This window comes from Vidua macroura, chromosome 12 (assembly GCF_024509145.1).
Source record: "Vidua macroura isolate BioBank_ID:100142 chromosome 12, ASM2450914v1, whole genome shotgun sequence".
NCBI classification, from domain to species: Eukaryota; Metazoa; Chordata; class Aves; order Passeriformes; family Viduidae; genus Vidua; species Vidua macroura.
The window spans coordinates 125,272-194,393 of record NC_071582.1 but is presented as its reverse complement, the minus strand read 5'-3'; the positions used below and the strand labels follow the sequence as shown (position 1 = coordinate 194,393).

General features: G+C 51.3%; 3 long non-coding RNA genes across 5 annotated transcripts; 2 read left to right on the top strand and 1 right to left on the bottom strand.

Annotated features, from left to right (window-relative positions):
- The first annotated feature begins 30,042 nt into the window (after positions 1-30,042).
- On the top strand, positions 30,043-30,381 carry LOC128813128 (uncharacterized). The gene is made up of 3 exons (XR_008438917.1): positions 30,043-30,116; positions 30,204-30,267; positions 30,348-30,381. It is a non-coding gene; the product is annotated as an uncharacterized LOC128813128 (long non-coding RNA).
- A 21,336-nt stretch (positions 30,382-51,717) lies between these two features.
- Positions 51,718-58,849, bottom strand: LOC128813201 (uncharacterized). 3 transcript variants are annotated; one of them, XR_008438955.1, is made up of 2 exons: positions 58,335-58,849; positions 51,718-52,130 (listed from the first exon to the last, which is right to left on the bottom strand). It is a non-coding gene; the product is annotated as an uncharacterized LOC128813201 (long non-coding RNA). The 3 variants fall into 3 exon arrangements; XR_008438956.1 differs by having other exon boundaries at positions 51,718-52,116; XR_008438954.1 differs by lacking the exon at positions 58,335-58,849 and adding an exon at positions 57,909-58,035.
- Positions 58,850-60,944: 2,095 nt separating this feature from the next.
- LOC128813200 (uncharacterized) lies at positions 60,945-68,682 on the top strand. Its single transcript, XR_008438953.1, has 4 exons — positions 60,945-61,341; positions 62,423-62,491; positions 68,097-68,182; positions 68,286-68,682. It is a non-coding gene; the product is annotated as an uncharacterized LOC128813200 (long non-coding RNA).
- Positions 68,683-69,122: the final 440 nt, after the last annotated feature.

Sequence of the window (69,122 nt, the reverse complement as noted above, 5' to 3'; positions counted from 1 at the left end):
TTTTGTCCTAACGTTCTTTCAGATGCAGCCAGATGGAATCCGTGGCAGAGGGCCCCGTCCCGGGTGAGGGGGGTCCCCCGAGAAGGTCAGTCACCGTTTGTCTTTGCAGGGGGAGTATAAATGGTGCTTCTGTATTACAGCTATTTTCTTTGTTGTTATTTTTAGGAACTAAAGCCAGATACTAGCAGTCAAGGTAAGTGGGCAAGGTGAGCAGTGAGCGGTGGCAGGCAGCAGTTGTTCTTGCTCCGGTCTCAATTCCCGGTGCAGCTCTTAGGCTCCGTTCTTGTTTGCGTGCTCTAGGCGGTCCGCTCGTCTTACGCCGAGACCCCCCTCAGCAACGGGGCCGCAGACCCGCTTGGTCACTCTCGTGGGAATTCGGGAAGCAGTGCACGGATCTGTGATGAAGGCTTGAACTTTGTCATTTGAAGGTGTCACCCGGGGAGCCTTCAGGAGCGGCCGAGGAGTAGCTGTAAGTCGGGGAGCTAGGGAGGAGGAGCCAGGGTCCACTCGAGTTTCAGCAATGCCACGTCACCTCGTCTCCTCTTCACCCAGGCAGACCCTGCCACGAGGGCATCGGCCTCCGGGCGCGGCCAGATGAGGCGGACGTTCTTAGGAGAATGGTGAGTAGCAGAATTGTTATTGGTTATTGGCCGCTGTGCAGCTAAGATCCTGCAGTGATGTTTGGTGTTCTTGATTGTAGCTGAGCAAGGGACCACAGTCGGTGACTCTAGGAAACTGGGAGCGGGCAAGGCGGCCTTCCTCGGCACCGGACGTGGATTCTCGTCCCCGGACGTCCGAGAGATAAGTCGAGGGCTGGGACCCTGAGAGGGGATGGAAGCGAGGCGCTGGGAGGGCTTTGTGAGGCAGCTTTGGAGATGGGGGTGGCCCTTTAGGCCACATAAAGGAAAAGCCTCACAGTGCTGAAGTGCTCAGGGCAGAGCAGTGCCGGTGCACGGTGTCGTGCCTTCTGTGTCTTTTGCCTTAGTCCTTTGAGGGGCTTATCGGAAGCCCGGGCGTCCATCTTTGCATCTCTCATCTCTGTGTTCCTCGGCCCCGTGCTGATTCCTTCTCACCTTTGGCTCGGGAGCCCGGACAGGCCTTGGAGTAGCATCCGGTCAGATGTCTTTTGAGGTCTTGTTCTGGGCTGTTCTCGACAGCTGTGATTTGTGACAATAGTGACAGCAAGGATGCGTTCTAGCAGATTAGGACTCGTAGCAATGCGGAGATCCGTAGAGCATTCTGACGCTAGGGTTCTCGGGCATCCGTCTCTGCCTTGCTTGGAATAGGTCATTCAGTTAGCATCTTGTTCCTGCAGGGCTCTCTGAGCCTTAGAGGCTCGCCATCAGTCTCAGCTAGGTCATCTCATTCTGCAGTCTCTGGCTCCCTGAGGGCATTCTTCTCGCTCAGAGCTTTCTCCCCCTGTTGTGTCCCCTTGTTTGTCTTGTTCTGTGTCACGGGTGTCTGGGTATTTGGCTGGAGCTGCTCTGCCCTGCTGCATAGCCTGGTGTAGGTCTAGAATGGGGTGTGTCCTGGGGCCTGGAAATTTGTAATGTGGGGTGTATTTGGACTCTAGATGGGATCTGTAGATTGATGAAGGCTATCTGGAGCTGTTAAGTTATCCTGCAGTGCTCTGACTTTTGTCCTAACGTTCTTTCAGACGCAGCCAGATGGAATCCGTGGCAGAGGGCCCCGTCCCGGGTGAGGGGGGTCCCCCGAGAAGGTCAGTCACCGTTTGTCTTTGCAGGGGGAGTATAAATGGTGCTTCTGTATTACAGCTATTTTCTTTGTTGTTATTTTTAGTAACTAAAGCCAGATACTAGCAGTCAAGGTAAGTGGGCAAGGTGAGCAGTGAGCGGTGGCCGGCAGCAGTTGTTCTTGCTCTGGTCTCAATTCCCGGTGCAGCTCTTAGGCTCCGTTCTTGTTTGCGTGCTCTAGGCGGTCCGCTCGTCTTACGCCGAGACCCCCCTCAGCAACGGGGCCGCAGACCCGCTTGGTCACTCTCGTGGGAATTCGGGAAGCAGTGCACGGATCTGTGATGAAGGCTTGAACTTTGTCATTTGAAGGTGTCACCCGGGGAGCCTTCAGGAGCGGCCGAGGAGTAGCTGTAAGTCGGGGAGCTAGGGAGGAGGAGCCAGGGTCCACTCGAGTTTCAGCAATGCCACGTCACCTCGTCTCCTCTTCACCCAGGCATACCCTGCCGCGAGGGCATCGGCCTCCGGGCGCGGCCAGATGAGGCGGACGTTCTTAGGAGAATGGTGAGTAGCAGAATTGTTATTGGTTATTGGCCGCTGTGCAGCTAAGATCCTGCAGTGATGTTTGGTGTTCTTGATTGTAGCTGAGCAAGGGACCACAGTCGGTGACTCTAGGAAACTGGGAGCGGGCGAGGCGGCCTTCCTCGGCACCGGACGTGGATTCTCGTCCCCGGACGTGCGAGAGATAAGTCGAGGGCTGGGACCCTGAGAGGGGATGGAAACGAGGCGCTGGGAGGGCTTTGTGAGGCAGCTTTGGAGATGGGGGTGGCCCTTTAGGCCACATAAAGGAAAAGCCTCACAGTGCTGAAGTGCTCAGGGCAGAGCAGTGCCGGTGCACGGTGTGTCACTTGTCTGTCGTGCCTTCTGTGTCTTTTGCCTTAGTCATTTGAGGGGCTTATCGGAAGCCCGGGCGTCCATCTTTGCATCTCTCATCTCTGTGTTCCTCGGCCCCGTGCTGATTCCTTCTCACCTTTGGCTCGGGAGCCCGGACAGGCCTTGGAGTAGCATCCGGTCAGATGTCTTTTGAGGTCTTGTTCTGGGCTGTTCTCGACAGCTGTGATTTGTGACAATAGTGACAGCAAGGATGCGTTCTAGCAGATTAGGACTCGTAGCAATGCGGAGATCCGTAGAGCATTCTGACGCTAGGGTTCTCGGGCATCCGTCTCTGCCTTGCTTGGAATAGGTCATTCAGTTAGCATCTTGTTCCTGCAGGGCTCTCTGAGCCTTAGAGGCTCGCCATCAGTCTCAGCTAGGTCATCTCATTCTGCAGTCTCTGGCTCCCTGAGGGCATTCTTCTCGCTCAGAGCTTTCTCCCCCTGTTGTGTCCCCTTGTTTGTCTTGTTCTGTGTCACGGGTGTCTGGGTATTTGGCTGGAGCTGCTCTGCCCTGCTGCATAGCCTGGTGTAGGTCTAGAATGGGGCGTGTCCTGGGGCCTGGAAATTTGTAATGTGGGGTGTATTTGGACTCTAGATGGGATCTGTAGATTGATGAAGGCTATCTGGAGCTGTTAAGTTATCCTGCAGTGCTCTGACTTTTGTCCTAACGTTCTTTCAGATGCAGCCAGATGGAATCCGTGGCAGAGGGCCCCGTCCCGGGTGAGGGGGGTCCCCCGAGAAGGTCAGTCACCGTTTGTCTTTGCAGGGGGAGTATAAATGGTGCTTCTGTATTACAGCTATTTTCTTTGTTGTTATTTTTAGGAACTAAAGCCAGATACTAGCAGTCAAGGTAAGTGGGCAAGGTGAGCAGTGAGCGGTGGCAGGCAGCAGTTGTTCTTGCTCCGGTCTCAATTCCCGGTGCAGCTCTTAGGCTCCGTTCTTGTTTGCGTGCTCTAGGCGGTCCGCTCGTCTTACGCCGAGACCCCCCTCAGCAACGGGGCCGCAGACCCGCTTGGTCACTCTCGTGGGAATTCGGGAAGCAGTGCACGGATCTGTGATGAAGGCTTGAACTTTGTCATTTGAAGGTGTCACCCGGGGAGCCTTCAGGAGCGGCCGAGGAGTAGCTGTAAGTCGGGGAGCTAGGGAGGAGGAGCCAGGGTCCACTCGAGTTTCAGCAATGCCACGTCACCTCGTCTCCTCTTCACCCAGGCAGACCCTGCCGCGAGGGCATCGGCCTCCGGGCGCGGCCAGATGAGGCGGACGTTCTTAGGAGAATGGTGAGTAGCAGAATTGTTATTGGTTATCGGCCGCTGTGCAGCTAAGATCCTGCAGTGATGTTTGGTGTTCTTGATTGTAGCTGAGCAAGGGACCACAGTCGGTGACTCTAGGAAACTGGGAGCGGGCGAGGCGGCCTTCCTCGGCACCGGACGTGGATTCTCGTCCCCGGACGTCCGAGAGATAAGTCGAGGGCTGGGACCCTGAGAGGGGATGGAAACGAGGCGCTGGGAGGGCTTTGTGAGGCAGCTTTGGAGATGGGGGTGGCCCTTTAGGCCACATAAAGGAAAAGCCTCACAGTGCTGAAGTGCTCAGGGCAGAGCAGTGCCGGTGCACGGTGTGTCACTTGTCTGTCGTGCCTTCTGTGTCTTTTGCCTTAGTCATTTGAGGGGCTTATCGGAAGCCCGGGCGTCCATCTTTGCATCTCTCATCTCTGTGTTCCTCGGCCCCGTGCTGATTCCTTCTCACCTTTGGCTCGGGAGCCCGGACAGGCCTTGGAGTAGCATCCGGTCAGATGTCTTTTGAGGTCTTGTTCTGGGCTGTTCTCGACAGCTGTGATTTGTGACAATAGTGACAGCAAGGATGCGTTCTAGCAGATTAGGACTCGTAGCAATGCGGAGATCCGTAGAGCATTCTGACGCTAGGATTCTCGGGCATCCGTCTCTGCCTTGCTTGGAATAGGTCATTCAGTTAGCATCTTGTTCCTGCAGGGCTCTCTGAGCCTTAGAGGCTCGCCATCAGTCTCAGCTAGGTCATCTCATTCTGCAGTCTCTGGCTCCCTGAGGGCATTCTTCTCGCTCAGAGCTTTCTCCCCCTGTTGTGTCCCCTTGTTTGTCTTGTTCTGTGTCACGGGTGTCTGGGTATTTGGCTGGAGCTGCTCTGCCCTGCTGCATAGCCTGGTGTAGGTCTAGAATGGGGCGTGTCCTGGGGCCTGGAAATTTGTAATGTGGGGTGTATTTGGACTCTAGATGGGATCTGTAGATTGATGAAGGCTATCTGGAGCTGTTAAGTTATCCTGCAGTGCTCTGACTTTTGTCCTAACGTTCTTTCAGACGCAGCCAGATGGAATCCGTGGCAGAGGGCCCCGTCCCGGGTGAGGGGGGTCCCCCGAGAAGGTCAGTCACCGTTTGTCTTTGCAGGGGGAGTATAAATGGTGCTTCTGTATTACAGCTATTTTCTTTGTTGTTATTTTTAGTAACTAAAGCCAGATACTAGCAGTCAAGGTAAGTGGGCAAGGTGAGCAGTGAGCGGTGGCCGGCAGCAGTTGTTCTTGCTCTGGTCTCAATTCCCGGTGCAGCTCTTAGGCTCCGTTCTTGTTTGCGTGCTCTAGGCGGTCCGCTCGTCTTACGCCGAGACCCCCCTCAGCAACGGGGCCGCAGACCCGCTTGGTCACTCTCGTGGGAATTCGGGAAGCAGTGCACGGATCTGTGATGAAGGCTTGAACTTTGTCATTTGAAGGTGTCACCCGGGGAGCCTTCAGGAGCGGCCGAGGAGTAGCTGTAAGTCGGGGAGCTAGGGAGGAGGAGCCAGGGTCCACTCGAGTTTCAGCAATGCCACGTCACCTCGTCTCCTCTTCACCCAGGCATACCCTGCCGCGAGGGCATCGGCCTCCGGGCGCGGCCAGATGAGCCGGACGTTCTTAGGAGAATGGTGAGTAGCAGAATTGTTATTGGTTATTGGCCGCTGTGCAGCTAAGATCCTGCAGTGATGTTTGGTGTTCTTGATTGTAGCTGAGCAAGGGACCACAGTCGGTGACTCTAGGAAACTGGGAGCGGGCGAGGCGGCCTTCCTCGGCACCGGACGTGGATTCTCGTCCCCGGACGTCCGAGAGATAAGTCGAGGGCTGGGACCCTGAGAGGGGATGGAAACGAGGCGCTGGGAGGGCTTTGTGAGGCAGCTTTGGAGATGGGGGTGGCCCTTTAGGCCACATAAAGGAAAAGCCTCACAGTGCTGAAGTGCTCAGGGCAGAGCAGTGCCGGTGCACGGTGTGTCACTTGTCTGTCGTGCCTTCTGTGTCTTTTGCCTTAGTCATTTGAGGGGCTTATCGGAAGCCCGGGCGTCCATCTTTGCATCTCTCATCTCTGTGTTCCTCGGCCCCGTGCTGATTCCTTCTCACCTTTGGCTCGGGAGCCCGGACAGGCCTTGGAGTAGCATCCGGTCAGATGTCTTTTGAGGTCTTGTTCTGGGCTGTTCTCGACAGCTGTGATTTGTGACAATAGTGACAGCAAGGATGCGTTCTAGCAGATTAGGACTCGTAGCAATGCGGAGATCCGTAGAGCATTCTGACGCTAGGATTCTCGGGCATCCGTCTCTGCCTTGCTTGGAATAGGTCATTCAGTTAGCATCTTGTTCCTGCAGGGCTCTCTGAGCCTTAGAGGCTCGCCATCAGTCTCAGCTAGGTCATCTCATTCTGCAGTCTCTGGCTCCCTGAGGGCATTCTTCTCGCTCAGAGCTTTCTCCCCCTGTTGTGTCCCCTTGTTTGTCTTGTTCTGTGTCACGGGTGTCTGGGTATTTGGCTGGAGCTGCTCTGCCCTGCTGCATAGCCTGGTGTAGGTCTAGAATGGGGCGTGTCCTGGGGCCTGGAAATTTGTAATGTGGGGTGTATTTGGACTCTAGATGGGATCTGTAGATTGATGAAGGCTATCTGGAGCTGTTAAGTTATCCTGCAGTGCTCTGACTTTTGTCCTAACGTTCTTTCAGATGCAGCCAGATGGAATCCGTGGCAGAGGGCCCCGTCCCGGGTGAGGGGGGTCCCCCGAGAAGGTCAGTCACCGTTTGTCTTTGCAGGGGGAGTATAAATGGTGCTTCTGTATTACAGCTATTTTCTTTGTTGTTATTTTTAGGAACTAAAGCCAGATACTAGCAGTCAAGGTAAGTGGGCAAGGTGAGCAGTGAGCGGTGGCAGGCAGCAGTTGTTCTTGCTCCGGTCTCAATTCCCGGTGCAGCTCTTAGGCTCCGTTCTTGTTTGCGTGCTCTAGGCGGTCCGCTCGTCTTACGCCGAGACCCCCCTCAGCAACGGGGCCGCAGACCCGCTTGGTCACTCTCGTGGGAATTCGGGAAGCAGTGCACGGAACTGTGATGAAGGCTTGAACTTTGTCATTTGAAGGTGTCACCCGGGGAGCCTTCAGGAGCGGCCGAGGAGTAGCTGTAAGTCGGGGAGCTAGGGAGGAGGAGCCAGGGTCCACTCGAGTTTCAGCAATGCCACGTCACCTCGTCTCCTCTTCACCCAGGCAGACCCTGCCGCGAGGGCATCGGCCTCCGGGCGCGGCCAGATGAGGCGGACGTTCTTAGGAGAATGGTGAGTAGCAGAATTGTTATTGGTTATTGGCCGCTGTGCAGCTAAGATCCTGCAGTGATGTTTGGTGTTCTTGATTGTAGCTGAGCAAGGGACCACAGTCGGTGACTCTAGGAAACTGGGAGCGGGCGAGGCGGCCTTCCTCGGCACCGGACGTGGATTCTCGTCCCCGGACGTCCGAGAGATAAGTCGAGGGCTGGGACCCTGAGCGGGGATGGAAACGAGGCGCTGGGAGGGCTTTGTGAGGCAGCTTTGGAGATGGGGGTGGCCCTTTAGGCCACATAAAGGAAAAGCCTCACAGTGCTGAAGTGCTCAGGGCAGAGCAGTGCCGGTGCACGGTGTGTCACTTGTCTGTCGTGCCTTCTGTGTCTTTTGCCTTAGTCCTTTGAGGGGCTTATCGGAAGCCCGGGCGTCCATCTTTGCATCTCTCATCTCTGTGTTCCTCGGCCCCGTGCTGATTCCTTCTCATCTTTGGCTCGGGAGCCTGGACAGGCATCAGAGTAGCATCCGGTCAGATGTCTTTTGAGGTCTTGTTCTGGGCTGTTCTCAACAGCTGTGATTTGTGACAATAGTGACAGCAAGGATGCGTTCTAGCAGATTAGGACTCGTAGCAATGCGGAGATCCGTAGAGCATTCTGACGCTAGGGTTCTCGGGCATCCGTCTCTGCCTTGCTTGGAATAGGTCATTCAGTTAGCATCTTGTTCCTGCAGGGCTCTCTGAGCCTTAGAGGCTCGCCATCAGTCTCAGCTAGGTCATCTCATTCTGCAGTCTCTGGCTCCCTGAGGGCATTCTTCTCGCTCAGAGCTTTCTCCCCCTGTTGTGTCCCCTTGTTTGTCTTGTTCTGTGTCACGGGTGTCTGGGTATTTGGCTGGAGCTGCTCTGCCCTGCTGCATAGCCTGGTGTAGGTCTAGAATGGGGCGTGTCCTGGGGCCTGGAAATTTGTAATGTGGGGTGTATTTGGACTCTAGATGGGATCTGTAGATTGATGAAGGCTATCTGGAGCTGTTAAGTTATCCTGCAGTGCTCTGACTTTTGTCCTAACGTTCTTTCAGATGCAGCCAGATGGAATCCGTGGCAGAGGGCCCCGTCCCGGGTGAGGGGGGTCCCCCGAGAAGGTCAGTCACCGTTTGTCTTTGCAGGGGGAGTATAAATGGTGCTTCTGTATTACAGCTATTTTCTTTGTTGTTATTTTTAGGAACTAAAGCCAGATACTAGCAGTCAAGGTAAGTGGGCAAGGTGAGCAGTGAGCGGTGGCAGGCAGCAGTTGTTCTTGCTCCGGTCTCAATTCCCGGTGCAGCTCTTAGGCTCCGTTCTTGTTTGCGTGCTCTAGGCGGTCCGCTCGTCTTACGCCGAGACCCCCCTCAGCAACGGGGCCGCAGACCCGCTTGGTCACTCTCGTGGGAATTCGGGAAGCAGTGCACGGATCTGTGATGAAGGCTTGAACTTTGTCATTTGAAGGTGTCACCCGGGGAGCCTTCAGGAGCGGCCGAGGAGTAGCTGTAAGTCGGGGAGCTAGGGAGGAGGAGCCAGGGTCCACTCGAGTTTCAGCAATGCCACGTCACCTCGTCTCCTCTTCACCCAGGCAGACCCTGCCACGAGGGCATCGGCCTCCGGGCGCGGCCAGATGAGGCGGACGTTCTTAGGAGAATGGTGAGTAGCAGAATTGTTATTGGCCGCTGTGCAGCTAAGATCCTGCAGTGATGTTTGGTGTTCTTGATTGTAGCTGAGCAAGGGACCACAGTCGGTGACTCTAGGAAACTGGGAGCGGGCGAGGCGGCCTTCCTCGGCACCGGACGTGGATTCTCGTCCCCGGACGTGCGAGAGATAAGTCGAGGGCTGGGACCCTGAGAGGGGATGGAAGCGAGGCGCTGGGAGGGCTTTGTGAGGCAGCTTTGGAGATGGGGGTGGCCCTTTAGGCCACATAAAGGAAAAGCCTCACAGTGCTGAAGTGCTCAGGGCAGAGCAGTGCCGGTGCACGGTGTGTCACTTGTCTGTCGTGCCTTCTGTGTCTTTTGCCTTAGTCCTTTGAGGGGCTTATCGGAAGCCCGGGCGTCCATCTTTGCATCTCTCATCTCTGTGTTCCTCGGCCCCGTGCTGATTCCTTCTCACCTTTGGCTCGGGAGCCCGGACAGGCCTTGGAGTAGCATCCGGTCAGATGTCTTTTGAGGTCTTGTTCTGGGCTGTTCTCGACAGCTGTGATTTGTGACAATAGTGACAGCAAGGATGCGTTCTAGCAGATTAGGACTCGTAGCAATGCGGAGATCCGTAGAGCATTCTGACGCTAGGGTTCTCGGGCATCCGTCTCTGCCTTGCTTGGAATAGGTCATTCAGTTAGCATCTTGTTCCTGCAGGGCTCTCTGAGCCTTAGAGGCTCGCCATCAGTCTCAGCTAGGTCATCTCATTCTGCAGTCTCTGGCTCCCTGAGGGCATTCTTCTCGCTCAGAGCTTTCTCCCCCTGTTGTGTCCCCTTGTTTGTCTTGTTCTGTGTCACGGGTGTCTGGGTATTTGGCTGGAGCTGCTCTGCCCTGCTGCATAGCCTGGTGTAGGTCTAGAATGGGGCGTGTCCTGGGGCCTGGAAATTTGTAATGTGGGGTGTATTTGGACTCTAGATGGGATCTGTAGATTGATGAAGGCTATCTGGAGCTGTTAAGTTATCCTGCAGTGCTCTGACTTTTGTCCTAACGTTCTTTCAGATGCAGCCAGATGGAATCCGTGGCAGAGGGCCCCGTCCCGGGTGAGGGGGGTCCCCCGAGAAGGTCAGTCACCGTTTGTCTTTGCAGGGGGAGTATAAATGGTGCTTCTGTATTACAGCTATTTTCTTTGTTGTTATTTTTAGGAACTAAAGCCAGATACTAGCAGTCAAGGTAAGTGGGCAAGGTGAGCAGTGAGCGGTGGCAGGCAGCAGTTGTTCTTGCTCCGGTCTCAATTCCCGGTGCAGCTCTTAGGCTCCGTTCTTGTTTGCATGCTCTAGGCGGTCCGCTCGTCTTACGCCGAGACCCCCCTCAGCAACGGGGCCGCAGACCCGCTTGGTCACTCTCGTGGGAATTCGGGAAGCAGTGCACGGAACTGTGATGAAGGCTTGAACTTTGTCATTTGAAGGTGTCACCCGGGGAGCCTTCAGGAGCGGCCGAGGAGTAGCTGTAAGTCGGGGAGCTAGGGAGGAGGAGCCAGGGTCCACTCGAGTTTCAGCAATGCCACGTCACCTCGTCTCCTCTTCACCCAGGCAGACCCTGCCGCGAGGGCATCGGCCTCCGGGCGCGGCCAGGTGAGGCGGACGTTCTTAGGAGAATGGTGAGTAGCAGAATTGTTATTGGTTATTGGCCGCTGTGCAGCTAAGATCCTGCAGTGATGTTTGGTGTTCTTGATTGTAGCTGAGCAAGGGGCCACAGTCGGTGACTCTAGGAAACTGCCAGCGGGCGAGGCGGCCTTCCTCGGCACCGGACGTGGATTCTCGTCCCCGGACGTGCGAGAGATAAGTCGAGGGCTGGGACCCTGAGAGGGGATGGAAGCGAGGCGCTGGGAGGGCTTTGTGAGGCAGCTTTGGAGATGGGGGTGGCCCTTTAGGCCACATAAAGGAAAAGCCTCGCAGTGCTGAAGTGCTCAGGGCAGAGCAGTGCCGGTGCACGGTGTGTCACTTGTCTGTCGTGCCTTCTGTGTCTTTTGCCTTAGTCCTTTGAGGGGCTTATCGGAAGCCCGGGCGTCCATCTTTGCATCTCTCATCTCTGTGTTCCTCGGCCCCTTGCTGATTCCTTCTTACCTTTGGCTCGGGAGCCCGGACAGGCCTTGGAGTAGCATCCGGTCAGATGTCTTTTGAGGTCTTGTTCTGGGCTGTTCTCAACAGCTGTGATTTGTGACAATAGTGACAGCAAGGATGCGTTCTAGCAGATTAGGACTCGTAGCAATGCGGAGATCCGTAGAGCATTCTGACGCTAGGGTTCTCGGGCATCCGTCTCTGCCTTGCTTGGAATAGGTCATTCAGTTAGCATCTTGTTCCTGCAGGGCTCTCTGAGCCTTAGAGGCTCGCCATCAGTCTCAGCTAGGTCATCTCATTCTGCAGTCTCTGGCTCCCTGAGGGCATTCTTCTCGCTCAGAGCTTTCTCCCCATGTTGTGTCCCCTTGTTTGTCTTGTTCTGTGTCACGGATGTCTGGGTATTTGGCTGGAGCTGCTCTGCCCTGCTGCATAGCCTGGTGTAGGTCTAGAATGGGGCGTGTCCTGGGGCCTGGAAATTTGTAATGTGGGGTGTATTTGGACTCTAGATGGGATCTGTAGATTGATGAAGGCTATCTGGAGCTGTTAAGTTATCCTGCAGTGCTCTGACTTTTGTCCTAACGTTCTTTCAGATGCAGCCAGATGGAATCCGTGGCAGAGGGCCCCGTCCCGGGTGAGGGGGGTCCCCCGAGAAGGTCAGTCACCGTTTGTCTTTGCAGGGGGAGTATAAATGGTGCTTCTGTATTACAGCTATTTTCTTTGTTGTTATTTTTAGGAACTAAAGCCAGATACTAGCAGTCAAGGTAAGTGGGTAAGGTGAGCAGTGAGCGGTGGCCGGCAGCAGTTGTTCTTGCTCCGGTCTCAATTCCCGGTGCAGCTCTTAGGCTCCGTTCTTGTTTGCGTGCTCTAGGCGGTCCGCTCGTATTACGCCGAGACCCCCCTCAGCAACGGGGCCGCAGACCCGCTTGGTCACTCTCGTGGGAATTCGGGAAGCAGTGCACGGATCTGTGATGAAGCCTTGATCTTTGTCGTTTGAAGGTGTCACCCGGGGAGCCTTCAGGAGCGGCCGAGGAGTAGCTGTAAGTCGGGGAGCTAGGGAGGAGGAGCCAGGGTCCACTCGAGTTTCAGCAATGCCACGTCACCTCGTCTCCTCTTCACCCAGGCAGACCCTGCCGCGAGGGCATCGGCCTCCGGGCGCGGCCAGATGAGGCGGACGTTCTTAGGAGAATGGTGAGTAGCAGAATTGTTATTGGTTATTGGCCGCTGTGCAGCTAAGATCCTGCAGTGATGTTTGGTGTTCTTGATTGTAGCTGAGCAAGGGGCCACAGTCGGTGACTCTAGGAAACTGCCAGCGGGCGAGGCGGCCTTCCCCGGCACCGGACGTGGATTCTCGTCCCCGGACGTCCGAGAGGTAAGTCGAGGGCTGGGACCCTGAGAGGGGATGGAAGCGAGGCGCTGGGAGGGCTTTGTGAGGCAGCTTTGGAGATGGGGGTGGCCCTTTAGGCCACATAAAGGAAAAGCCTCGCAGTGCTGAAGTGCTCAGGGCAGAGCAGTGCCGGTGCACGGTGTGTCACTTGTCTGTCGTGCCTTCTGTGTCTTTTGCCTTAGTCCTTTGAGGGGCTTATCGGAAGCCTGGGCGTCCATCTTTGCATCTCTCATCTCTGTGTTCCTCGGCCCCGTGCTGATTCCTTCTCACCTTTGGCTCGGGAGCCCGGACAGGCATCAGAGTAGCATCCGGTCAGATGTCTTTTGAGGTCTTGTTCTGGGCTGTTCTCGACAGCTGTGATTTGTGACAATAGTGACAGCAAGGATGCGTTCTAGCAGATTAGGACTCGTAGCAATGCGGAGATCCGTAGAGCATTCTGACGCTAGGATTCTCGGGCATCCGTCGCTGCCTTGCTTGGAATAGGTCATTCAGTTAGCATCTTGTTCCTGCAGGGTTCTCTGAGCCTTAGAGGCTCGCCATCAGTCTCAGCTAGGTCATCTCATTCTGCAGTCTCTGGCTCCCTGAGGGCATTCTTCTCGCTCAGGGCTTTCTCCCCCTGTTGTGTCCCCTTGTTTGTCTTGTTCTGTGTCACGGGTGTCTGGGTATTTGGCTGGAGCTGCTCTGCCCTGCTGCATAGCCTGGTGTAGGTCTAGAATGGGGCGTGTCCTGGGGCCTGGAAATTTGTAATGTGGGGTGTATTTGGACTCTAGGTGGGATCTGTAGATTGATGAAGGCTATCTGGAGCTGTTAAGTTATCCTGCAGTGCTCTGACTTTTGTCCTAACGTTCTTTCAGATGCAGCCAGATGGAATCCGTGGCAGAGGGCCCCGTCCCGGGTGAGGGGGGTCCCCCGAGAAGGTCAGTCACCGTTTGTCTTTGCTGGGGGAGTATAAATGGTTGCCTCTGTATTACAGCTATTTTCTTTGTTGTTATTTTTAGGAACTAAAGCCAGATACTAGCAGTCAAGGTAAGTGGGTAAGGTGAGCAGTGAGCGGTGGCCGGCAGCAGTTGTTCTTGCTCCGGTCTCAATTCCCGGTGCAGCTCTTAGGCTCCGTTCTTGTTTGCGTGCTCTAGGCGGTCCGCTCGTCTTACGCCGAGACCCCCCTCAGCAACGGGGCCGCAGACCCGCTTGGTCACTCTCGTGGGAATTCGGGAAGCAGTGCACGGATCTGTGATGAAGGCTTGAACTTTGTCATTTGAAGGTGTCACCCGGGGAGCCTTCAGGAGCGGCCGAGGAGTAGCTGTAAGTCGGGGAGCTAGGGAGGAGGAGCCAGGGTCCACTCGAGTTTCAGCAATGCCACGTCACCTCGTCTCCTCTTCACCCAGGCAGACCCTGCCACGAGGGCATCGGCCTCCGGGCGCGGCCAGATGAGGCGGACGTTCTTAGGAGAATGGTGAGTAGCAGAATTGTTATTGGTTATTGGCCGCTGTGCAGCTAAGATCCTGCAGTGATGTTTGGTGTTCTTGATTGTAGCTGAGCAAGGGACCACAGTCGGTGACTCTAGGAAACTGCCAGCGGGCGAGGCGGCCTTCCCCGGCACCGGACGTGGATTCTCGTCCCCGGACGTCCGAGAGGTAAGTCGAGGGCTGGGACCCTGAGAGGGGATGGAAGCGAGGCGCTGGGAGGGCTTTGTGAGGCAGCTTTGGAGATGGGGGTGGCCCTTTAGGCCACATAAAGGAAAAGCCTCACAGTGCTGAAGTGCTCAGGGCAGAGCAGTGCCGGTGCACGGTGTGTCACTTGTCTGTCGTGCCTTCTGTGTCTTTTGCCTTAGTCCTTTGAGGGGCTTATCGGAAGCCCGGGCGTCCATCTTTGCATCTCTCATCTCTGTGTTCCTCGGCCCCGTGCTGATTCCTTCTCACCTTTGGCTCGGGAGCCCGGACAGGCCTTGGAGTAGCATCCGGTCAGATGTCTTTTGAGGTCTTGTTCTGGGCTGTTCTCGACAGCTGTGATTTGTGACAATAGTGACAGCAAGGATGCGTTCTAGCAGATTAGGACTCGTAGCAATGCGGAGATCCGTAGAGCATTCTGACGCTAGGGTTCTCGGGCATCCGTCTCTGCCTTGCTTGGAATAGGTCATTCAGTTAGCATCTTGTTCCTGCAGGGCTCTCTGAGCCTTAGAGGCTCGCCATCAGTCTCAGCTAGGTCATCTCATTCTGCAGTCTCTGGCTCCCTGAGGGCATTCTTCTCGCTCAGAGCTTTCTCCCCCTGTTGTGTCCCCTTGTTTGTCTTGTTCTGTGTCACGGGTGTCTGGGTATTTGGCTGGAGCTGCTCTGCCCTGCTGCATAGCCTGGTGTAGGTCTAGAATGGGGCGTGTCCTGGGGCCTGGAAATTTGTAATGTGGGGTGTATTTGGACTCTAGATGGGATCTGTAGATTGATGAAGGCTATCTGGAGCTGTTAAGTTATCCTGCAGTGCTCTGACTTTTGTCCTAACGTTCTTTCAGATGCAGCCAGATGGAATCCGTGGCAGAGGGCCCCGTCCCGGGTGAGGGGGGTCCCCCGAGAAGGTCAGTCACCGTTTGTCTTTGCAGGGGGAGTATAAATGGTGCTTCTGTATTACAGCTATTTTCTTTGTTGTTATTTTTAGGAACTAAAGCCAGATACTAGCAGTCAAGGTAAGTGGGCAAGGTGAGCAGTGAGCGGTGGCAGGCAGCAGTTGTTCTTGCTCCGGTCTCAATTCCCGGTGCAGCTCTTAGGCTCCGTTCTTGTTTGCGTGCTCTAGGCGGTCCGCTCGTCTTACGCCGAGACCCCCCTCAGCAACGGGGCCGCAGACCCGCTTGGTCACTCTCGTGGGAATTCGGGAAGCAGTGCACGGAACTGTGATGAAGGCTTGAACTTTGTCATTTGAAGGTGTCACCCGGGGAGCCTTCAGGAGCGGCCGAGGAGTAGCTGTAAGTCGGGGAGCTAGGGAGGAGGAGCCAGGGTCCACTCGAGTTTCAGCAATGCCACGTCACCTCGTCTCCTCTTCACCCAGGCAGACCCTGCCGCGAGGGCATCGGCCTCCGGGCGCGGCCAGGTGAGGCGGACGTTCTTAGGAGAATGGTGAGTAGCAGAATTGTTATTGGTTATTGGCCGCTGTGCAGCTAAGATCCTGCAGTGATGTTTGGTGTTCTTGATTGTAGCTGAGCAAGGGGCCACAGTCGGTGACTCTAGGAAACTGCCAGCGGGCGAGGCGGCCTTCCTCGGCACCGGACGTGGATTCTCGTCCCCGGACGTGCGAGAGATAAGTCGAGGGCTGGGACCCTGAGAGGGGATGGAAGCGAGGCGCTGGGAGGGCTTTGTGAGGCAGCTTTGGAGATGGGGGTGGCCCTTTAGGCCACATAAAGGAAAAGCCTCGCAGTGCTGAAGTGCTCAGGGCAGAGCAGTGCCGGTGCACGGTGTGTCACTTGTCTGTCGTGCCTTCTGTGTCTTTTGCCTTAGTCCTTTGAGGGGCTTATCGGAAGCCCGGGCGTCCATCTTTGCATCTCTCATCTCTGTGTTCCTCGGCCCCGTGCTGATTCCTTCTCACCTTTGGCTCGGGAGCCCGGACAGGCCTTGGAGTAGCATCCGGTCAGATGTCTTTTGAGGTCTTGTTCTGGGCTGTTCTCGACAGCTGTGATTTGTGACAATAGTGACAGCAAGGATGCGTTCTAGCAGATTAGGACTCGTAGCAATGCGGAGATCCGTAGAGCATTCTGACGCTAGGGTTCTCGGGCATCCGTCTCTGCCTTGCTTGGAATAGGTCATTCAGTTAGCATCTTGTTCCTGCAGGGCTCTCTGAGCCTTAGAGGCTCGCCATCAGTCTCAGCTAGGTCATCTCATTCTGCAGTCTCTGGCTCCCTGAGGGCATTCTTCTCGCTCAGAGCTTTCTCCCCCTGTTGTGTCCCCTTGTTTGTCTTGTTCTGTGTCACGGGTGTCTGGGTATTTGGCTGGAGCTGCTCTGCCCTGCTGCATAGCCTGGTGTAGGTCTAGAATGGGGCGTGTCCTGGGGCCTGGAAATTTGTAATGTGGGGTGTATTTGGACTCTAGATGGGATCTGTAGATTGATGAAGGCTATCTGGAGCTGTTAAGTTATCCTGCAGTGCTCTGACTTTTGTCCTAACGTTCTTTCAGATGCAGCCAGATGGAATCCGTGGCAGAGGGCCCCGTCCCGGGTGAGGGGGGTCCCCCGAGAAGGTCAGTCACCGTTTGTCTTTGCAGGGGGAGTATAAATGGTGCTTCTGTATTACAGCTATTTTCTTTGTTGTTATTTTTAGGAACTAAAGCCAGATACTAGCAGTCAAGGTAAGTGGGCAAGGTGAGCAGTGAGCGGTGGCAGGCAGCAGTTGTTCTTGCTCCGGTCTCAATTCCCGGTGCAGCTCTTAGGCTCCGTTCTTGTTTGCGTGCTCTAGGCGGTCCGCTCGTATGACGCCGAGACCCCCCTCAGCAACGGGGCCGCAGACCCGCTTGGTCACTCTCGTGGGAATTCGGGAAGCAGTGCACGGAACTGTGATGAAGGCTTGAACTTTGTCATTTGAAGGTGTCACCCGGGGAGCCTTCAGGAGCGGCCGAGGAGTAGCTGTAAGTCGGGGAGCTAGGGAGGAGGAGCCAGGGTCCACTCGAGTTTCAGCAATGCCACGTCACCTCGTCTCCTCTTCACCCAGGCAGACCCTGCCGCGAGGGCATCGGCCTCTGGGCGCGGCCAGATGAGGCGGACGTTCTTAGGAGAATGGTGAGTAGCAGAATTGTTATTGGTTATTGGCCGCTGTGCAGCTAAGATCCTGCAGTGATGTTTGGTGTTCTTGATTGTAGCTGAGCAAGGGGCCACAGTCGGTGACTCTAGGAAACTGCCAGCGGGCGAGGCGGCCTTCCTCGGCACCGGACGTGGATTCTCGTCCCCGGACGTGCGAGAGATAAGTCGAGGGCTGGGACCCTGAGAGGGGATGGAAGCGAGGCGCTGGGAGGGCTTTGTGAGGCAGCTTTGGAGATGGGGGTGGCCCTTTAGGCCACATAAAGGAAAAGCCTCGCAGTGCTGAAGTGCTCAGGGCAGAGCAGTGCCGGTGCACGGTGTGTCACTTGTCTGTCGTGCCTTCTGTGTCTTTTGCCTTAGTCCTTTGAGGGGCTTATCGGAAGCCCGGGCGTCCATCTTTGCATCTCTCATCTCTGTGTTCCTCGGCCCCTTGCTGATTCCTTCTTACCTTTGGCTCGGGAGCCCGGACAGGCCTTGGAGTAGCATCCGGTCAGATGTCTTTTGAGGTCTTGTTCTGGGCTGTTCTCAACAGCTGTGATTTGTGACAATAGTGACAGCAAGGATGCGTTCTAGCAGATTAGGACTCGTAGCAATGCGGAGATCCGTAGAGCATTCTGACGCTAGGGTTCTCGGGCATCCGTCTCTGCCTTGCTTGGAATAGGTCATTCAGTTAGCATCTTGTTCCTGCAGGGCTCTCTGAGCCTTAGAGGCTCGCCATCAGTCTCAGCTAGGTCATCTCATTCTGCAGTCTCTGGCTCCCTGAGGGCATTCTTCTCGCTCAGAGCTTTCTCCCCATGTTGTGTCCCCTTGTTTGTCTTGTTCTGTGTCACGGATGTCTGGGTATTTGGCTGGAGCTGCTCTGCCCTGCTGCATAGCCTGGTGTAGGTCTAGAATGGGGCGTGTCCTGGGGCCTGGAAATTTGTAATGTGGGGTGTATTTGGACTCTAGATGGGATCTGTAGATTGATGAAGGCTATCTGGAGCTGTTAAGTTATCCTGCAGTGCTCTGACTTTTGTCCTAACGTTCTTTCAGATGCAGCCAGATGGAATCCGTGGCAGAGGGCCCCGTCCCGGGTGAGGGGGGTCCCCCGAGAAGGTCAGTCACCGTTTGTCTTTGCAGGGGGAGTATAAATGGTGCTTCTGTATTACAGCTATTTTCTTTGTTGTTATTTTTAGGAACTAAAGCCAGATACTAGCAGTCAAGGTAAGTGGGTAAGGTGAGCAGTGAGCGGTGGCCGGCAGCAGTTGTTCTTGCTCCGGTCTCAATTCCCGGTGCAGCTCTTAGGCTCCGTTCTTGTTTGCGTGCTCTAGGCGGTCCGCTCGTATTACGCCGAGACCCCCCTCAGCAACGGGGCCGCAGACCCGCTTGGTCACTCTCGTGGGAATTCGGGAAGCAGTGCACGGATCTGTGATGAAGCCTTGATCTTTGTCGTTTGAAGGTGTCACCCGGGGAGCCTTCAGGAGCGGCCGAGGAGTAGCTGTAAGTCGGGGAGCTAGGGAGGAGGAGCCAGGGTCCACTCGAGTTTCAGCAATGCCACGTCACCTCGTCTCCTCTTCACCCAGGCAGACCCTGCCGCGAGGGCATCGGCCTCCGGGCGCGGCCAGATGAGGCGGACGTTCTTAGGAGAATGGTGAGTAGCAGAATTGTTATTGGTTATTGGCCGCTGTGCAGCTAAGATCCTGCAGTGATGTTTGGTGTTCTTGATTGTAGCTGAGCAAGGGGCCACAGTCGGTGACTCTAGGAAACTGCCAGCGGGCGAGGCGGCCTTCCCCGGCACCGGACGTGGATTCTCGTCCCCGGACGTCCGAGAGGTAAGTCGAGGGCTGGGACCCTGAGAGGGGATGGAAGCGAGGCGCTGGGAGGGCTTTGTGAGGCAGCTTTGGAGATGGGGGTGGCCCTTTAGGCCACATAAAGGAAAAGCCTCGCAGTGCTGAAGTGCTCAGGGCAGAGCAGTGCCGGTGCACGGTGTGTCACTTGTCTGTCGTGCCTTCTGTGTCTTTTGCCTTAGTCCTTTGAGGGGCTTATCGGAAGCCTGGGCGTCCATCTTTGCATCTCTCATCTCTGTGTTCCTCGGCCCCGTGCTGATTCCTTCTCACCTTTGGCTCGGGAGCCCGGACAGGCATCAGAGTAGCATCCGGTCAGATGTCTTTTGAGGTCTTGTTCTGGGCTGTTCTCGACAGCTGTGATTTGTGACAATAGTGACAGCAAGGATGCGTTCTAGCAGATTAGGACTCGTAGCAATGCGGAGATCCGTAGAGCATTCTGACGCTAGGATTCTCGGGCATCCGTCGCTGCCTTGCTTGGAATAGGTCATTCAGTTAGCATCTTGTTCCTGCAGGGTTCTCTGAGCCTTAGAGGCTCGCCATCAGTCTCAGCTAGGTCATCTCATTCTGCAGTCTCTGGCTCCCTGAGGGCATTCTTCTCGCTCAGGGCTTTCTCCCCCTGTTGTGTCCCCTTGTTTGTCTTGTTCTGTGTCACGGGTGTCTGGGTATTTGGCTGGAGCTGCTCTGCCCTGCTGCATAGCCTGGTGTAGGTCTAGAATGGGGCGTGTCCTGGGGCCTGGAAATTTGTAATGTGGGGTGTATTTGGACTCTAGGTGGGATCTGTAGATTGATGAAGGCTATCTGGAGCTGTTAAGTTATCCTGCAGTGCTCTGACTTTTGTCCTAACGTTCTTTCAGATGCAGCCAGATGGAATCCGTGGCAGAGGGCCCCGTCCCGGGTGAGGGGGGTCCCCCGAGAAGGTCAGTCACCGTTTGTCTTTGCTGGGGGAGTATAAATGGTTGCCTCTGTATTACAGCTATTTTCTTTGTTGTTATTTTTAGGAACTAAAGCCAGATACTAGCAGTCAAGGTAAGTGGGTAAGGTGAGCAGTGAGCGGTGGCCGGCAGCAGTTGTTCTTGCTCCGGTCTCAATTCCCGGTGCAGCTCTTAGGCTCCGTTCTTGTTTGCGTGCTCTAGGCGGTCCGCTCGTCTTACGCCGAGACCCCCCTCAGCAACGGGGCCGCAGACCCGCTTGGTCACTCTCGTGGGAATTCGGGAAGCAGTGCACGGATCTGTGATGAAGGCTTGAACTTTGTCATTTGAAGGTGTCACCCGGGGAGCCTTCAGGAGCGGCCGAGGAGTAGCTGTAAGTCGGGGAGCTAGGGAGGAGGAGCCAGGGTCCACTCGAGTTTCAGCAATGCCACGTCACCTCGTCTCCTCTTCACCCAGGCAGACCCTGCCACGAGGGCATCGGCCTCCGGGCGCGGCCAGATGAGGCGGACGTTCTTAGGAGAATGGTGAGTAGCAGAATTGTTATTGGTTATTGGCCGCTGTGCAGCTAAGATCCTGCAGTGATGTTTGGTGTTCTTGATTGTAGCTGAGCAAGGGACCACAGTCGGTGACTCTAGGAAACTGCCAGCGGGCGAGGCGGCCTTCCCCGGCACCGGACGTGGATTCTCGTCCCCGGACGTCCGAGAGGTAAGTCGAGGGCTGGGACCCTGAGAGGGGATGGAAGCGAGGCGCTGGGAGGGCTTTGTGAGGCAGCTTTGGAGATGGGGGTGGCCCTTTAGGCCACATAAAGGAAAAGCCTCACAGTGCTGAAGTGCTCAGGGCAGAGCAGTGCCGGTGCACGGTGTGTCACTTGTCTGTCGTGCCTTCTGTGTCTTTTGCCTTAGTCCTTTGAGGGGCTTATCGGAAGCCCGGGCGTCCATCTTTGCATCTCTCATCTCTGTGTTCCTCGGCCCCGTGCTGATTCCTTCTCACCTTTGGCTCGGGAGCCCGGACAGGCCTTGGAGTAGCATCCGGTCAGATGTCTTTTGAGGTCTTGTTCTGGGCTGTTCTCGACAGCTGTGATTTGTGACAATAGTGACAGCAAGGATGCGTTCTAGCAGATTAGGACTCGTAGCAATGCGGAGATCCGTAGAGCATTCTGACGCTAGGGTTCTCGGGCATCCGTCTCTGCCTTGCTTGGAATAGGTCATTCAGTTAGCATCTTGTTCCTGCAGGGCTCTCTGAGCCTTAGAGGCTCGCCATCAGTCTCAGCTAGGTCATCTCATTCTGCAGTCTCTGGCTCCCTGAGGGCATTCTTCTCGCTCAGAGCTTTCTCCCCCTGTTGTGTCCCCTTGTTTGTCTTGTTCTGTGTCACGGGTGTCTGGGTATTTGGCTGGAGCTGCTCTGCCCTGCTGCATAGCCTGGTGTAGGTCTAGAATGGGGCGTGTCCTGGGGCCTGGAAATTTGTAATGTGGGGTGTATTTGGACTCTAGATGGGATCTGTAGATTGATGAAGGCTATCTGGAGCTGTTAAGTTATCCTGCAGTGCTCTGACTTTTGTCCTAACGTTCTTTCAGATGCAGCCAGATGGAATCCGTGGCAGAGGGCCCCGTCCCGGGTGAGGGGGGTCCCCCGAGAAGGTCAGTCACCGTTTGTCTTTGCAGGGGGAGTATAAATGGTGCTTCTGTATTACAGCTATTTTCTTTGTTGTTATTTTTAGGAACTAAAGCCAGATACTAGCAGTCAAGGTAAGTGGGCAAGGTGAGCAGTGAGCGGTGGCAGGCAGCAGTTGTTCTTGCTCCGGTCTCAATTCCCGGTGCAGCTCTTAGGCTCCGTTCTTGTTTGCGTGCTCTAGGCGGTCCGCTCGTCTTACGCCGAGACCCCCCTCAGCAACGGGGCCGCAGACCCGCTTGGTCACTCTCGTGGGAATTCGGGAAGCAGTGCACGGAACTGTGATGAAGGCTTGAACTTTGTCATTTGAAGGTGTCACCCGGGGAGCCTTCAGGAGCGGCCGAGGAGTAGCTGTAAGTCGGGGAGCTAGGGAGGAGGAGCCAGGGTCCACTCGAGTTTCAGCAATGCCACGTCACCTCGTCTCCTCTTCACCCAGGCAGACCCTGCCGCGAGGGCATCGGCCTCCGGGCGCGGCCAGGTGAGGCGGACGTTCTTAGGAGAATGGTGAGTAGCAGAATTGTTATTGGTTATTGGCCGCTGTGCAGCTAAGATCCTGCAGTGATGTTTGGTGTTCTTGATTGTAGCTGAGCAAGGGGCCACAGTCGGTGACTCTAGGAAACTGCCAGCGGGCGAGGCGGCCTTCCTCGGCACCGGACGTGGATTCTCGTCCCCGGACGTGCGAGAGATAAGTCGAGGGCTGGGACCCTGAGAGGGGATGGAAGCGAGGCGCTGGGAGGGCTTTGTGAGGCAGCTTTGGAGATGGGGGTGGCCCTTTAGGCCACATAAAGGAAAAGCCTCGCAGTGCTGAAGTGCTCAGGGCAGAGCAGTGCCGGTGCACGGTGTGTCACTTGTCTGTCGTGCCTTCTGTGTCTTTTGCCTTAGTCCTTTGAGGGGCTTATCGGAAGCCCGGGCGTCCATCTTTGCATCTCTCATCTCTGTGTTCCTCGGCCCCGTGCTGATTCCTTCTCACCTTTGGCTCGGGAGCCCGGACAGGCCTTGGAGTAGCATCCGGTCAGATGTCTTTTGAGGTCTTGTTCTGGGCTGTTCTCGACAGCTGTGATTTGTGACAATAGTGACAGCAAGGATGCGTTCTAGCAGATTAGGACTCGTAGCAATGCGGAGATCCGTAGAGCATTCTGACGCTAGGGTTCTCGGGCATCCGTCTCTGCCTTGCTTGGAATAGGTCATTCAGTTAGCATCTTGTTCCTGCAGGGCTCTCTGAGCCTTAGAGGCTCGCCATCAGTCTCAGCTAGGTCATCTCATTCTGCAGTCTCTGGCTCCCTGAGGGCATTCTTCTCGCTCAGAGCTTTCTCCCCCTGTTGTGTCCCCTTGTTTGTCTTGTTCTGTGTCACGGGTGTCTGGGTATTTGGCTGGAGCTGCTCTGCCCTGCTGCATAGCCTGGTGTAGGTCTAGAATGGGGCGTGTCCTGGGGCCTGGAAATTTGTAATGTGGGGTGTATTTGGACTCTAGATGGGATCTGTAGATTGATGAAGGCTATCTGGAGCTGTTAAGTTATCCTGCAGTGCTCTGACTTTTGTCCTAACGTTCTTTCAGATGCAGCCAGATGGAATCCGTGGCAGAGGGCCCCGTCCCGGGTGAGGGGGGTCCCCCGAGAAGGTCAGTCACCGTTTGTCTTTGCAGGGGGAGTATAAATGGTGCTTCTGTATTACAGCTATTTTCTTTGTTGTTATTTTTAGGAACTAAAGCCAGATACTAGCAGTCAAGGTAAGTGGGCAAGGTGAGCAGTGAGCGGTGGCAGGCAGCAGTTGTTCTTGCTCCGGTCTCAATTCCCGGTGCAGCTCTTAGGCTCCGTTCTTGTTTGCGTGCTCTAGGCGGTCCGCTCGTATGACGCCGAGACCCCCCTCAGCAACGGGGCCGCAGACCCGCTTGGTCACTCTCGTGGGAATTCGGGAAGCAGTGCACGGAACTGTGATGAAGGCTTGAACTTTGTCATTTGAAGGTGTCACCCGGGGAGCCTTCAGGAGCGGCCGAGGAGTAGCTGTAAGTCGGGGAGCTAGGGAGGAGGAGCCAGGGTCCACTCGAGTTTCAGCAATGCCACGTCACCTCGTCTCCTCTTCACCCAGGCAGACCCTGCCGCGAGGGCATCGGCCTCTGGGCGCGGCCAGATGAGGCGGACGTTCTTAGGAGAATGGTGAGTAGCAGAATTGTTATTGGTTATTGGCCGCTGTGCAGCTAAGATCCTGCAGTGATGTTTGGTGTTCTTGATTGTAGCTGAGCAAGGGGCCACAGTCGGTGACTCTAGGAAACTGCCAGCGGGCGAGGCGGCCTTCCTCGGCACCGGACGTGGATTCTCGTCCCCGGACGTGCGAGAGATAAGTCGAGGGCTGGGACCCTGAGAGGGGATGGAAGCGAGGCGCTGGGAGGGCTTTGTGAGGCAGCTTTGGAGATGGGGGTGGCCCTTTAGGCCACATAAAGGAAAAGCCTCGCAGTGCTGAAGTGCTCAGGGCAGAGCAGTGCCGGTGCACGGTGTGTCACTTGTCTGTCGTGCCTTCTGTGTCTTTTGCCTTAGTCCTTTGAGGGGCTTATCGGAAGCCCGGGCGTCCATCTTTGCATCTCTCATCTCTGTGTTCCTCGGCCCCTTGCTGATTCCTTCTTACCTTTGGCTCGGGAGCCCGGACAGGCCTTGGAGTAGCATCCGGTCAGATGTCTTTTGAGGTCTTGTTCTGGGCTGTTCTCAACAGCTGTGATTTGTGACAATAGTGACAGCAAGGATGCGTTCTAGCAGATTAGGACTCGTAGCAATGCGGAGATCCGTAGAGCATTCTGACGCTAGGGTTCTCGGGCATCCGTCTCTGCCTTGCTTGGAATAGGTCATTCAGTTAGCATCTTGTTCCTGCAGGGCTCTCTGAGCCTTAGAGGCTCGCCATCAGTCTCAGCTAGGTCATCTCATTCTGCAGTCTCTGGCTCCCTGAGGGCATTCTTCTCGCTCAGAGCTTTCTCCCCATGTTGTGTCCCCTTGTTTGTCTTGTTCTGTGTCACGGATGTCTGGGTATTTGGCTGGAGCTGCTCTGCCCTGCTGCATAGCCTGGTGTAGGTCTAGAATGGGGCGTGTCCTGGGGCCTGGAAATTTGTAATGTGGGGTGTATTTGGACTCTAGATGGGATCTGTAGATTGATGAAGGCTATCTGGAGCTGTTAAGTTATCCTGCAGTGCTCTGACTTTTGTCCTAACGTTCTTTCAGATGCAGCCAGATGGAATCCGTGGCAGAGGGCCCCGTCCCGGGTGAGGGGGGTCCCCCGAGAAGGTCAGTCACCGTTTGTCTTTGCAGGGGGAGTATAAATGGTGCTTCTGTATTACAGCTATTTTCTTTGTTGTTATTTTTAGGAACTAAAGCCAGATACTAGCAGTCAAGGTAAGTGGGTAAGGTGAGCAGTGAGCGGTGGCTGGCAGCAGTTGTTCTTGCTCCGGTCTCAATTCCCGGTGCAGCTCTTAGGCTCCGTTCTTGTTTGCGTGCTCTAGGCGGTCCGCTCGTATTACGCCGAGACCCCCCTCAGCAACGGGGCCGCAGACCCGCTTGGTCACTCTCGTGGGAATTCGGGAAGCAGTGCACGGATCTGTGATGAAGCCTTGATCTTTGTCGTTTGAAGGTGTCACCCGGGGAGCCTTCAGGAGCGGCCGAGGAGTAGCTGTAAGTCGGGGAGCTAGGGAGGAGGAGCCAGGGTCCACTCGAGTTTCAGCAATGCCACGTCACCTCGTCTCCTCTTCACCCAGGCAGACCCTGCCGCGAGGGCATCGGCCTCCGGGCGCGGCCAGATGAGGCGGACGTTCTTAGGAGAATGGTGAGTAGCAGAATTGTTATTGGTTATTGGCCGCTGTGCAGCTAAGATCCTGCAGTGATGTTTGGTGTTCTTGATTGTAGCTGAGCAAGGGGCCACAGTCGGTGACTCTAGGAAACTGCCAGCGGGCGAGGCGGCCTTCCCCGGCACCGGACGTGGATTCTCGTCCCCGGACGTCCGAGAGGTAAGTCGAGGGCTGGGACCCTGAGAGGGGATGGAAGCGAGGCGCTGGGAGGGCTTTGTGAGGCAGCTTTGGAGATGGGGGTGGCCCTTTAGGCCACATAAAGGAAAAGCCTCGCAGTGCTGAAGTGCTCAGGGCAGAGCAGTGCCGGTGCACGGTGTGTCACTTGTCTGTCGTGCCTTCTGTGTCTTTTGCCTTAGTCCTTTGAGGGGCTTATCGGAAGCCTGGGCGTCCATCTTTGCATCTCTCATCTCTGTGTTCCTCGGCCCCGTGCTGATTCCTTCTCACCTTTGGCTCGGGAGCCCGGACAGGCATCAGAGTAGCATCCGGTCAGATGTCTTTTGAGGTCTTGTTCTGGGCTGTTCTCGACAGCTGTGATTTGTGACAATAGTGACAGCAAGGATGCGTTCTAGCAGATTAGGACTCGTAGCAATGCGGAGATCCGTAGAGCATTCTGACGCTAGGATTCTCGGGCATCCGTCTCTGCCTTGCTTGGAATAGGTCATTCAGTTAGCATCTTGTTCCTGCAGGGTTCTCTGAGCCTTAGAGGCTCGCCATCAGTCTCAGCTAGGTCATCTCATTCTGCAGTCTCTGGCTCCCTGAGGGCATTCTTCTCGCTCAGGGCTTTCTCCCCCTGTTGTGTCCCCTTGTTTGTCTTGTTCTGTGTCACGGGTGTCTGGGTATTTGGCTGGAGCTGCTCTGCCCTGCTGCATAGCCTGGTGTAGGTCTAGAATGGGGCGTGTCCTGGGGCCTGGAAATTTGTAATGTGGGGTGTATTTGGACTCTAGGTGGGATCTGTAGATTGATGAAGGCTATCTGGAGCTGTTAAGTTATCCTGCAGTGCTCTGACTTTTGTCCTAACGTTCTTTCAGATGCAGCCAGATGGAATCCGTGGCAGAGGGCCCCGTCCCGGGTGAGGGGGGTCCCCCGAGAAGGTCAGTCACCGTTTGTCTTTGCTGGGGGAGTATAAATGGTTGCCTCTGTATTACAGCTATTTTCTTTGTTGTTATTTTTAGGAACTAAAGCCAGATACTAGCAGTCAAGGTAAGTGGGTAAGGTGAGCAGTGAGCGGTGGCCGGCAGCAGTTGTTCTTGCTCCGGTCTCAATTCCCGGTGCAGCTCTTAGGCTCCGTTCTTGTTTGCGTGCTCTAGGCGGTCCGCTCGTCTTACGCCGAGACCCCCCTCAGCAACGGGGCCGCAGACCCGCTTGGTCACTCTCGTGGGAATTCGGGAAGCAGTGCACGGAACTGTGATGAAGGCTTGAACTTTGTCATTTGAAGGTGTCTCCTGGGGAGCCTTCAGGAGCGGCCGAGGAGTTGCTGTAAGTCGGGGAGCTAGGGAGGAGGAGCCAGGGTCCACTCAGTTTCAGCAATGCCACGTCACCTCGTCTCCTCTTCACCCAGGCAGACCCTGCTGCGAGGGCATCGGCCTCCGGGCGCGGCCAGATGAGGCGGACGTTCTTAGGAGAATGGTGAGTAGCAGAATTGTTATTGGTTATTGGCCGCTGTGCAGCTAAGATCCTGCAGTGATGTTTGGTGTTCTTGATTGTAGCTGAGCAAGGGGCCACAGTCGGTGACTCTAGGAAACTGGGAGCGGGCGAGGCGGCCTTTCTCGGCACCGGACGTGGATTCTCGTCCCCGGACGTCCGAGAGATAAGTCGAGGGCTGGGACCCTGAGAGGGGATGGAAGCGAGGCGCTGGGAGGGCTTTGTGAGGCAGCTTTGGAGATGGGGGTGGCCCTTTAGGCCACATAAAGGAAAAGCCTCACCGTGCTGAAGTGCTCAGGGCAGAGCAGTGCCGGTGCACGGTGTGTCACTTGTCTGTCGTGCCTTCTGTGTCTTTTGCCTTAGTCCTTTGAGGGGCTTATCGGAAGCCCGGGCGTCCATCTTTGCATCTCTCATCTCTGTGTTCCTCGGCCCCGTGCTGATTCCTTCTCACCTTTGGCTCGGGAGCCCGGACAGGCCTTGGAGTAGCATCCGGTCAGATGTCTTTTGAGGTCTTGTTCTGGGCTGTTCTCAACAGCTGTGATTTGTGACAATAGTGACAGCAAGGATGCGTTCTAGCAGATTAGGACTCGTAGCAATGCGGAGATCCGTAGAGCATTCTGACGCTAGGGTTGTTGGGCATCCTTCTCTGCCTTGCTTGGAATAGGTCATTCAGTTAGCATCTTGTTCCTGCAGGGTTCTCTGAGCCTTAGAGGCTCGCCATCAGTCTCAGCTAGGTCATCTCATTCTGCAGTCTCTGGCTCCCTGAGGGCATTCTTCTCGCTCAGAGCTTTCTCCCCCTGTTGTGTCCCCTTGTTTGTCTTGTTCTGTGTCACGGGTGTCTGGGTATTTGGCTGGAGCTGCTCTGCCCTGCTGCATAGCCTGGTGTAGGTCTAGAATGGGGCGTGTCCTGGGGCCTGGAAATTTGTAATGTGGGGTGTATTTGGACTCTAGATGGGATCTGTAGATTGATGAAGGCTATCTGGAGGTGTTAAGTTAACCTGCAGTGCTCTGACTTTTGTCCTAACGTTCTTTCAGATGCAGCCAGATGGAATCCGTGGCAGAGGGCCCCGTCCCGGGTGAGGGGGGTCCCCCGAGAAGGTCAGTCACCGTTTGTCTTTGCAGGGGGAGTATAAATGGTGCTTCTGTATTACAGCTATTTTCTTTGTTGTTATTTTTAGGAACTAAAGCCAGATACTAGCAGTCAAGGTAAGTGGGTAAGGTGAGCAGTGAGCGGTGGCCGGCAGCAGTTGTTCTTGCTCCGGTCTCAATTCCCGGTGCAGCTCTTAGGCTCCGTTCTTGTTTGCGTGCTCTAGGCGGTCCGCTCGTCTTACGCCGAGACCCCCCTCAGCAACGGGGCCGCAGACCCGCTTGGTCACTCTCGTGGGAATTCGGGAAGCAGTGCACGGAACTGTGATGAAGGCTTGAACTTTGTCATTTGAAGGTGTCACCCGGGGAGCCTTCAGGAGCGGCCGAGGAATTGCTGTAAGTCGGGGAGCTAGGGAGGAGGAGCCAGGGTCCACTCGAGTTTCAGCAATGCCACGTCACCTCGTCTCCTCTTCACCCAGGCAGACCCTGCCCCGAGGGCATCGGCCTCCGGGTGCGGCCAGATGAGGCGGACGTTCTTAGGAGAATGGTGAGTAGCAGAATTGTTATTGGTTATTGGCCGCTGTGCAGCTAAGATCCTGCAGTGATGTTTGGTGTTCTTGATTGTAGCTGAGCAAGGGGCCACAGTCGGTGACTCTAGGAAACTGGGAGCGGGCGAGGCGGCCTTCCCCGGCACCGGACGTGGATTCTCGTCCCCGGACGTCCGAGAGGTAAGTCGAGGGCTGGGACCCTGAGAGGGGATGGAAGCGAGGCGCTGGGAGGGCTTTGTGAGGCAGCTTTGGAGATGGGGGTGGCCCTTTAGGCCACATAAAGGAAAAGCCTCACAGTGCTGAAGTGCTCAGGGCAGAGCAGTGCCGGTGCACGGTGTGTCACTTGTCTGTCGTGCCTTCTGTGTCTTTTGCCTTAGTCCTTTGAGGGGCTTATCGGAAGCCCGGGCGTCCATCTTTGCATCTCTCATCTCTGTGTTCCTCGGCCCCGTGCTGATTCCTTCTCACCTTTGGCTCGGGAGCCCGGACAGGCCTTGGAGTAGCATCCGGTCAGATGTCTTTTGAGGTCTTGTTCTGGGCTGTTCTCGACAGCTGTGATTTGTGACAATAGTGACAGCAAGGATGCGTTCTAGCAGATTAGGACTCGTAGCAATGCGGAGATCCGTAGAGCATTCTGACGCTAGGGTTCTCGGGCATCCTTCTCTGCCTTGCTTGGAATAGGTCATTCAGTTAGCATCTTGTTCCTGCAGGGTTCTCTGAGCCTTAGAGGCTCGCCATCAGTCTCAGCTAGGTCATCTCATTCTGCAGTCTCTGGCTCCCTGAGGGCATTCTTCTCGCTCAGAGCTTTCTCCCCCTGTTGTGTCCCCTTGTTTGTCTTGTTCTGTGTCACGGGTGTCTGGGTATTTGGCCTGGAGCTGCTCTGCCCTGCTGCATAGCCTGGTGTAGGTCTAGAATGGGGCGTGTCCTGGGGCCTGGAAATTTGTAATGTGGGGTGTATTTGGACTCTAGATGGGATCTGTAGATTGATGAAGGCTATCTGGAGCTGTTAAGTTATCCTGCAGTGCTCTGACTTTTGTCCTAACGTTCTTTCAGATGCAGCCAGATGGAATCCGTGGCAGAGGGCCCCGTCCCGGGTGAGGGGGGTCCCCCGAGAAGGTCAGTCACCGTTTGTCTTTGCAGGGGGAGTATAAATGGTGCTTCTGTATTACAGCTATTTTCTTTGTTGTTATTTTTAGGAACTAAAGCCAGATACTAGCAGTCAAGGTAAGTGGGTAAGGTGAGCAGTGAGCGGTGGCCGGCAGCAGTTGTTCTTGCTCCGGTCTCAATTCCCGGTGCAGCTCTTAGGCTCCGTTCTTGTTTGCGTGCTCTAGGCGGTCCGCTCGTCTTACGCCGAGACCCCCCTCAGCAACGGGGCCGCAGACCCGCTTGGTCACTCTCGTGGGAATTCGGGAAGCAGTGCACGGATCTGTGATGAAGGCTTGAACTTTGTCATTTGAAGGTGTCACCCGGGGAGCCTTCAGGAGCGGCCGAGGAGTTGCTGTAAGTCGGGGAGCTAGGGAGGAGGAGCCAGGGTCCACTCGAGTTTCAGCAATGCCACGTCACCTCGTCTCCTCTTCACCCAGGCAGACCCTGCCGCGAGGGCATCGGCCTCCGGGCGCGGCCAGATGAGGCGGACGTTCTTAGGAGAATGGTGAGTAGCAGAATTGTTATTGGTTATTGGCCGCTGTGCAGCTAAGATCCTGCAGTGATGTTTGGTGTTCTTGATTGTAGCTGAGCAAGGGGCCACAGTCGGTGACTCTAGGAAACTGGGAGCGGGCGAGGCGGCCTTCCCCGGCACCGGACGTGGATTCTCGTCCCCGGACGTCCGAGAGGTAAGTCGAGGGCTGGGACCCTGAGAGGGGATGGAAGCGAGGCGCTGGGAGGGCTTTGTGAGGCAGCTTTGGAGATGGGGGTGGCCCTTTAGGCCACATAAAGGAAAAGCCTCGCAGTGCTGAAGTGCTCAGGGCAGAGCAGTGCCAGTGCACGGTGTGTCACTTGTCTGTCGTGCCTTCTGTGTCTTTTGCCTTAGTCCTTTGAGGGGCTTATCGGAAGCCTGGGCGTCCATCTTTGCATCTCTCATCTCTGTGTTCCTCGGCCCCGTGCTGATTCCTTCTCACCTTTGGCTCGGGAGCCCGGACAGGCCTTGGAGTAGCATCCGGTCAGATGTCTTTTGAGGTCTTGTTCTGGGCTGTTCTCGACAGCTGTGATTTGTGACAATAGTGACAGCAAGGATGCGTTCTAGCAGATTAGGACTCGTAGCAATGCGGAGATCCGTAGAGCATTCTGACGCTAGGGTTCTCGGGCATCCTTCTCTGCCTTGCTTGGAATAGGTCATTCAGTTAGCATCTTGTTCCTGCAGGGTTCTCTGAGCCTTAGAGGCTCGCCATCAGTCTCAGCTAGGTCATCTCATTCTGCAGTCTCTGGCTCCCTGAGGGCATTCTTCTCGCTCAGAGCTTTCTCCCCCTGTTGTGTCCCCTTGTTTGTCTTGTTCTGTGTCACGGGTGTCTGGGTATTTGGCTGGAGCTGCTCTGCCCTGCTGCATAGCCTGGTGTAGGTCTAGAATGGGGCGTGTCCTGGGGCCTGGAAATTTGTAATGTGGGGTGTATTTGGACTCTAGATGGGATCTGTAGATTGATGAAGGCTATCTGGAGCTGTTAAGTTATCCTGCAGTGCTCTGACTTTTGTCCTAACGTTCTTTCAGATGCAGCCAGATGGAATCCGTGGCAGAGGGCCCCGTCCCGGGTGAGGGGGGTCCCCCGAGAAGGTCAGTCACCGTTTGTCTTTGCAGGGGGAGTATAAATGGTGCTTCTGTATTACAGCTATTTTCTTTGTTGTTATTTTTAGGAACTAAAGCCAGATACTAGCAGTCAAGGTAAGTGGGTAAGGTGAGCAGTGAGCGGTGGCCGGCAGCAGTTGTTCTTGCTCCGGTCTCAATTCCCGGTGCAGCTCTTAGGCTCCGTTCTTGTTTGCGTGCTCTAGGCGGTCCGCTCGTCTTACGCCGAGACCCCCCTCAGCAACGGGGCCGCAGACCCGCTTGGTCACTCTCGTGGGAATTCGGGAAGCAGTGCACGGAACTGTGATGAAGGCTTGAACTTTGTCATTTGAAGGTGTCACCCGGGGAGCCTTCAGGAGCGGCCGAGGAGTTGCTGTAAGTCGGGGAGCTAGGGAGGAGGAGCCAGGGTCCACTCGAGTTTCAGCAATGCCAGTCACCTCGTCTCCTCTTCACCCAGGCAGATCCTGCCGCGAGGGCATCGGCCTCCGGGCGCGGCCAGATGAGGCGGACGTTCTTAGGAGAATGGTGAGTAGCAGAATTGTTATTGGTTATTGGCCGCTGTGCAGCTAAGATCCTGCAGTGATGTTTGGTGTTCTTGATTGTAGCTGAGCAAGGGACCACAGTCGGTGACTCTAGGAAACTGGGAGCGGGCGAGGCGGCCTTCCTCGGCACCGGACGTGGATTCTCGTCCCCGGACGTGCGAGAGATAAGTCGAGGGCTGGGACCCTGAGAGGGGATGGAAGCGAGGCGCTGGGAGGGCTTTGTGAGGCAGCTTTGGAGATGGGGGTGGCCCTTTAGGCCACATAAAGGAAAAGCCTCACAGTGCTGAAGTGCTCAGGGCAGAGCAGTGCCGGTGCACGGTGTGTCACTTGTCTGTCGTGCCTTCTGTGTCTTTTGCCTTAGTCCTTTGAGGGGCTTATCGGAAGCCCGGGCGTCCATCTTTGCATCTCTCATCTCTGTGTTCCTCGGCCCCGTGCTGATTCCTTCTCACCTTTGGCTCGGGAGCCCAGACAGGCATCAGAGTAGCATCCGGTCAGATGTCTTTTGAGGTCTTGTTCTGGGCTGTTCTCGACAGCTGTGATTTGTGACAATAGTGACAGCAAGGATGCGTTCTAGCAGATTAGGACTCGTAGCAATGTGGAGATCCGTAGAGCATTCTGACGCTAGGGTTCTCGGGCATCCTTCTCTGCCTTGCTTGGAATAGGTCATTCAGTTAGCATCTTGTTCCTGCAGGGCTCTCTGAGCCTTAGAGGCTCGCCATCAGTCTCAGCTAGGTCATCTCATTCTGCAGTCTCTGGCTCCCTGAGGGCATTCTTCTCGCTCAGAGCTTTCTCCCCCTGTTGTGTCCCCTTGTTTGTCTTGTTCTGTGTCACGGGTGTCTGGGTATTTGGCTGGAGCTGCTCTGCCCTGCTGCATAGCCTGGTGTAGGTCTAGAATGGGGCGTGTCCTGGGGCCTGGAAATTTGTAATGTGGGGTGTATTTGGACTCTAGGTGGGATCTGTAGATTGATGAAGGCTATCTGGAGCTGTTAAGTTATCCTGCAGTGCTCTGACTTTTGTCCTAACGTTCTTTCAGATGCAGCCAGATGGAATCCGTGGCAGAGGGCCCCGTCCCGGGTGAGGGGGGTCCCCCGAGAAGGTCAGTCACCGTTTGTCTTTGCAGGGGGAGTATAAATGGTTGCCTCTGTATTACAGCTATTTTCTTTGTTGTTATTTTTAGGAACTAAAGCCAGATACTAGCAGTCAAGGTAAGTGGGCAAGGTGAGCAGTGAGCGGTGGCCGGCAGCAGTTGTTCTTGCTCCGGTCTCAATTCCCGGTGCAGCTCTTAGGCTCCGTTCTTGTTTGCGTGCTCTAGGCGGTCTGCTCGTCTTACGCCGAGACCCCCCTCAGCAACGGGGCCGCAGACCCGCTTGGTCACTCTCGTGGGAATTCGGGAAGCAGTGCACGGATCTGTGATGAAGCCTTGATCTTTGTCGTTTGAAGGTGTCACCCGGGGAGCCTTCAGGAGCGGCCAAGGAGTAGCTTTAAGTCGGGGAGCTAGGGAGGAGGAGCCAGGGTCCACTCGAGTTTCAGCAATGCCACGTCACCTCGTCTCCTCTTCACCCAGGCAGACCCTGCCGCGAGGGCATCGGCCTCCGGGCGCGGCCAGATGAGGCGGACGTTCTTAGGAGAATGGTGAGTAGCAGAATTGTTATTGGTTATTGGCCGCTGTGCAGCTAAGATCCTGCAGTGATGTTTGGTGTTCTTGATTGTAGCTGAGCAAGGGGCCACAGTCGGTGACTCTAGGAAACTGGGAGCGGGCGAGGCGGCCTTCCCCGGCACCGGACGTGGATTCTCGTCCCCGGACGTCCGAGAGATAAGTCGAGGGCTGGGACCCTGAGAGGGGATGGAAGCGAGGCGCTGGGAGGGCATTTGGAGGCAGCTTTGGAGATGGGGGGTGGCCCTTTAGGCCACATAAAGGAAAAGCCTCACAGTGCTGAAGTGCTCAGGGCAGAGCAGTGCCGGTGCACGGTGTGTCACTTGTCTGTCGTGCCTTCTGTGTCTTTTGCCTTAGTCCTTTGAGGGGCTTATCGGAAGCCCGGGCGTCCATCTTTGCATCTCTCATCTCTGTGTTCCTCGGCCCCGTGCTGATTCCTTCTTACCTTTGGCTCGGGAGCCCGGACAGGCCTCGGAGTAGCATCCGGTCAGATGTCTTTTGAGGTCTTGTTCTGGGCTGTTCTCGACAGCTGTGATTTGTGACAATAGTGACGGCAAGGATGCGTTCTAGCAGATTAGGACTCGTAGCAATGCGGAGATCCGTAGAGCATTCTGACGCTAGGATTCTCGGGCATCCGTCTCTGCCTTGCTTGGAATAGCTCATTCAGTTAGCATCTTGTTCCTGCAGGGCTCTCTGAGCCTTAGAGGCTCGCCATCAGTCTCAGCTAGGTCATCTCATTCTGCAGTCTCTGGCTCCCTGAGGGCATTCTTCTCGCTCAGAGCTTTCTCCCCCTGTTGTGTCCCCTTGTTTGTCTTGTTCTGTGTCACGGGTGTCTGGGTATTTGGCCTGGAGCTGCTCTGCCCTGCTGCATAGCCTGGTGTAATTGCACAAGTCCTGGAGACCTGCAATTTGGAATGGGGGACGTAGTTGTATTCTAGATGGTATTCCTAGATTCACACAGGATGCTTGGACCTGTTAAGTTATCCTACAGTTGTTTGAATTTTCTCCTAACTTTCTTTCAGATGCAGACATTTAAGATCTGTGGCAGAGCGCCCCTCCTGGGTCAGGGGGTTTTCCCTGAGAAGGTCAGTCGCTGTTCGTATTTGCAGGGGAAGCATAAATGGTGACTATGTTACAGCACTGTTCTTTGTCTATTATTAGGAAGTCCAGGCAGATAGCTGCAGTCAAGGCCAAGTGTGCCAAGTGAGCAGTGGACAGAAGCAGTTGTTCTCGCACAGGTCTCAGTTTCTGGTGAAAGTCTAAGCATCCCCTTTTTTTTTTTTTTTTTTTTTTTTTTTTTTATTTTAGGCGGTCCTCTTGCGAGATGTCTCTGATCCCAGATGTCTGAGGCCAGGTGGGTGCAAGCTTAAGGTGTAGGTGGGCGTACTTGTCGGGTCAGGGTGGTGGTCTTTTCTCGGTATCTCAGTGTGGTTTTTTTTGCTTTGTTTCTTTGCAGGTGTCATTGCTGCCCTAGGCGTGTGAAGGAACAGAGTCAAGCGGGTGAGTCGGCATTTAGGCTGGGGACTCATAGGTGACCGTTATGCGGCAGCACGCTCAGCCTGTACCTTTTCCTTTTGTAGGTATCCTCCTGGCAGCCCGTTGAGTCGCGTCAAGATTTCAGGTGAGCCGGGGCAGCGGTGCGTCAGAGTTCCGGGGATTCCTCTTTTGCAGGGCGCCAGTTGCATTTTCTGTTTTGTCTTAGGTACCGTGAGGAGGCGCATAGCTGAAGTTTGGAAACGGCAGCACCGAAGCGGACGTAGAGAACGTGTCGCCGTCCACGTCCGGCTGACGATGGATTTTGTCCGGTCGTCTTGCAAAAGCTAAGTGTCGGGGCCAGTAGGTGGGAGAAGGGGAAAAACCTTTACTATCACAGGAGACAATTAGATGTTAGCTTAGAGGAGAGGCCCGTAGTGGGCCGGGCCCCTCGGAAGCAGAGGGAGAGGGTTTCTCCTCAGCCTCACCAGAGCCTTCGCCGGGCAGGGCAGTTCCGATCCGTCTTCGCGTACTTGCGAGGTTCGCGTCGGCGGCCTTCTTCGACTCTCGACGTCGTCGTGGATCTTTTCACCCGAGGAGCCCGCCTTCACGTCCGGAGCTATAGCCACGGTCACGCCGTAGTCATCGCTTTCTTGTCTAGGCCTACTGAGCTTCTTAGGCTTCCTCTTAAGTCCTTTGGCACTAACATCTTGAAAGGAGTTAAACTTCATCATCACATGCTATTGCCCTAGGGCTTTCTTTCCTTTGGCATCATCGGCCTATGACTCATCTTGGACTAGCAATCTTGGGTCCATAAGGTGGAACTGGCAGGCAGTTTCCACTCGTGTCTGTGTTATGTCGTCCGTGTCTGTGTTATGTCGTCCGTGTTATGTCGTCCGTGTCCATTGATTTCTGTGTCATAGGCCTTTGTTACATCTCGAGGCTTTATCGGCATTGTTCTCTGCCGTATCGGCCATATTTTACTCGTGTACCTTCCTGGATATCGCTTATTCCGGCATCGTTACATTTTTACTTTTTGAGACGGGAAGAAGTACAGGAGACGTTCTCATCCATCTTCTTTCTCACCTTTGGTAGCGCCTTCTCTTCCCATGCCATTCTCTCGGACTTCTAGAGGGAGCGTATTAGACCCTCATCGCCTGACCGCAGTAGTTCCGTAGCTTGCGCCTTCTCAAAGGCTATAGGGCTCGACAATTAATCTTCCGGAGAGTTACGTCAAGTCCTCACTTATATTGTATCTACGTCGGCTTATATTGTACGTGCTTAGGTTGTACCTACCTATGTTGGCTTATACTGTATGTGCTTATGTTGTATGTACTTATGTCGTATGTACCTATGTCGGTTTATATTGTATGTACTTATACTGTATGTACCTACCTTGGCTTATGTTGTACATGCCTCTGTCGTGCCACTTACGATCGGAGCTGCCCTGCCCAGGTGCGTAGTCACGGTTAGGTAGAGCAGTTATAAAACTTTACAGTTCATCTGTCTTCTGTGGGGGTTTTGGGTACAAAATTTATGGACCCGGAGCAGGAATAGCTCCTAGCCGTCAGATAGTCACTCGTCGACCGCCTCCCGTCGTCTCTGTCGTCTCGCAGGTCCCTACACGTTATCCCGGAATCTACCGCCGGACATGGAAGAGCCGCGGTCAGAAGACGCGTCGAAGCGTCAACGTAGCGTTTCAAGTAAGGGTCGCGGTCAGCGTGTAAGCGGAAGAGCGCGTGAGAGAGCGCGATTGTCCGTGTCTGTCTGTGAGAGCTTGTGTCTGCAGGTGTGAGTGTGTGTTGGCCGGTTCTAACCTTGTGCGTATGGCCTTTGCCTTTCAGGTTTTTCAGCTCTTTTTTAAATTTAGAATAAAAAATCCCCAGCCGGGGTTGTTTTTTTTTTTTCCCCCCCTCTGGGTTTTTTTTTCCTCTGTCCCGGCCGGTCCGCGAGGCGAAGTTCATCGCCAAAGTTCGGAGGCGGACCGTCCCGGGACCGGGGTTTTCGTCAGGCAGGAGGATTTTTTCGGAGGCTCCCGGGAACCACGTTCCCGAGGAACAACGCTTGCCGGGGCGTAACGGAGCGGTTGAAACGAGAGCGACGGTGAGTTTGCGTGCAATGTGAAGGAGGCGGTCACGGTGGATGACTGTTGGTTTCTGTGTGCTATTTTTGTTTTGGTCTTTCCTCTAACAATCAAACAAAATGTAATGTAAATAGAAAAAATGTTATATTGTGTTAATATGCGTTCGGTTTCTATTGCCCCATATCGTTCAGTGTTTGCATTTGCCGCCGCATTTCCACATACGGTTCCGTACGCAAGTGGGATTTCTACCGGTCAGCGTACGGATTGTATCTACGCTCCCATTCGTATACATCGTTTCCATGTGTTTTGCTGGAGTGTAAGTAAAAAAAATCATTCAAAAAAGTTGAATCAACCCTAATAATGATGCCCCCCGCTCCCTCCCCCTCCCCCTTTGGCTTCTCTGTTTTTTTGGTGTGGTTTAGTATTTTTTTTTTCCCCACTGTATTTCTTCCTTTGCTTCTTCTCTTAGTTTTCTTTCTGTCACGTCATTTCTGTCCGTCCCTAACTTTGTTTCTGTTTCTCACTGTTTCTAACTCTCTCTCTCTCTGCTTCTCTATTTCCCTGTATGTCTTTTCTTCTGTTTCTCTATTTCACTATTTCTAACTATTTATTTTTCTCTCTAGTTGATGCTTTTACTCTTTATTTCTTTTTCTCTCCAGCTTCTCTGCTTTTTTTTCTCTCTTCTTTTGTCCTCTTTTTCACTCTCACCCTCTGTCTTTTTCACTGTAACCCTTCTCATTTTTTACTCTTTGCCATTATTTCCTATTTCTTTTCCTCTCTTAAGTCCTCTCTTAAGTCCCCTCTTAAGTCCTCTCTTAAGTCCTCAGTCCTCTCTTAAGTCCCCTCTTAAGTCTTAAGTCCTCAGTCCTCTCTTAAGTCCCCTCTTAAGTCCTCTCTTAAGTCCTCAGTCCTCTCTTAAGTCCCAAGTCCTCTCTTAAGTCCTAAGTCCCCTCTTAAGTCCTCTCTTCGGTCCTCTCTTAAGTCCTCTCTTAAGTCCTCTCTTAAGTCCTAAGTCCCCTCTTAAGTCCTCTCTTAAGTCCTAAGTCCCCTCTTAAGTCCTCTCTTAAGTCCTCAGTCCCCTCTTAAGTCCTCTCTTAAGTCCTAAGTCCCCTCTTAAGTCCCCTCTTAAGTCCTCTCTTAAGTCCTCAGTCCCCTCTTAAGTCCTCTCTTAAGTCCTAAGTCCCCTCTTAAGTCCTCTCTTAAGTCCTAAGTCCTCTCTTAAGTCCCCTCTTAAGTCCTCTCTTAAGTCCTCAGTCCCCTCTTAAGTCCTCTCTTAAGTCCTAAGTCCCCTCTTCAGTCCTCTCTTAAGTCCTCAGTCCTCTCTTAAGTCCCCTCTTAAGTCCTCTCTTAAGTCCTCAGTCCTCTCTTAAGTCCCAAGTCCTCTCTTAAGTCCTCTCTTAAGTCCTAAGTCCTCTCTTAAGTCCTCTCTTAAGTCCTAAGTCCCCTCTTAAGTCCTCTCTTAAGTCCTAAGTCCTCTCTTAAGTCCCCTCTTAAGTCCTCTCTTAAGTCCTCAGTCCCCTCTTAAGTCCTCTCTTAAGTCCTCAGTCCTCTCTTAAGTCCTCTCTTAAGTCCTCTCTTAAGTCCTCAGTCCTCTCTTAAGTCCTCTCTTAAGTCTGTCTTTTTCTTTCTTTCCATCTTTTCATTTCTAACTTTGTTTCCCTTTCTAGGTTTCAAAATGTAGAAACTTTCAGGCTCCCTGGGTGTAAAATAAAAAACAAACTTTAAATAATTATTAAAAAAAAAAAGAAATTATTCCCCGGGAGCCTGTAACTTTCTTCTGCTGCACCGGACATATAGTTTTTCTTCTTTTTTATATATACCTATACAACCCCTAATAAGTGCTCCACCTGGCACATTACAATACCCACTACCCACATCACCCCCACCATGTAGACACCGCCACCTTGCTCCCCATCACGTGACCCTATGGGCGCCACCATCTTGCTCCCTGTCACATGACCACACGGATGCCGCCATTTTGTAGAGCTAAGGAGCTGCGTTCAGGGTTAGGGGGCAGGGGTTAGGGTTGCGGTTAGGGTTGGGGTTAGGGTTAGGGTCAGTTTGTAGGGTTCCCTTGGGACTGTCAGGGCAGCACAGGTTTGAGGTGGGGGCAGCTTGGGTCTGCGACACATCTTCGATCGTTTGGATTTTTGGAGGTGTCCGGCCACTTCAGGGCCACAGGCCCCTGGAGACAACGACCGGTCCTTTTCCCTGGGAAAGAAAAGTGGCCAGCCAAGGCAGTTAAGACTCGTTCTGTGCCTTCTTTGGGGGCCAGGAAAAAGGGGTGAAGACTCGGGGCTCTGGTGTCATTTGGGGCACCCCGAGGTCCGTAGGAGAGGGACGCACGCTGCGGCGGAGGAGCAGGTGGGTGGTGAATGAGGGGGGGTCATGCCGGGTGCCGTCCCCCCGAGGGACCCAAAGCTGCCCCAAAATGCACAGGGAGGGGGGTGTGTAGAATACTACATCCTGTCAAGTGCTTCGTTTTTATAGGTATTGGTAAAAATAGGAAAGTATTGCTAAATTCATTTGGAAAGAAACCCTCTCTCTATCCACTCATTTGTATCTAGGAATGTAGGAAACTCTGACTGGCGATGGGTAGTAGTTTTGAAAATAATGCCATAACGTTTTGATCTAGGAATGAACCAAGCAAGTGTCCTGAAACCATCAGAACAGCTGCAGGGGCTGAAGGGAATAGAAAAGGCGCTCTGGCACCTTTTGCCTCCATTCTCTGCCAGTCCCCAAAACGTGTCACAGTCTCGTAAGAGGCGTTTGTCATCCAGACTGCCAAAATGAAGACCTGTAAAATCCTAGCTCTGCCTTTTGTTTAACGTGTTTTTACTTCATATTTATGTCATCACAGAAAGCAAGGAAAGGAGAAATGTGACTGGTTCCCACTATTGCTGTGTGCAGGCATTTTGAAAGGCTGGTGTACTTCTGTTCTCTTTTTCCACTCCAAGCTTGACTTTTCCCCTCCTTTTTCGAGGTCTGCTGCTTTGGGTGTCCCAAGGAGGGCTGGGTTCCTCAGCAGGGGTCTTAGGAGCTGGTGCTGATTCTGCTTTTTCTGAAGTGTATCAAAGTGTGCTTCCAAAATGACTATTTTCTCCAGTGGAAAGCTTTCCCTCAATGACCCCCAATGCATGTACGTGTTTTAGTCGTCTAACCAGACGGACTAAGAAAAGCCAACACCCCTAGTGGATTTCTGCTTGGTGTGTGTCTGTGGGCTGTGTGCTGGACAGGGAGAGGCGCTGTTGGAGAGTGGCAACAGCACCAGGTGTGAGCTGTGAGGATGATGAGGGCTCAGAGCAGCCCCAGGTGTGAGCTGTGAGGATGATGAGGGCTCAGAGCAGCCCCAGGTGTGAGCTGTGAGGATGATGAGGGCTCAGAGCAGCCCCAGGTGTGAGCTGTGAGGATGATGAGGGGGCGGCTCCTGCCGGCGGCTGTTTTAGGGCGTTTGCCTCAGCTCACTCTTGCATGGAGCTGTTGGAGAAGAGGAGTTTGCGGGGGTGGCTCCCGCGGTTGTCTCATGGAAGGACGGTGAGAGCTTCAGACAGGGTCTGGGGGATCGCTTGGATACCTGGAGCATTGCTCAAAGGAGGTGCCGAGGGACAAACCTTTGTGCCGGGAAACAGCAGCCAAACAGGTGAGACGGTGTGCCTTTGTAGTGGGGACTTTTCTCCTTTCCCTTTTAAATTTCGTTTTGCCAATCCCTCCCCATTGCTCCCCGAAAAAAAAAAAACCCACAAAAAAAAAAAAAAAACAAAAAAAAAAAACAAAAACAAAAAAAAAACAACCCAAACAAACTAGGGTTTATTAAGACAAAAGAAATTCAAAATGAGGGAAGCAACTTCTCTTCCCTTATTGCCTGTGTTTGAACTGGGTGGGATTCCCGTGCACTCGTGGTTTTGAGGGTCTTGATTGAAGGAAAACATGCCTTTTCCAGGGTGTTAGGGGTATCCTCCCGGGGTGGCAGCGAATCCCTGTGTTCTATTTCAAATAGAAGGGGAAAAATATTGTTGTTGTATGCTGGGTTTTGACTTGAGAGTAGCCCCCCCCCCCCCATTTTCATCATCCTGAGGTTTAAATGGAGGGGGTAGTTGATAGGGAACGTGTCGTCCGTCCTTGTAAAGGGTTTGGATTGCGGTAAAAATCCCCCTTTTACCATCATTTGAGGAAAGTACCTTCTTTTCTGCTCTTACAGGGGCTGAAACTGAAGGGGAGAACACATTTATTTGCCCTTGTTGAAGTGAGGCGAGCACCTGAGTGTGGCGTAAGTTCCGGGGGTTGAATTGAAGGAAGCTGCAGCTCTCGCAGCGTTTGAAGGGTTGGAATCGGGCTGTGCCGCTGCATTGGAGGGCGCTTCTTCTGCCCCTGGCCCGGCAGCCAAGGCTGTGGCGCGGGAGCTGCTGGCGTTGCCTGGGGAGCTGCCGAGGTGGAAGGGGACTTGGGCGCGGCCGGGCTGGCGCGGGACTGCCGGAGCCGCGCCGGAGCGAGGCGTGCGGAGCCGCGGGGAGCTTTGCCGGGCCGGCGGGCGGGAGAGGCGGCGCGGGCGCTGCGCCGGTGCCGGCCGCTCCGGGCGCGGGGCTCGGGCGCCGCCGGGGCCCCCTGGATCCGGTGCCGGCCCCGCCGGGCAGGGGGAGCGGGCGGGAGGCTCCCGGCGCGGCGCCGCCTCTGCCTGCCGCAGGAGCCGCTTTCCTGCCGGGAGCCGCGCTCCGCCCGGTGCCGGCAGCGCGGCTTTTCATTTTCCGAAGGTCCTTGGTGTAGCGGTTTGGAAGTGGTTCTTAGGAATTGGTTGTATCGTTTTATTTTGTTCGTGGTTGGCGTATGCTAAGGGACATGGTGTACTTCTTGAATGTTATGGTTCTTGGTTCAGGTGCTGATGGCAAGGATTTATTTGGATTGAGTTTTGTTGTTGGATTTTATTTTTGTGGAATTTGTTGGACTTTTTTTTTTTTTTTTATTTGTTTTGATTTTTTTGGTTGGATTTTTAAATAATATTTTTATATTATAAAAAGATAATTTAAAATTATATATTTTAAGGTTTACAATGTTTTTTATGGGTCGTGGCATGAAGTAGCGGTTAGGTTTTTAATTGGATTGTGGTGGCTTTTATTAGCGTGAGTATGTAGTGTTCGTTTTGGTGGGTTTGAGGCAGTGTCCTGTAGTTAATTAGTGAGGTTTTCGTAATATTGATGATTGCATTATTGTTTATTGTATTATAGAGGTTTTATTCATTTGGTATGTTTGATTGTCGTGTATGTTTTGTTGTTGCAGAGAATCTGGGAGATATTGTTTATGGTTACATTTATCTTTTGGCTTGGTGTTTATTTCCAGGTGGTATTTTAGTTTTGATGATGGTTTGAGGCATTATGGGTTTATTGAGTTAGGAATCATTTTGTTGTTGTTGTTAATTTAAGTTTTTATAATTTTTTGTAGTTTGATGTATTTGGTTGCTGGTTTTTATTCGTTTTATTTTTGGGAACATGGTTGTTTATATGGTGGATTTTTTGGGTAGTTATTTTATTTGGGTGGTGATTTTTTTGTTTCTTAGTGGTTTAGATTTTTTTATATCGGTAATTGGTTTGGTGGTTTTTAAAGTTTATTTTATAGCGTATTGGGTTCTCTTTATGAGTTAGTGTTGAGGTAGAGTTTTGGATTTTTTTTTTTTTTTTTTTTAGTAACGTTCAGGGTCTGTTGTAGGGTTTGGAGTTTAGTAAGTTAGTTGGATTTTTTTTTTCTTTTTAGTGGTTTTTGTGATTTGCTGTGTGGGATTCTATAGGGGTTTTTTTCATTTTTGTTTAATTTTTGTGATGTGATAAGAATTGTTAGTGAAAAGAGTGTAGTGTGGGTTTTTTTTGCTGGTAGTCGGTTGGCTGGTGGAGCCATTCTAATATTTTTGGACGGTATGGGTGGGAATTTGTTGCTGTTTGTATTGGCATTTTAGTTTTAGGTATTGGATCTTAAATGCAAAATTATAACTATAACTATAATGTAAGAAAACAAATCTAGAAATATAAAAATGGGAATATAAAACTTCCATTTTAAATATAAATAGAATACATATAAATAGAACATGTAACATAAATAATATCATCTATCACCGTAAGATGTTATAATGTTTGATATAGAGTATTTTATACTCTATAGAGTATTTTAGAGTATGTTTATATAAGTACATATGAATATAGATTATACATATAAATCAAATCCATAGAAAATATCAATATAGAAATGTATAATTAATATATGTAGATAGATATAAAATACAAAATCATAGAAATTGATACAATACATAATGGATATTATACTGTATATGTCTTATTATACCACATGACATGTCATATATTTTATATATCTAAATATAGTACATCAATATACTGTAATATAATATGTAAGAAACTATAAATGTAAATATCAAAAGCATAAATAGAAAAATATTCAAATATAGTTTAAAATAAAGGGGTTTTTTAAATTTTCTCTTTGGTAGTAGGCAGGGCTTTTATTATAAAAATTAAAAATATAAATAAAATAAATTAGAAAGGGCTTATTTGGTCTTTATTTGGTTAGAGGCAGGGTTTTTATTTTAAAAAATATGAATATACATTTTATTTTGATATAATTCTAAAAATAGAAATAGATAATCAATGTATAAAGATAGATAAAAAATATAAAGTGTAAATAAAAATAAGTAATAGGAAGAGATAGAATATAAATAACACCATACATCAATCTACATTTACAATGCAAATTTCAATATAAATGCGAAAAACATAGATAAATTTAAACACAGTTCAGAAGAAAGGGGGTTTTTTTTAGGTTTTGACTGGGGTAGAGGCAGGGGTTTTATTATAAACAATATAAACCTTTTAGAAATATTAATCTAAATATAGAAATATGTAATCAATATCTTAAGATATGTATAAAATATAAAATAAAATAAATTATAAGCAATAGGAAAGAATGTAAGAAATGATAAAATTATCGTTATACATGAATATACATTCTAAATCAAACTGTGAATATAAATATGAAACATAAGAATAAAATAGATTGAAAACTAGTTTAAAAGAAAAGATTTTTTATTTTGGTTCTTATTGGGTTAGAGGCAGGGTTTTCTTTGTTGGTGTTTTTTTCGTGCGGGCTGTTTAGGGGCATTTATTGCAGAGGATGTTTTGAAGGGGGTCGCGCCTGTCCTTCTTTGCGCGCCTTCCCCGCCTGCAGCCCCAAGGCGGGCGGCAGTGCCGCCGCCTTGTGGCCAGAATGCGGGACTGCAGCCCTCGCCCGAGGTCCTCCCGCGGCCGCCATCTTGGGAGTGGGTTGTCGCGGACTCGCTTGACCTTCCCAATATGGCGGCAAAAAGGGCGGGAAAAAGGAGGACCACGGTCTGTTTACTGCACTGCCTGCACGCCACCCTGACGCCGGCGCCGTCCCCGCGGGATTTTTTACGCTCTTTCCCGTGTCGTGGCCACGGGCTGTGAGCTCAGCGGCTCCGCAGGCGGTCAGGTTTTCAGCGGGCGCCGACAGGCATCGGCATAATCGCCTCTCTCTTCCCAGGGGCCTCACGCGGCCGCCATCTTGGAAGTGTCGCGGCGGCCGGGACATTCTTGACCTTCTCAATATGGCGGATAGAAAAAAAAAAAAAAAAAAAAAAAAAAAAGCGCGGGAAAATCGTGGTCCGCGTGCTGCACTGCCCGCGCGCCACGCAGGCGCCGCCCCGCCGGGATTTCCCGCGGCCTTGCCAGTACTGCGGACACGGGCTGTTGCCACACTTGCGCCGCGGGCGGGCGGGTTTCAGGCAGCATTTTTCTTTTAAATAAGAGATCGTTAATATTAATATCATAGAGATAGAATTTGGTTACAGGCAGGGCTTTTATTTTAAATAATAGAACTATTTTTTTAATATAAATATAGAAATGTATATTAATATATCTGGATATATAAAAAGATAAAATATAAATAAATAGAAGTCATAGGAAGATATTTAATATAGAATCGAAATAACATCATGCATCAATATACATGATAAATGGGAATGTGAAAAGTATAAATATGAAAGATAGTTCTAGAGAGTTTAAAAGAAAAGGATTTTGGAGGGGTTTTATTGGGTTAGAGGCAGTGTGTTTTAGTTTGCGTGCGGCTGTGTTTGGGCCATTTATTTTTCAGGATTTTTCCAAGGGGATCGCCCCTGTTCTTTTCTGCCTCCCTTCCCTCCGGGCGAGCGGCAGCCCCCGGCTGTGGCCGCCGCCGGCGGTGCTGCCGCCTTGTGGACAGAGAGCGGTACTGCAGCCCCCCCCAGCCAGCGCCCTGCCCCTCGCCGCTGGGTGCCGGCTGAGGGGGGAAGGACGGCCGCCGAGCGTGGGAAGGGCGAGGCGCGGGAGCGAGCGGCAAGCGGGGCGGTGTCTGTAAATAGAGGGGAGGGGTGAAGGAGATTCGGGAGAGCAAAGGGACCCGATGACCGAGAAGAACGGCAGCGGCGAGGGCGGCCCGGCGGGGCCGCTTTCGGCGGGCGGCGGAGGCGCGGTCGCAGCGCTCACGGGCCGGGGGCGGCGGGCGGCGGGCGAGCGGCGTCGGAACAGGGCTGCACTCCCCTTTCCCGATCCCCGCGCGCGTCCCTCTCTAGACGCTGGAAGCGACCGCGTGCCGGAAAATGCCGCCGGGGCGGCGCGCAGGCGGCGGAGCGGGGCCCCGGCTTTCCCCGCCCCTCCTGCCGCCATCTTTGGAAGGTCAAGCGAGTCGTCGCCGTCCCGCCGCGTCCCCGTCTCGTCCCGCCGCGTTCCCGCCGCCTCCCCGAGCTTCCCCGCCGTCTCCACTCTGACACGATCCGCCCCCGTCCCGGACCCCCTCCGCTGCAGGGAAATGCAGGAGAACGCGAAAGCATCGGGGCAGAGCAGCCGCTGGAGGTGCCCGAGCCGTCTCCCCCTTGCCCGCAGGGCCGGAGTTGCCCACCGCCGGGAGCTGACAGGTACGCTGACAGCACGGGCGGCTCCGGCACGCTTTGCCTCGCTGTGTTCCGGTGCCGTGCTGCTGCGGGAGGACGGGGCCAGCGCTCCAAAGGCCAGAGCAGAGCGCTGGCGAATGGGAGGCGAGGAAGGCTTGGGCTAAGGATGGATTGCAACCGGGCTGCCTGTAAGTGCGCAGAGAGAGACCTTTGTCGTCCACGCTGCCAAAAGGAGCACCTGGCACACCCTATAGGTGTGCCTTGTGTTTCACGTGTTTTCATTTCCTTTGTGTCATTTCATTTCATTTGTGTCATCCCAAAAAGCAGGGACGGAGCAAATGGGACTGGTTCCCACTGTTGCTGTGTGAAGGCTTTTTACAGGCTCCTGTATTGATGTCATCTTTTTTTCACCCCAAGCTTGGCTTCTCCCATCCTTTTCCCGTGGCTGCGGCATTGGGTGTTCCCAGGAGGGCTGGGTTCCTCAGCAGGGGTCTTAGGAGTTGCTGTGGATTCTGATTTTTCTGAAGCTGTATGGAAGCGTGCTAGCGAATCAGCTCTTTTCTCTCCTGAAAAGCTTTCCATCTATGTCCACCCGTGTGTCTCTGTGTTTTAATCACATAGCCGGACGCACTGAGGTTTTTACTTTCTAAGCCAAAAGCTGAAGCAGATGACTGTTTGCTTTGTGTGTGTGAGGAGTGGCATTTGTGCTGGAGAGCTGCGGTTGGGAACAAAAGATGGACTAAAGGTGCTCTGGGGATGGGCACGGGAGGAAACGCACAGAAAGGCAAGGCAGTGATGATTGGGGAGGAAAAATGAGAGGTGGTTGCTTCCGATCCGTGGGGACTTTCCTTGGGAATGATCGATCAGAGAGCATATGGAAGTAGAGAGCATCTTCTGGCTGCTTCTGTTCTGTAAACTTCTCCCTGGCTTCACAGGTCCGTGCTGGAGAGCGGGAGAAGGGTCCCTGCTGGCTGCCGTGTCCTGGGTGGGCACAGAGCTCTGACCTTGGCCAGATGGGCTGGTGAGTATTGAATCAATCCCTGCCTCCTCGTGAACAAGTTGTTTGAAGGACTTGTCGGCAGGGACAGCTTTTAGCCGGCTGCAGTTCGGTTTCTTTCTCACAGGTTTCCGGGTGTTTTGATCCTGACGTCGCCAAAGCCTCAGATTTGCTGAACTGGGGCTCTTACCTGTGTGACCCGTGAAATGTCCCGGAAGCTGATCGATGTCTTTGTGCTCCCGCTGTGTTCATTTGGGCTGTGCTTCAGGCTTCTCTCCCGGGGCCCTTGGCGTTGCTGTATCTCTTGGATGCCGTGCAGAACGGAATCAGGCAGCCAAGCCTCAGGTTCACCTTCTCCCTCACCCTCTGCGCTGCTCGTGTGGCACAGCAGATCCTGAAGCCAGGTACTGGAACGTGCTGCGTGTGTCACTGCTGGGGTGAAAAACAGAGCCCTGGGGAGTGTCGATCCCCTCACCTGCTCTGTGCTCGTGCGCTCTTGCCTGAGCTTTTCCTCCTGGGCAAGAGAAGGGGAGGGTGGGCAGCAATGGGAATGCGCCTCAGAGCAAAGGCCTTCTGCAGTTGCCGGGCTGTTCTCCCAGCTCGGAGCGCTGCACGCTCACTGACTGCAGCTTCCACAAATTGTCATCCGTGCTTGTGGATTGGGAGCGCTGTCCTCCTCCACCATGCCAGCCTTTTCTCTTTACAGAGGAGCACGTGTACATAAGGGTAAAGAGATTCCTTCTGTCGCACCGGTGTTTGGACCTGAGGAAGGTACCGGGTTTTCTCCAGCTTTTCTACAGTTTTGATTTTGAGGTGAGAGTCCCATTTTAGGTACCCAGTAATTCTTCAGAAATGTATTAAAAACAGCCGCAAAAATACAATGAAACCTCATTCTCCCACAGGTAGTTAATTAGAAGCGTCTTTCTTTTGTTTCATGTAGGAATTCAAAATGTTATTTCTGTGAGGTTTTTGTTGTCTTCTTAATACTAAGGCACAATGAGTTGTGCTGTGTATGCTCTGTGAGCACAAGAAAAGAATGTTCTGCCCCGGCTAGCTACAATTCCTCTTTGAGTTTAGGTTAGTAACTTTGAGTTCAACTGAAGTATTTTAGAAACAGCAACTTCTAAAATTCCATTTCCACTGCATGTTTGGGCTGCAGACTGACTGTTCCCAGTGGATGTTAGCGATTAAATTTGATAGGAATGGAAATTGAGAAGTCCAGAACAAGCTGTGGTAATTCCTGAGCTGGCACTCAGAGGGAACCGGGGTTTTGTGCTCTTTGGAGCAGGTATCCTTTGGAAATGTAGGAATGTCTGACGGTGGTATTTTTCTTTATGGCTTCCAGTACAAAACAGCACGAGTGGATCCTCAGATTTCTTGGGGAAGGGCTGCGTGACAAACATTGCTGTGAGCTTTATGTCTACCAGAGGATTTTCCGGGTCATTCTTTCCTTTCTCAGCAGTCCTTTGTGTGACCAGGGCTCCCAGGTAAGAATTTAAAAAGAACAGTTCCCAAATACCCCAAACCACAAAATATATATTTGTGGCCATATTTGAGGCCAATATATTTGAGGCCATATATTTGTATGGCCTCAAGATCTCAAGTACAAACCAGAAAGGAATAGCTGATTCTGCCTTGGTCCTCTTGAAAATCTGTTCCTTGTTGGTTTTGTGTATGTGTGGAGGGGGAAATAATTTAGATTGTGTCTAAGCCAGTCCCATCCTGATCCCTTGAAATTGGAACAGGTTCCTGCCATCGTGGTGCCGTGGTTTTGCTCCTGCAGTCGGGGCCTTTTCTTTTTGGGGTCTCTATTTCCCCAGCCAGCACGTTTGTCACCTGCACAGTGCTTCGGCAGGAGGGAAACTCGCCTGCCGGGAGCTCTCAGGTTTGGGAGCATCCACCCTGAGGATTTCAGGTATCAAAACCTCGGACAAAAAGAGAAAACTGTCTTGCTACCTGAATACTTCTGGTAAGAGCAGCACCTGTGGTGTGAAGCGTTGAAGGGAGAATGTCTTTCCTTCTCTGGAGTTGCTGAGAACAGGCGGTGTTCATTTTAGCTGGAAGTTGATCGGGTACCAGCCAAATTGCTCATTTTAAGTTAGATAATCAGATCTTGGCTGTAAAAGAACAAGTTGCATTTTCTGTTTCAGAGTCGTATTCTGGAGATATGACAGAGTGCTGCCCGTGTCACCTCTAGAGCTGCCCATGAGCTGATAGAGGATCACAGCCTCCTCTCGTGGGTCCTGCACGGCTTAGAGAAAAGGTAACCAGCCAAGTACGGGAGAAATGGGGACAATTTCCTGTCCACGGCTGAAGAATGACGTGGCTGAGGATGAAAGCAAGGGGGACAGACCTGGAGACGGGGGCACCGAGGGCTGCACTGGCAGAACTTGCTGAACTCTGAGGTGTCCCTTGTGTTTTTGAGAAGAGAATCAAGAGGCTTTCAGGTGGTGGTGGGAGGGACGATGGTGGGGGGGCTGTGTGATTTGGGAATCACTTCCTTGACAAAGCAAAAGGACACCTTGTGCTGGTGTCCTTAGCTTTTAAATTTCAAGCAGCCTCAGTTCCCATCCTGTCACAGGACCTGCTGCACAGGAAGTGGCACAGTAATGGATTTGAGCTGTCTAGAACGTTATTTCTCCTCCCCTTGCCTCTCCCTGGCAAAAAAAAATCTCTTCTGCAAGCACAGAGTGCCCTGACAGGTTCAGGCAAGTGCACCAAAAGTGCCCTAGAATATGGTCCCCCGTAGGAGATGGACCAGCTGCTGGTGAGGATCTGCCTTTCAAATGTGGTTTTCTTTTCTTTTTTTTCTTTTTGTTCTGTTTCATTTTGTTTTTCGGGTTTCTGGAGAACCAGATGATAAATAAAATGATTTCCTTACTCCATCCTCTGTGGCTAATAAATTTAGGAGACAAGAGAGAAAACAGGAATCGATCCCAGATGCTGCTGTTGAAAGGTTTGTTTAAAAGGTCTTCATCCTGGATTTAGTTTATGTGTTTTTCTGTATTAGTAGTAGTTTAATAAAGTTTTTTTCCTTTGTTATTAAGCTTGGCCTGCTCTGCTCTGTTCCTAATAACATCTCACAGCATTTATTTAGAAAAGGTGCATTTTCATGGGGACGCTGGCATTGCGCCAGTGTCCAACCATGACATCTTTGTATATGATCTACCTGTATATAGATATATGTGTATCAATGTATATCTGTGTAGTGATAATAATGGGAGTTTTTATGATACGTTGCTTTACTGTCTTATATTTTTAATAAAGTGTGATTTTAAGTTATTAGGTATAACATTTTATTCTGCTTATTGGCTAAAGTAACATTTTCTTGTATTTTATTGGTATCAAGTAATGTTAATCATTAATTGGTAAGAGTTTATAATGAATTATTAAGGTGTAAATATTGTTCATTAAGGTACGTCTTTTTTTTACTGTCGGTATTTTCATGTGTTCGTATGGGTTTTTATGTTAATGATTTTGGGTTTTTGTGTTATGAATATATTAGTATTTTATTAGGGTTTTTTTGGTTAGTTTACTTGTTTGGTGTGTAGATCACTCCTGTTAAGTATGTTTATCTATATATGTTTTAAAATTTAAGTTATAAATCTACTTGTTAAGGATTTTTGTAGAGTTCTATGTAAAAATTTAAATCGGTAGGGGAGATAAAAAGCAGTAATTATTAATAAGATGAGTATTTTAGTTTTTAATAATGATTTAAGTTATTCAGCGATGTTTCAATTTTTGAAAATATTATTTAGTTATTTTTTATGTGTGATTGATTAATTTTTTTTAAAGAATTAGTAATGTTTTTGTAAATTGATTTCTTGTGATTTCATCAATTTATATATTTTTAAAAACGTTTTCTATTTATGATTGTGTGTGAATAATAAAAAATTAACAGTTGTTTTATTTTGTAAGGTAGTATGTTTAAAGATGTTCATATTTGGCAGTAATTTATTTAACGTTATACATGTGTTATTGTTTCATTTGGTTAGTTAATAAGTAAGTTCATTTGATGTGGTTCAAGTGTGAGTTGTAGTTATTTTAGGTGTTAAAAGAGATGTAGAACTAATAGAATTAGGTTGTTAAAAGGTTGTACGATTTTGATCCTGAGAAGTAAATTTGTGTTGGAGTGATTGGGTATTTTTGGGTGGGTGTTCATTTTTTTTGGTTGTTTTTTTTTATGTCTTATTGTTATGTTTGGTCTTAGTGGGTTAATTGTTTTAAATTGTAGGTTTGCTGTTTTGAGGTAACTTCTTTGTGGTTTTGTGTGGTTTGGGGGTTGTTTTGTAACTAAATATTGTACAAGTATTTGTTTGTAATGATTTGAGTAATTTGACTTTTGGTGGTTTACCTGTCATTTGGGGCATGAGTGTATAAATGTTACTTGAAGAGTTTATGTTACGTGTAAGTTTTTTGATTTGCAATTTAGTGTTTGTAAAGGATAAGGTTAGTTGTGAGGAGGTATACAAACGAGCTACGTAGAAAAGAGATTTTTCGGGTTGGTGACTGATAAACAGAGCGTATGTGGACGTGTGGTTTTAGTTAGTGTTACTTGTTTGTTCTGTTTTGGTTGTGGAACTATTTCTTTCGGGGTTGGGTGTTTGGTTTGTGATAAATTGAGGCGAATAATTTGATTCAGCCTTTTTAAGGTCAATTAGAATTTTATTAATTACAGCAAGCAGTAGCAAGCAAAACAGCGCTGGGTGGGTAGGGGTCTCCAAACCGCCCCTCCTGCAGTGTCCCACACTGCAGTGCCCCACACCCCACTCCCCTTGTTCAGTCTCTTTTATAGTTTCTTGGAGGTTTCTTCATTCGCGTCTCTTGCGATAGCGGTGGGCGTAGCTTGAGCATCCCTCTGCATCGTCTCTGCGTTGTGTCGAGGCAGGTGATCGCTGATTTCACAATCGGCTCCGGACAGTGATGGGCGTACCCGGAGCACTCCCACGCCGTCCACTCCGGTGACCGCCGCCCGGTAGTCGCTGATTTCACAATCAGCTCCGGCCATCCCCCAACATCCTTAGCCTGTGTCTGCAAAAGAAGCTAAGAAAAGCTCCCTATATGATGATTAATCATATTTGTGGTCTTGCGCCTTGCAATATGTCTATAGCCTTGCGGTTTGTAGCAGTTGCTTCCTGTTTCCCAACTTCACAGATACTTCCCCTATCTTCTAACAAGCAAGCTGGTCCCTTATACTTTAATTTTATATTTCCCCCTTTAATATTCTAATTCTTTTGATGAACAAACAAGTTACCACAGTTTATCACAATCCCCCATTTTCTCTTTTACCATTTTGTTCATCAAATCGCTTTGCTGCTTCATAGGCTAGAAGTAAAGTGTTCAGCATTGTCCTGACTAGAAACACCACTAGGACAGAGCAATAGAAAGCTAATAATTTGCCAATAAGGGTGGAGTCCTAGCCTTGTTTTTGTTACGTAATATCCTGTTTTCCCCTTTTTGGCTTGCTGCTCCCTTGGTGTTTCGGAGGCACTTAGACTGGTCCTTTGAGGGATCCTAGTACTCGGCTGGCAGTGGTTGGAGCATTTCAGCATTGTTCCACTTAGAGGGGGCTTGGCCTTTTCCTCTCTGCCTCGCTCGCCGACTCGGGTGCTTCGAGCCGCGAGGTAAACCATCTTCTCGGCAGCAGCAGGACTCGCCTGAGCGTCCCCTTTTCCGCTCTTGCCTAGCCTTGTACTGTTCCCAGTTCTTATCTTTGACCAGAGGTGGGTTGCAAGGAATCCCCTTCAGTTCCTTTCAACAACACCCTTTTATTATCTGAGCAGCAAATGGAGTGGGCTCATTAGTATGAAAACAAGAATATTTCCCACCACTCAGATCTAAAACTGACCCACCGATTTTCCAATTCTCCTATCCTTAGCACAGTTTTCAGTTAGTTTTCACTGAGTTTTATAGCACTCAGTACAAACCCCAATTGGTGGTCTTCCCCTCTGGCAATGGACCCACCACCGTTCTTGGCAAATTTTACATATAAAGCACACAAAAGGATAACAATCTCCACAACTTTCCTATTACAAATCACTATATAGTCTTTAGCTAGTTTGCAATTGTATCCCTTTGCTTCCCCTTATGGTTGATTTGGATAATGTCCACAGAGTTCATTAGTTTTTCTTAAGAGTCACTTTCAAGTTCCTAGGCTGGCTAGTCACTCTCCACTGGTTATTTGTGGCAACCGGGCCTTTCACTCGGCTGGCGTGAGTCCACCCCTTTTCGGCCGTCCTGACTGCCGTTTCTGTGGTAAGCAAAACAAGAAAAGGACCTTCCCCACATGGAGTTAAGGAATCTTCCTTCCAAGACTTAATAAGTACTTGATCCCCTGGTTTTATCTTATGGATTGTGATATCCAGAGGTGGTCTCTGTGCCAACACTCCTTTCTTTCTCAATTCCTGCCTTCTGCTCATAATTTGGGTGATGTAAAATTTAATATGAGAATCTTTAAGGCAGGGGTGATCTGGGGGGGCTTCCATATCATAAGGCATTCCAAATAGCATTTCAAATGGGGAGATTCTCACATCAGTTCGGGGTTGAGTTCGAATGTTCAATAAGGCAAGAGGTAGGCACTTAACCCATGACATTTTTGTTTCCAGCATTAACTTTGTGAGTTGTTTTTTTTATTTCTCCATTCATCCTTTCCACCCTCCCGAGCTCTGTGGATGCCATGGGGTGTGATATTTCCATTGAGTTCCCAAAGCTGTCAGGACATCTTTTGCAATTTTAGAGGTGAAATGGGGTCCTCGGTCTGAGTCTAAACACTCAATTAATCCATACCGGGGGATAATTTGCTCTAATAATACTTTTACCACAGTGTTCGAAGTAGCTCGGGCCGTAGGATAAGCTTCCATGTAATGGGTTAAGTGGTCTACCAGTACCAATAAATATTTATACCTCCCCACTTTTGGTAATTCTGTAAAATCTATTGGTAAATGTGAAAAGGGTCGTTGTGCCAGTTCCCTTCCGCCCATTGGTCTTTCTCTTAATTGTTGTTTATTTATTCTTTGACAGGTTAAACATTGTTGGGTTACCTGTTTTGCAAGGTTATAGATCCCTATGCACATATATTTAATTGCAAATTGGTCAACCAGGGCTTATGTTCCCCAGTGGGTTTTCTCATGAATTGCTTGCAGGACCCTTATTGCCATTCCTTTTGGGAGTACCTCCCGCCCGTCCGGTAGTATCTACTTGCCTCCCTCTTTTTCCTTCACCCCCATTTGGTTTAATTTTTGTTTTTCCTGTACCATGAAGGCTAACACATGGTTAATGGGTTCATGGAACCGGCAATGTTTGTCTTGGGGGTTATCACAGGCACACTCATGATTAATGAGTCTGTGGCACCATCAATGTTCCTTTTGGGGGTTATCACAGGCACACTGTATCGAATCAATCCCGTATGCATCCCAACAAGCCCAACATGGTTCTTCCTCTAAGTCAGCTCCACAAGTGGAGCAATCTTCCCTTTGTGTGACCCCCCCCTTTATATGGTTTTAAATTCATTAAAGCTGCCTTTCTCGCCTCCTGGTCGGCTAAGTTATTTCCCCGTACTGAGCTTCCCATTCCCACTTGATGTCCTTTTACATGGACAATAGCTATTCTTTCCGGACCTCTCAAGGCCTGGAGCACTTTCAGAATTAATTCCCCATGTATCAACCCCCTTCCCTGTGAATTGATAAGACCCCTTTCTTCCCAGATTTTACCAAATGTATGAACCACCCCATAAGCATATTTTGAATCAGTATAAATGGTCCCAACTTTTCCTTTTAGTAGTTCTAAAGCTCTGAGTACTGCATACAATTCACATGCTTGTGCTGACCAGCTGGGGCTAAGAGGACCAGATTCTATTTTCTTAAAAATCTTCCCATCCACAATAGCATACCCAGATTTCCTTTTCCCTTCAAGGACCCGAGAGGACCCATCTACATAATATCGATATCCTTCCTCTAATTCCTCCTCCTCTTCGAGGTCTGGTCTTATTTTTGTTTGTTCCTCTATTTGCAAAGGACAATCATGAGTTAGTCCCACAACTGGTTCCCCATACAGAAACTGGGCTGGATTTTTTAAGCTTGTGGTTTCAATACTTAACCTAGGAGAAGAAATTAGGATGCCTTCATACTTTAGGAGTCTGGCATCTGTTATCCATTTATCCGCTTTTTGTTGTAGTACTCCACGAATGTTATGAGGAGATAAAACCTTCAGTTCACTCCCAAAAGTTATCTTTCCTGCTTCTTCTACCAAAAGGGCAGCAGCCACTATTGATTGCAGACAGGCAGGCCACCCTCGGCTAACAGGGTCGAGAAGCTTTGAAAGATATGCCACTGGTTTTTTTTTTTTTGTTTTGTTTTTTTTTTTTTTTTTTTTTTTTTTTCTCCAGCCCATTCCTGGGCTAACACCCCGTACGCCACCCCTTCATTGACATTAATGAATAAAAAGAATGGTCTTTTTAGATCCGGGAGGCTGAGAACAGGGGCATTGACCAGTTCACTTTTCAATGATTTTAACTGGGTCTCATCCTCAGGGCTCCACTTTAATAGCCCGTCTGTTGTTAATTTTTCATACAGAAATTTAACTTTCCCACTAAAATTTTCAATCCATTGTCTGCAATACCCAAAAAGTCCCAGTAACTGCCGAACCTGCCTTTTAGTTTTTGGGGCTTCCAGGGAAAGTATTCCTTGGACTCTATCAGTATCCAATTTCTTAGTCCCCTGAGTCAGCCAGTGTCCGAGGTATTTAACTTCCTCTTCCACAAATTGTAATTTCGACTTTGAAACTTTGAGTCTCTTAAGGCTTAAATAATTTAGGAGTTTTATAGTTTCTTCCCTTACTCTTTCTTCTTCTTTCCCTGCAATTAATAAATCATCTACATATTGTACAAGCACAATCCCCTCCCCCTGTGAATATTCTGCCAATATTTGTTCCAGAGCTTGCCCAAACAAATTTGGGGATTCGGTAAACCCCTGGGGAAGGACAGTCCACCTCAATTGTTGTTTTCTATGTGTATCCGGGTCTTCCCATTCAAAGGCAAAATAATCTCTAGAGGTTTCCTTAAGGGGACAGGCCCAAAAAGCATCTTTAAGATCTATCACACTATACCACTGGTTTTCTGGGCCAAGTTGGCTTAAAATAGTATGTGGATTGGCTACGACCGGGAATCTTTCAACTGTTCTTTTATTAATTTCCCGCAAGTCATGCACCAATCTGTAACTGCCATTCAGTTTCTTTACCGGCAGGATGGGGGTATTGAAAGGGGACATACAGGGTTCTAAAAGTCCCTTTTCCAAAAGTCTCTTTATTTCTGTTTTTAGTCCTTCCCTCCCCTCTTTGGGTATGGGATATTGCCGAATCCTGACAGGGATTTCTGGGTTTCTGATAGTTACCTCAAAGGGTTCAATATTTAATTTCCCCACACTGTCGGGGGTATACCAAACTTCCGGGTTAATCTCTTTTTTTTTTTCGTCTTCAGCCCGGAGAGGATATAGTTTTACTGTTAGTTCTCCCTTTTTTGCCTCTATCCCTATCCCCAACTCGACCATCAAATCTCTCCCTAATAGATTATAATCTGCTTCTGGAACTAGTAAAAATGACCCAATTCCTAATTTAGAATCACTTTCTAAGAGTACATCCTTAATTACAGGTACTCCAAAGGGTTCCCCTTTGGCCCCAATCACCTGTATTATCTCAGGTGAAATCTTACACCCTTGGGGAAGGGTCTGGACGGTTGATCTCTCCGCCCCTGAGTCCACAAGGAACTCATATTCTTGTTGCTGGGGATCTATTTTTAATTTTACCAGGGGCTCTGTTCTTTCTCTTGTCCCCAGCAGATAGAGCCCCCGACCCCCCTAATCTTCTTTGAACTGTTCCTCATCAGCAATCCTCTGCCGACACTCTCTCCTCATGTGTCCCTTCTTCCCACAATAGAAACAGACAATGCTCTCTCCACCTCTCGACTTCCCTTCAAACCAACTCTCGACTTCCCTTCAAACCAACTTTGCTGGGCGTCAGTCTGACCTCTGGACTGACCTCCAGTTCCCCCCACCAGGGACTCCGCTGTCCCCCCCCACTGCTGCTAACACGATTCCAGACTGCTTTTTAAAAACTCTCATCCTCTCTCCCAACACACACCTTTTGAGCCTCTCACAACAACTCATCCAATCCTCTCGCCTGCCATCCCTCCAACCCCTCCAACTTCTTCCGAATGTCCACCCAAGAATCGACCACAAAATGCACCTTCAAAAGTGTCTCACCCTCTGGGGTATTGGGGTCCACCCCTGAATACAACTGGAAAGCTTTCTTCAATCTCTCCCACTATCCAAAGAGCTGCATATTCGCTCTCCTCTTGGTTAAAGGGCTCTTTGGAGTTAATATATCTATATTAGAGCTTGACAGATCCAATCCTCAAACGACCCAAACACGGGCCAATACAGCTGGTCTTCCCCTATCCGTTTACTCCCCCCAAATTTTCATACAATAATGGATCATTTTAACCCTATCTTTTCCTTTTCTAGAAGGAAAGGCATCCCAATACTTTACCGTTAAGCCTGGTGGAAGTTTTACCGAAATTCTCCCACCCATGGGTTCAGCAGATTTACTTTTTCTCTGACCCATCTTCTAGAGTGCCTTCTCACACTCAACACAAACAATACGACAGTCGCTTCCCCCAATTCGTGGCCCACTCCGTCGCCGGATATGGGAAACGCACTACTATGGGGCCCACACTCACTTGGGGAATCTGAGCTGCCAGTTCCCCTCTCACACACACGTTCGCATTCGCTGCACTCCAGGACTCCCACCCCTGACCGAGCGACCGAGCAGACCGGACTACTCACGTCTTTCCGGCGCCTCCGTTTCTCGACCGGGGCTTCGCCCTGTGTGTCTTCTTATTCACCTCAATCACCCCGGGACTACACACCCCTAAACGACTCTTAAAGACCCCGTTTCCGGGGTCGAGGCTTTGTCCCTCTCACACACACACTCCGGAGCCCGCTTTTACGGGGCCCACTGAACACATATGTTAAATTAGTAAGCCGAAACTTGGGGAAGTTTCTCCGGGGATCCCCTGCCCCAGGAACTTTGACGCAGTCCACCTCCACGTCTGGGTTAGGCCCGCTTGCTCTCCTCCTAACCCAGGAGCCTCCCCACCGAGGGTAACTCGACGCCGAGGGGTTGCAGCTCTCCCCTCCTACGTCACCCAACCCTGGAAAAAGGAGGCCCACCACCCACCGGGAAAAAGAGGCCCACCGGGGGCTACTTACGCTTCCTGCGTGTTCACTCTTCCGCGGTTCTTCGTGCACAAAGATTAACGGGGGTACCTTTGCTTGCTACTGAGTTTTAGGTTCGTCGGTAAAGGCCCAAGGAGGAAGCCCCCCCTTAGGTCCACCGCAAAAAGGCGGTGGGGCGCCTCACCCTAGTGGGGCCTCCCTCCCGGGTTTCCTTTATCCGAGTCACAGCACCAAATTGTGATAAATTGAGGCGAATAATTTGATTCAGCCTTTTTAAGGTCAATTAGAATTTTATTAATTACAGCAAGCAGTAGCAAGCAAAACAGCGCTGGGTGGGTAGGGGTCTCCAAACCGCCCCTCCTGCAGTGTCCCACACTGCAGTGCCCCACACCCCACTCCCCTTGTTCAGTCTCTTTTATAGTTTCTTGGAGGTTTCTTCATTCGCGTCTCTTGCGATAGCGGTGGGCGTAGCTTGAGCATCCCTCTGCATCGTCTCTGCGTTGTGTCGAGGCAGGTGATCGCTGATTTCACAATCGGCTCCGGACAGTGATGGGCGTACCCGGAGCACTCCCATGCCGTCCACTCCGGTGACCGCCGCCCGGTAGTCGCTGATTTCACAATCAGCTCCGGCCATCCCCCAACATCCTTAGCCTGTGTCTGCAAAAGAAGCTAAGAAAAGCTCCCTATATGATGATTAATCATATTTGTGGTCTTGCGCCTTGCAATATGTCTATAGCCTTGCGGTTTGTAGCAGTTGCTTCCTGTTTCCCAACTTCACAGATACTTCCCCTATCTTCTAACAAGCAAGCTGGTCCCTTATACTTTAATTTTATATTTCCCCCTTTAATATTCTAATTCTTTTGATGAACAAACAAGTTACCACAGTTTATCACAGGTTTTTTTTTTTTTTTTTTGGTGTGTTTTAAATAAGGCTTGACACAGTGAGTAGGACTCTTGTGTGATTTTTTTTTTTTTTTTTTAATTGTGGAACCATAAGTATGACGTGTTCTTTAGGTTATGAAATTGACGGGACTACATTATTGGCTACTTACTAAATCTTGTAGTTGTGAGTAGGTTTTTGTAACTCTGATTTTGAAATCAAAGAAGAAAACTGAGGAGACGAAGGAGGTAGAGAAGTTATCTCCTTCTAGGACAGAAAGGGTTTAGCGCAGAAACTGCTGGGTCTGATGTGGCGCGGGGGTTTCCGTGCGCCGGCCGGGCCGGGCGCGGGGCTCGGCGGCAGGAGAGCGGCGAGCTGTGCGCGTGCGCGGGAGGCGCGCTGCCGCGGGGAGCCGAGCGGAGCCGAGCGGAGGTGAATGGAGCCGAGCGGAGCCGAACGGAGCCGAGCGGAGGTGAATGGAGCCGAGCGGAGCCGAGCGGAGCCGAGCGGAGGTGAATGGAGCCGAGCGGAGCCGAACGGAGGTGAATGGAGCCGAGCGGAGCCGAACGGAGCGAGCGGCTCCGAGTTGAGGCCAGCCGAGCTGCGCCGAAGAGGCGAATCCAGCCGAGTCTAGCGGAGAACAGCCCGAGTGTAGGCGAGGAGCCGAGTGGGGCCGAACCGAGCCGAGCTCCGCCGAGCGCAGCATCCCGAGCAGGGCGGGCCGCCGGGGCGGGCTCGGGTGGAGTCGGCGCTCTCTGAGGCTCCCCGTCCTGTCCCGCTCTCTACCCCTCCTTCTTCCTCCCCGTATTCCTCTTCTTTCTCTCTTTCCCCCATTTCCCGCTCTCCCCAAAGCCGACCCCTTTCTCTCCCTTTTCGGCCTCCCCTCTCGTCCCCCCCTCCATCCTTCCTTCCTCCTCCCCGTATTCCTGTTCTTTGTCCGCAGACCCTCCCCTCCTCTCCTCTCCCTCCCAAACCCGACACCCCGCGCCCCCCCCCCCCCCCCCACTCCTTCCTGCTCTGTCCCTATCCCGCTCCTCCGTTCTATTCCTCTTCTCTCCCTCCTCTGTGCACCGTCCCTCTTCCCCGCTCCCGGCCTTTCCCTTGCCCTCCCGCTTTCCTCCGGAGCCCGACCTCCCTCCCTCCCTACCCTTTCTCACGCCCTGCTGTCCCTCTTTTCTTCCCGTCGCCCCGTTCCTTCTTTCCCCGCAGCCGCGGGGCCGGGGGCGCCGGAGCATAAAGCCCAGAGGGCCGGAGCCCGGCGGCCCCGGGCCCTTGCGGGAGTCCCCCCGCACGGGGCCGGAGGCTCTCGGCGGATCCCCCCGTGCCGGTCAAACCCCGCCCGGCCCCGCCGGACCTGCGGCTTTGCCGGCATCGCGCTGAGAGCGGCCCCCGCTCGGTGCCGTGCCGTCCGTGCCGCGTCCCCGCCGTCTCTGCCGCTCCCTCTCTCTGCCCCTCGCCCGTGACAGCGAGGCTGGGCAGGAGCTTCGACCCTTCTGGGGGCTGGCCCCCTTTCTCGTTGCGGCAGAGTCCCTTTCGGGGGGGATGTACATGTGGAAAGGGATGGAAGCAAGTGCTGGGCTGCTGGCCGGGGCAGTTAAGACTCGTTCTGTGCCTTCTTTGGGGGCCAGGAAAAAGGGGTGAAGACTCGGGGCTCTGGTGTCATTTGGGGCACCCCGAGGTCCGTAGGAGAGGGACGCACGCTGCGGCGGAGGAGCAGGTGGGTGGCGAATGAGGGGGGGTCCTGCCGGGTGCCGTCCCCCCGAGGGACCCAAAGCTGCCCCAAAATGCACAGGGAGGGGGGTGTGTAGAATACTACATCCTGTCAAGTGCTTCGTTTTTATAGGTATTGGTAAAAATAGGAATTTGTCTCTAAATTCATTTGGAAAGAAAGCCAGAGCAGCCCCAGGTGTGAACTGTGAGGATAAGGAGGGGCCGGCTCCTGCCGGCGGCTGTTTTAGGGGCTTTGCCTCAGCTGATTTTACAGGGAGCTGCTGGAGAAGAGGAGTTTATGGGCGGCTCCTGGGGCTGTCCTTGCAGGGACGGTGACAGCTTCGGACAGGGTCTGCGGGATCACCTGGATACGCACTTGGATACCTGGAGCATTGCTCAGAGGAGGTGCCGAGGAACAAACCTTTGTGCCGGGTAGCGGCAGCCAAACAGGTGAGCCCATGTGCATTTGTAGCGGGGACATTTCTCCTTTCCCTTTTAAATTTCATCTTGCCAATCCCTCCCCGGTGCTCCCAGAAAAAAAAAAAAAAGGAAAAAAAAAAAAAAAAGTATTTTGAGTACAAAAGAAATTCAAATTGAGGGTAGCGACTTGTCTTCCATTATTGACCGTGTCTGAACTGGTGGGGGATCCCCTTTCACCTGTGGTTTTGAGGGTATTGATTGAAGGAAAACCTGCCTTTTCCAGGATGTTAGGGGTATCCCAGGGGTGTCAGGGAATCCCTGTGTTCTATTTTAAATGGAAGGGGGGAAATATTGTTGTCGTATGATGGGTTTGATTTGAGGGTAACCACCCCCACACCATTTTCATCACCCTAAGGTTTAAATTTGGGTGGGCAGCCCTGTTGTCCCTACTTTTAAAGGATTTGGATGGAGGTAAAAATCCCCCTTTCCCCATCATTTCTGTCGCCAGCCGGGGGTCTATGTACAAATCAGGAACGGGACGGGACTGCTGAGGAAGGCGTCTCGAGCTGTTTTATTTTTTTGCATCACTCTCATGACATGGTTATGACAACGGGAAGGTGCCAGCAGCTCACATCCCCGCCAGCAGACCAAGAAGTTAATGTTAGAATTTACTTTAAAGTTTTTTGACCAGTCACACGAAGCAAAAGCATATTGACACCCGTTCTATCCCACCACTGCAAGCACACGTACCTTTGGTTAAAACAACGCTCGCTTTTTTCCAATGCAATGCCTGCTCGTAAGCCTTAAAACACAATGCACAGGGCTCCATTCTTAAGCTTAGAACTTCCTAACATCTCGCTAGATACACTTTTCTGTGGCTTAGGGAGTTATTCCAGACAAGCGATAATACACAGCCCATTGTTCTATTTGTAGTTAACCTCTACTTCTTATATAATTTTTCTGCTGACAAGTCTTATGCTTAGCTCGAATCGCAGTTCTGCTGTTTCTGAGGCCTGCCTTTTGCAGCTTTCCCAAAACCCTCTGGTTTGAAAGATTCCCACAACTTGAGGGATTTCATTTGAGGACAAGCCCTTCTTTTCTGCTCTTATAGGGGCTGAAACTGAAGGGGAGAACACATTTATTTGCCCTTGTTGAAGTGAGGCGAGCACCTGAGTGTGGCGTAAGTTCCGGGGGTTGAATTGAAGGAGGCTGCAGCTCTCGCAGCGTTTGAAGGGTTGGAATCGGGCTGTGCCGCTGCATTGGAGGGCGCTTCTTCTGCCCCTGGCCCGGCAGCCAAGGCTGTGGCGCGGGAGCTGCTGGCGTTGCCTGGGGAGCTGCCGAGGTGGAAGGGGACTTGGGCGCGGCCGGGCTGGCGCGGGACTGCCGGAGCCGCGCCGGAGCGAGGCGTGCGGAGCCGCGGGGAGCTTTGCCGGGCCGGCGGGCGGGAGAGGCGGCGCGGGCGCTGCGCCGGTGCCGGCCGGTGCCGGCCGCTCCGTCCGCTCCGGGCGCGGGGCTCGGGCGCCGCCGGGGCCCCCTGGACCCGGTGCCGGCCCCGCCGGGCAGGGGGAGCGGGCGGGGGTCTCCCGGCGCGGCGCCGCCTCTGCCTGCCGCAGGAGCCGCTTTCCTGCCGGGAGCCGCGCTCCGCCCGGTGCCGGCAGCGCGGCTTTTCATTTTCCGAAGGTCCTTGGTGTAGCGGTTTGGAAGTGGTTCTTAGGAATTGGTTGTATCGTTTTATTTTGTTCGTGGTTGGCGTATGCTAAGGGACATGGTGTACTTCTTGAATGTTATGGTTCTTGGTTCAGGTGCTGATGGCAAGGATTTATTTGGATTGAGTTTTGTTGTTGGATTTTATTTTTGTGGAATTTGTTGGATTTTTTTTTTTTTTTTTGATTTGTTTTGATTTTTTTGGTTGGATTTTTAAATAATATTTTTATATTATAAAAAGATAATTTAAAATTATATATTTTAAGGTTTACAATGTTTTTTATGGGTCGTGGCATGAAGTAGCGGTTAGGTTTTTAATTGGATTGTGGTGGCTTTTATTAGCGTGAGTATGTAGTGTTCGTTTTGGTGGGTTTGAGGCAGTGTCCTGTAGTTAATTAGTGAGGTTTTCGTAATATTGATGATTGCATTATTGTTTATTGTATTATAGAGGTTTTATTCATTTGGTATGTTTGATTGTCGTGTATGTTTTGTTGTTGCAGAGAATCTGGGAGATATTGTTTATGGTTACATTTATCTTTTGGCTTGGTGTTTATTTCCAGGTGGTATTTTAGTTTTGATGATGGTTTGAGGCATTATGGGTTTATTGAGTTAGGAATCATTTTTTTGTTGTTGTTAATTTAAGTTTTTATAATTTTTTGTAGTTTGATGTATTTGGTTGCTGGTTTTTATTCGTTTTATTTTTGGGAACATGGTTGTTTATATGGTGGATTTTTTGGGTAGTTATTTTATTTGGGTGGTGATTTTTTTGTTTCTTAGTGGTTTAGATTTTTTTATATCGGTAATTGGTTTGGTGGTTTTTAAAGTTTATTTTATAGCGTATTGGGTTCTCTTTATGAGTTAGTGTTGAGGTAGAGTTTTGGATTTTTTTTTTTTTTTTTTTTAGTAACGTTCAGGGTCTGTTGTAGGGTTTGGAGTTTAGTAAGTTAGTTGGATTTTTTTTTTCTTTTTAGTGGTTTTTGTGATTTGCTGTGTGGGATTCTATAGGGGTTTTTTTCATTTTTGTTTAATTTTTGTGATGTGATAAGAATTGTTAGTGAAAAGAGTGTAGTGTGGGTTTTTTTTGCTGGTAGTCGGTTGGCTGGTGGAGCCATTCTAATATTTTTGGACGGTATGGGTGGGAATTTGTTGCTGTTTGTATTGGCATTTTAGTTTTAGGTATTGGATCTTAAATGCAAAATTATAACTATAACTATAATGTAAGAAAACAAATCTAGAAATATAAAAATGGGAATATAAAACTTCCATTTTAAATATAAATAGAATACATATAAATAGAACATGTAACATAAATAATATCATCTATCACCGTAAGATGTTATAATGTTTGATATAGAGTATTTTATACTCTATAGAGTATTTTAGAGTATGTTTATATAAGTACATATGAATATAGATTATACATATAAATCAAATCCATAGAAAATATCAATATAGAAATGTATAATTAATATATGTAGATAGATATAAAATACAAAATCATAGAAATTGATACAATACATAATGGATATTATACTGTATATGTCTTATTATACCACATGACATGTCATATATTTTATATATCTAAATATAGTACATCAATATACTGTAATATAATATGTAAGAAACTATAAATGTAAATATCAAAAGCATAAATAGAAAAATATTCAAATATAGTTTAAAATAAAGGGGTTTTTTAAATTTTCTCTTTGGTAGTAGGCAGGGCTTTTATTATAAAAATTAAAAATATAAATAAAATAAATTAGAAAGGGCTTATTTGGTCTTTATTTGGTTAGAGGCAGGGTTTTTATTTTAAAAAATATGAATATACATTTTATTTTGATATAATTCTAAAAATAGAAATAGATAATCAATGTATAAAGATAGATAAAAAATATAAAGTGTAAATAAAAATAAGTAATAGGAAGAGATAGAATATAAATAACACCATACATCAATCTACATTTACAATGCAAATTTCAATATAAATGCGAAAAACATAGATAAATTTAAACACAGTTCAGAAGAAAGGGGGTTTTTTTTAGGTTTTGACTGGGGTAGAGGCAGGGGTTTTATTATAAACAATATAAACCTTTTAGAAATATTAATCTAAATATAGAAATATGTAATCAATATCTTAAGATATGTATAAAATATAAAATAAAATAAATTATAAGCAATAGGAAAGAATGTAAGAAATGATAAAATTATCGTTATACATGAATATACATTCTAAATCAAACTGTGAATATAAATATGAAACATAAGAATAAAATAGATTGAAAACTAGTTTAAAAGAAAAGATTTTTTTATTTTGGTTCTTATTGGGTTAGAGGCAGGGTTTTCTTTGTTGGTGTTTTTTTCGTGCGGGCTGTTTAGGGGCATTTATTGCAGAGGATGTTTGGAAGGGGGTCGCGCCTGTCCTTCTTTGCGCGCCTTCCCCGCCTGCAGCCCCAAGGCGGGCGGCAGTGCCGCCGCCTTGTGGCCAGAATGCGGGACTGCAGCCCTCGCCCGAGGTCCTCCCGCGGCCGCCATCTTGGGAGTGGGTTGTCGCGGACTCGCTTGACCTTCCCAATATGGCGGCAAAAAGGGCGGGAAAAAGGAGGACCACGGTCTGTTTACTGCACTGCCTGCACGCCACCCTGACGCCGGCGCCGTCCCCGCGGGATTTTTTACGCTCTTTCCCGTGTCGTGGCCACGGGCTGTGAGCTCAGCGGCTCCGCAGGCGGTCAGGTTTTCAGCGGGCGCCGACAGGCATCGGCATAATCGCCTCTCTCTTCCCAGGGGCCTCACGCGGCCGCCATCTTGGAAGTGTCGCGGCGGCCGGGACATTCTTGACCTTCTCAATATGGCGGATAGAAAAAAAAAAAAAAAAAAAAAAAAAAGCGCGGGAAAATCGTGGTCCGCGTGCTGCACTGCCCGCGCGCCACGCAGGCGCCGCCCCGCCGGGATTTCCCGCGGCCTTGCCAGTACTGCGGACACGGGCTGTTGCCACACTTGCGCCGCGGGCGGGCGGGTTTCAGGCAGCATTTTTCTTTTAAATAAGAGATCGTTAATATTAATATCCTAGAGCTAGAATTTGGTTACAGGCAGGGCTTTTATTTTAAATAACAGAACTATTTTTTGAATATAAATATAGAAATGTATATTAATATATCTGGATATATAAAAAGATAAAATATAAATAAATAGAAGTCATAGGAAGATATTTAATATAAAATCGAAATAGCATCATGCATCAATATACATGATAAATGGGAATGTGAAAAGTATAAATATGAAAGATAGTTCTAGAGAGTTTAAAAGAAAAGGATTTTGGAGGGGTTTTATTGGGTTAGAGGCAGTGTGTTTTAGTTTGCGTGCGGGTGGTTTTGGGCCATTTATTTTTCAGGATTTTTCCAAGGGGATCGCCCCTGTTCTTTTCTGCCTCCCTTCCCTCCGGGCGAGCGGCAGCCCCCGGCTGTGGCCGGCGGCGGCGGTGCTGCCGCCTTGTGGACAGAGAGCGGTACTGCAGCCGCCCCCAGCCAGCGCCCTGCCCCTCGCCGCTGGGTGCCGGCTGAGGGGGGAAGGACGGCCGCCGAGCGTGGGAAGGGCGAGGCGCGGGAGCGAGCGGCAAGCGGGGCGGTGTCTGTAAATAGAGGGGAGGGGTGAAGGAGATTCGGGAGAGCAAAGGGACCCGATGACCGAGAAGAACGGCAGCGGCGAGGGCGGCCCGGCGGGGCCGCTTTCGGCGGGCGGCGGAGGCGCGGTCGCAGCGCTCACGGGCCGGGGGCGGCGGGCGGCGGGCGAGCGGCGTCGGAACAGGGCTGCACTCCCCTTTCCCGATCCCCGCGCGCGTCCCTCTCTAGACGCTGGAAGCGACCGCGTGCCGGAAAATGCCGCCGGGGCGGCGCGCGGGCGGCGGAGCGGGGCCCCGGCTTTCCCCGCCCCTCCTGCCGCCATCTTTGGAAGGTCAAGCGAGTCGTCGCCGTCCCGCCGCGTCCCCGTCTCGTCCCGCCGCCTCCCCGCCGCCTCCCCGAGCTTCCCCGCCGTCTCCACTCTGACACGATCCGCCCCCGTCCCGGACCCCCTCCGCTGCAGGGAAATGCAGGAGAACGCGAAAGCATCGGGGCAGAGCAGCCGCTGGAGGTGCCCGAGCCGTCTCCCCCTTGCCCGCAGGGCCGGAGTTGCCCACCGCCGGGAGCTGACAGGTACGCTGACAGCACGGGCGGCTCCGGCACGCTTTGCCTCGCTGTGTTCCGGTGCCGTGCTGCTGCGGGAGGACGGGGCCAGCGCTCCAAAGGCCAGAGCAGAGCGCTGGCGAATGGGAGGCGAGGAAGGCTTGGGCTAAGGATGGATTGCAACCGGGCTGCCTGTAAGTGCGCAGAGAGAGACCTTTGTCGTCCACGCTGCCAAAAGGAGCACCTGGTACACCCTATAGGTGTGCCTTGTGTTTCACGTGTTTTCATTTCCTGTTTGTGTCATCCCAAAAAGCAGGGACGGAGCAAATGGGACTGGTTCCCACTGTTGCTGTGTGAAGGCTTTTTACAGGCTGCTGTATTGATGTCATCTTTTTTTCACCCCAAGCTTGGCTTCTCCCATCCTTTTCCCGTGGCTGCTGAATTGGGTGTTCCCAGGAGGGCTGGGTTCCTCAGCAGGGGTCTTAGGAGTTGCTGTGGATTCTGATTTTTCTGAAGCTGTATGGAAGCGTGCTAGCGAATCAGCTCTTTTCTCTCCTGAAAAGCTTTCCATCTATGTCCACCCGTGTGTCTCCGTGTTTTAATCACATAGCCGGACGCACTGAGGTTTTTACTTTCTAAGCCAAAAGCTGAAGCAGATGACTGTTTGCTTTGTGTGTGTGAGGAGTGGCATTTGTGCTGGAGAGCTGCGGTTGGGAACAAAAGATGGACTTAATGTGCTCTGGGGATGGGCACGGGAGGAAACGCACAGAAAGGCAAGGCAGTGATGATTGGGGAGGAAAAATGAGAGGTGGTTGCTTCCGATCCGTGGGGACTTTCCTTGGGAATGATCGATCAGAGAGCATATGGAAGTAGAGAGCATCTTCTGGCTGTTGCTGCTCCGTAAACTTCTCCCTGGCTTCACAGGTCCGTGCTGGAGAGTGGGAGAAGGGTCCCTGCTGGCTGCCGTGTCCTGGGTGGGCACAGAGCTCTGACCTTGGCCAGATGGGCTGGTGAGTATTGAATCAATCCCTGGCTCCTCGTGAACAAGTTGTTTGAAGGAGTTTGAGGCAGGGACGGCTTTTAGCCGGCTGCAGTTCGGTTTCTTTCTCACAGGTCTCCGGGTGTTTTGATCCTGACGCTGAACTGGGGCTCTTACCTGTGTGACCTGTGAAATGTCCCGGAAGCTGATCGATGTCTTTGTGCTCCCGCTGTGTTCATTTGGGCTGTGCTTCAGGCTTCTCTCCCTGGGCCCTTGCCGTTGCTGTATCTCTTGGATGCCGTGCAGAACGGAATCAGGCAGCCAAGCCTCAGGTTCACCTTCTCCCTCACCCTCTGCGCTGCTCGTGTGGCACAGCAGATCCTGAAGCCAGGTACTGGAACGTGCTGCGTGTGTCACTGCTGGGGTGAAAAACAGAGCCCTGGGGAGTGTCGATCCCCTCACCTGCTCTGTGCTCGTGCGCTCTTGCCTGAGCTTTTCCTCCTGGGCAAGAGAAGGGGAGGGTGGGCAGCAATGGGAACGCGCCTCAGAGCAAAGGCCTTCTGCAGTTGCCGGGCTGTTCTCCCAGCTCGGAGCGCTGCACGCTCACTGACTGCAGCTTCCACGAATTGTCGTCCGTGCTTGTGGATTGGGAGCGCTGTCCTCCTCCACCATGCCAGCCTTTTCTCTTTACAGAGGAGCACGTGTACATAAGGGTAAAGAGATTCCTTCTGTCGCACCGGTGTTTGGACCTGAGGAAGGTACCGGGTTTTCTCCAGCTTTTCTACAGTTTTGATTTTGAGGTGAGAGTCCCATTTTAGGTACCCAGTAATTCTTCAGAAATGTATTAAAAACAGCTGCAAAAATACAATGAAACCTCATTCTCCCACAGGTAGTTAATTAGAAGCGTCTTTCTTTTGTTTCATGTAGGAATTCAAAATGTTATTTCTGTGAGGTTTTTGTTGTCTTCTTAA